The following is a 72,089-nucleotide window of genomic DNA, read 5'->3' on the forward strand; positions in this document are numbered from 1 at the left end:
AAGGACCACTGCAGTGTGGACATGAAACTGCACTCCTTCATGTTTGGATTTCCCTCTTCCTGGTTTGTTCCCAAGCCGCCTTCAACCGCGGCCAATAAGGAAACACTTCCTGTGTCACTCCTCCATGTTGAGGGGCAAACCCGTTTAAAGAGACAATCCCAACCTACACGTTACATCACATAGAGGACCGCGCATCCGACATTCACATCTTACAGTAATGGACCACTGCTGTGGGGGTCTTCACTGGAGCAGCTCCAGTCAGCGAGGGCTCAGGCTGCCACAGTGTCCTGGATGAAGGGCCCCTAACTGGCAGGTCACAGTTCGTGCGGCTTAAGGATGGCATATCTATCATGGTCTTTCATATCTACCTATTATATAGTGCCTTTCATATCTATCAATTACATAGTGCCTTTTATATTTATCTATCGACCTATCTATCTAACAGTTTTATAGTGCCTTTCACATTATCTATCTATCTATAATATGGTGCCTTTCTATCTATCATATAGTGCCTTTCACCTATCTATCTATCATATAGTGCCTTTCATCTATCTATCTATCTATCTATCTATCTATCTATCTATCTATCTATCTATCTATCTATCATAAAGTGCCTTTCACCTATCTATCTATCATATAGTGCCTTTCATCTATCTATCTATCTATCTATCTATCTATCTATCTATCATAAAGTGCCTTTCACCTATCTATCTATCATATAGTGCCTTTCATCTATCTATCAATCTATCTATCTATCTATCATAAAGTGCCTTTCACCTATCTATCATATAGTGCCTTTCACCTATCTATCTATCATAAAGTGCCTTTCACCTGTCTATCTTTACTATTAAAGGCCTAAAGCTTTGTCTGCTTGCAGCTCCAGTATCCTGGGTTCAAACCTCCCCTGCGTCTTCCTGGGGGTCTTCTCCAGGCGTTCTACTTTGCCCCTCCTGCTTGGGTTAAACTGTCACCTCTAAACTGTCCCTGTGCGCACGACTGTACCCTTGGTGGGCTGTCACCTAACGGACCAAATGGTTTCAGATAATGAATGAATGAGCGGAGTTGCACTTTATCGTTTTTTAAGTGGGTCTCACAAACGACACTCTCATTTTCTGCCTGCCGGTGGTCCTATTTGCGCTTTTCAAGCAGCCGCACTGTACCACCAGTAGTGAAGCAGGACTTGAACCCGACGCCAGCTCCCAGACCTGCAGTCCATTGTTTAATGCACAGTGAACTGCGATGGTTTCATCAATTTGAATCTTTATTTCCACATAGCAGAAGCTTAGGTGTCATTCAGTCCCCCCTCCCCACTCTTTCATATTTGGGACCACTAGGGGTCTTCTTGCTACTGTGTATCTGAATTCCTTGGCTTTCTGTTGGGCGTTGTCTCCCCCAAGGTGACGTCACTGCTGATGGATGGGATGGGCCCCCCATTAAAGTGATGAGGTCTTCATTCTTTCACTTTCCATTACAATAAAAAAAGACAAAAGCCCCCTTTTCATTGATTAACCATTAAATGTTTATTACAGTGAAAGCCAAAGAAAGCCCTCCCATCAGCCTGCTGGACCCTCGTGTTTTCACTCTGCTGTGTCTTTCCGATGAAATAGGCTTGTGGCGTAGCCATGCCATGGAAGGAAACCAGTGCCTCTGTGGTTTAGCAGCACAAAGCTGCAGCAGAGAGAGCACGGCTGGCATCCCACCACACCGTCTTCTGACTTCCTGGAGAACAACAATCAGTTAAAGGGCACCAAAGTGAGCCCCCCAAGAGTCACCTTTCAGCAAGAGATGGTCCTTCAGTCCAGCCCACACTCGGCCCTGGCCCAGCGGCGCACCACGGCTGTCACAGACTCACACGCCTGTTTCATCGTTTTCTTTGAGTATTAAAGGAGCTTCAGGTTTATGTTTCATGTATTCCGCCATTTTGGATTCTTTGTCGGCGTGTGGCATGTTGTGGTACGTGTGACGTCACTAACATCTATTTAAGATGGTGAGGGTTGGCCTCAGTCGTTGGGTTTGTCACATTTGGCGACTGTTTCCATGGGAGCAGACAAACAACTGGCTAAGATTATGTAAATGAAGGCCATGACTGACAGCTGCTGGAGAAGTCATCTGGTGTGACATTTTCTTTATAAGGGTAGTACAGCTGGTATCCTTAAATATTATTTAATATAATACTGTTAATAATGTGATTAAACAGTAAGAGTTGGGTTCAAATTCTAAAACCAGGTGCAGCGAGACCCAGAAGTCAATTGCTGCGATGCCAGGAGGAGGCGCTGAGGGTGCCAGGCCTGCTAACTGGCAGCTGCTTCAAGTTGGGAATCTGAACAAACGAGCCAATTAAAATGGGGGCAACAAAATCATCTGGTGTCACTGGCCATGCCTCACGGCGGCGGACATGCTGATTGGCTCTTCTCCTGAAATGCTGTTTGATTGGCTGGTCACTACTTTTGAGCGTCTTCTACTACCTTGGTGTTAAGGACACTGCAGACCCCTAGGATGTTGGGAAGATGAGGGCAAGAGCTCCACGAGAGGTGACACATTCATGGACTGCAGGATGCCCAGATGGGACTGGGTGGTCTTCGGGTCTTTCCTCTCCTCTCCTCCCTGGCCACCTGCCCGTAGCGTTTCTTATTACACTGGACTTTGTGTTTCTCATTCCTGCCGTTTTAGAAATGTCTGCTCCTTAGTTTTATACTTTCCTTTTGTAACGAACTGTGCAGCTGCTATCATTGTGAAGGGCGCTATATAAATAAACATTCTTGTTGCTTTCACACTGAAGTGAAAGAAAGTGGCGGAACAAAAACCTGCGGCCACTGGGGTCCGCCAGCATCCGAGTTTGAGACCCCGGCACTTGAGTCTCACAGGATTAGCGCAGGGGTGCAGATCTCTCGTGCAGGAGGGGAATGTCCCACTTCTCTACTCAGAGGGGCAACCCGTGTTTTAATGTCCTAATAGGGTGGTCACTGCGTTAAACCCAAACACAACCACTCAGCTTTGGTTAATCGTCAGTTCCAAGTTGCTCCCTGTGTGTGTGACTGGCGCCTGCCTTCATTTAGATCAAGCGGGCTTTCAACGTTACGCCTGTTTTTGCACACGTGGCGTATATGTGTCTGCTCTTACCTGACAGGGGAGGATGTTGTCACCTTTTAATGATGGCAAGGCCTAGACAAAGGGGGGGGGGGGGGGGGGGGGGGGGGGGATTTGGGTTTGTCTGCGGGCGCACTGAATGTGGCAGCTGCATTTCTGCATTCTGGACGCAAATGACTTTCGTTGTATGTCATCTCCAGCGGCTTGCGTAGGTCGGCTTCCTTTACAGTCTGTGTTTTCATGTTTGTGCTGCTATGGTAACAGCAGCCCGCTAATTGTGGGAGCGCTAATTTTTATCTTTTAAAGACTATTCAAATATATGCAGTGGCACAGCCAATCCAAAGGAGGAAGCCGCAGCGGAGCTTTGAATGAAAGAGCCGTGAGGAGGAAGTGGTGTCACAGCCGGATGAGTTGAAGAGTGGAGCGGGCGCATGCTGCGGTAACGTGAATCATGTCGGCCACGTGCTGACGGGCGAGTTCAGAGGGTTCATTTCAATATTTTTGGGGTGGCAGAGTGAAGCTACTGCCTTACAGGTCCAAAGTCCAGGGCTCAGATCCTGGTCCCAGTCGTTATCTTGGGGGGATTTTGCACATTCTCCCTGTGCCTGTGTGGGTTTTCTAATAGCAACTCTAGTTTCCATGCCAAAGACTGTCAGTGGTGGACTGGCGCCAGTCCAGGGCTGGGTCTAGCCTCACATCAAATGCTGCAATGATAGACTCTGGTCCTCCAGAGTCCAATCTAGATGGCGTAGGTTTAAAAATGTTGCCTACCTTAATAAAAGGACAAGTGTCTGTGTGTCTGTATACTACTTGCTATTGTCTCTTTCATTCCAATTGATGGTACATCACAAAAATGATTAGTAATAAAATACATTGCATTTGTCATTCTAACACATGGAGCATTACAAGCATTAACTGTTTTTATGAATCCCATATCAAATGACATATACCAGAGACATGAGCATTGCATTTGTCATTCCAACAGATGCCGCATCACACGCATTAACTCTGCTTTTATGAATCCCATACAAAATCGTATAGAACAGTGACATATGCATTACATTTGTCATTCCAACAGATGGCACATCACAAACATACATAGTAATAAAATGCATTGCATTATTCTTATTTGTCATTCCAACAGATGGAGCATCACAAACATTTGTAGTAATAAAATGCATTGCAGATGGCACAGCACAAGCATAAACTCTGCTTTTTATGAATCCCATACCAAATGGCATATAACAGAGACTGATGCATTGCATTTATCTTTCCAAAAGATGGTGCCTCACAAACATTTACAGTAATAAAATGTACTGCATTTGTCATTGTCCAACAGATGCCGCATCGCAAGCATTAACTCTGCTTTTACGAATCCCATACCAAATATCAGATAATACAGACGTGCATTGCAATCATCTTTGCAAGAAACGGCACATCATAAACTTTTGTAATGCATTTTATTCTACAAATATTTGTGACATGGCATCTGTTGGAATGACAAATGCAATGCCTTTTACTCCTACATGCATTACAAAATACATTCCATTAGATGCTGCACTGCAAACATATATTCGTATATATTAAACGTTAAGGTTGTTAAATGTTAAACCTGGTATACACACGAACTACTGGGGTTGGAACCTTAATGTTTTTCTTAATCAAAAGCGTATGATATGAAACAGATACATCCTGGAAAGTCAAAAAATTTCAGCTTGTGAAGACCTCCTAAAAGTCAAGTGATCGACAAGGTGACATTACAGCAAGAGAAGTAGTGCCATCTGATGAGCATCTTACCGATGGGCAGAAAAGGTTATTGTAATAAAAGCTCGATCCTCGAAAGCCCTTCTATTTTAATCCCCCCCCCCAGGACTCGCTACATACATTTTCCAAATGAATTATAATCATGTATTGTTGTGTTGTGTTTATTGATCACAAACTGTGACAAAGAACTCTGTAATAGGTAAAAGGATAAAGAAGAGCAGCGACATCTGCTGAGTGTCAAGCACATCACTGAAGATGCTTAATCTCAAACACAGAATGCAAGAATGAGAACGAGAAAGAAATGCTTTGGAACGTCACACCACTCAGTATAATCTCGTCTAATCAGTGGGATTTTGGTGAACACAGAAGACTGTCTTGCCAATATGGAAACGTTCTGCTTGCTCCATATGAACCTCCTTTATTTGAGGACGGGAGTTCTGCATGTTTCCTAGTGTTATGTAAATTGTTCAGCTGGCTCTGTTTGAGCCAATGTGCCCTGTGATGGCCTGCTGCTTGTTCAGGCCCATTTCCTGCCTTGTGCCCATTGCTGCTTTGCTTGGCTTCCACCCCCTTGACCACCATATGGAATAAGTTCCTCAGGAATGCTTGACTGGATGTTCCTAAAGATCACGTATCATTCTCAAAGCCAATTAATGCAATTCAGGGTCACGGAAGTCCAGACGTTATACTGCCAGCACAGGGTTCAAGGCAGGGTGCCAGGACACTGCAGGGCCACCTCCTGTACCCTCCTCATCCAAACCGTCAAGTAGTTTAACAGCTTTGGAGGATCAAAAGTAAAAGTCATGCAGACATGGGAAGAACATGCAGACACCACCCAGACACCCATAAGGATGTCAGATCTTGAGGTCCCACCAAAATGTTTTAAGCTTGGGAAAGGTGCTATATAAATAGAATTTTCAATGTGAAAGTTTCTACAAGTTATAAATATTCAGTTTTATCCAGGGATTTAGAAAAAAAAATGCAGTAAATGGAAAATGAACATGGATGCTTTGTGATGACCAATCCATCAGAGTAAACTGTATGTTGGTTGCCATGGTGATTAGTCACCCTTCCTCTTAGTCACCACTGCTGCGGTCATTTGTGGACATTTCCATGAATGGGTGGTTACAGCTTGAGTGGGAAGTAAAACCTAAGAATGTCTGGAAGTGACAGCACGGTGGCAGGGTGCTTGTGCTGCTGCCTCGCAACAAGGAGACCAGGATTCATAGCCCAAGTTCTCCATCTGTGGATCCTGCATGTTCTGCCCATGTCTGGGGGGGTTACAACTCACAGTCCAAAGACATGCAGGTTAAGTGATATGGCAATGCTACCTTGACCCCATATGCATGTGTGTGTGTTCAACCTGTGATGGACTGGCACCCTGTCCAGGTAGTGTTTCTGCCCTGCACCCAATAAGCTCCTGCCACATGGCAACCCTGCACTGGACAACCAGGATTAGAAAATGGATGGTTGGCTGTCTTCAGATGCATTCTTGTCAGTGCCATCAGTTATTTTTTTTTTTTACATAAAGTAGAAGTCCAATGTCATTGGCTGAAAGTACAGGAAATAAGTGTGTAGACAGCCTGTCTCATGTACTGCAGGGTCAACCCAGTGCCCACAGGTAAGGGCAGAAGTGGGAAACTCAACTCACCAAATCAGAGTTCAAAAGGTTCAAGTCAATCCATCACGTTATGAAATTTATAAAACCACGCCCACCTTCTTGAAATGCGGTAGTGAAGCTCCTCCCACTTCAGTGTTTAAAGCGTGCAATTGTTACAAAGTCTTTAAAACCACGACCACTCTCTCGCAGACTCTCTATGGAAGCTCCTCCCACTTCAGTGTCCAATGTGTGAAAGTGCTGTGAAGCTTTTAAAGCCACACCTACTTTCTTGCAGATGCTCTACTGAAGCTCCTCCTACTTAAATATCTGATGTGCGTAACTGTTTTGAAGTTTATAAAGCCACACTCATTTTCTTACTAACACCCTACCAGTACTCCTCCACTCTGTCAATTTGTCACAATTTCAAAGCCTGTAATGCACCGTCCACTTTTTTCTACTTCTCTACTTGGGTTCCTCTCACTTTGGTGTACGACATCTGCACCTGTTATGAAATTTATAAGCCACACCCACTTTCTTACAAATTCTCTATTGAAGCTCCTCCCACTATAACATCTGATGTGTATCTGTTTTGAAGTTTATAAAGCCACGCCCCTTTGCCACTTCTCTACTGAAGCTCTTCCCACTTTAGTGTATGATATATGCACCTGTTATGTCTATAAAGCCACGCCCACTCTCTCTGGAAGCTCCTCCCGCTTAAGGGTCTGAAGTAACGGTTTTGAGGTTTATAAAGCCACGCTCATTTTCTTATGAACATCGCTACCAGTACTCCTCCTTTCTGTCAATTTGTGACAATTTCAAAGGCTGTAATGCCACGCACACTTTTAGAAATTGTCGACTCAGGCTCCTCCCACTTTAGGGTTATGAAGTTTATAAACCACGCCCAGTTTGTCAATTATCTACTAAAGCTCCTTCCCCTTTAATGTACGACATAGGAACCTGTTATGAAGTTTATAAACCACACCCACTTTTGCACTCTCTGGTGAAGTCCCTCCCAATTCGGTGTCTGACATGTCCAAAAGTGTATAAAGCCACGCCCATTTTTTTTACTGACACCCTACCCGTGCTCCTCCTCTCTGCTGATTTGTAACAATTTCAAAGGTCATAAAGCCACGCCCACTTTTGCAGGGCAGGTTCAGAGCCGTTTTTGCTTCAACAATAACATCAGCACATCTCTGATTTCGGAGAAGGGGCTTCCATTTCTGCGGCATTGAAGCAGGTGAGCCTGGACTCCTGTTCCTGCTGAACTGAGCCAGTTAGACTATAAAAACTGATTATCAGCTCAGTAGGCACGGGAGACAAGACCAGAGATGCCCTGAGGCTGTGCGTCCTGGGACTGTAAAGCGGAGTTCTGACACATCATGGCTTGTCCTGGCTTCTTCTGGCTGCACCTGTTGAAGCCTCTCAGCTCTGATTTAGCTAAGAAGAGGCAAAAAGAAAAGCGCCAGCCTCTTTACATGCATGTGCCACCCAGCCGAGGGGAAGCACAGGCAGCTCTGCCCCTTGACATCAGCTTCTGCAGAGAAAGAAAACGAGCTGTGGGACTGCAGTGGGCCGTGCCAGCCTGTAAGCCATGGTGGTCAATGTGAACCTCGCTAGGTGTTCAGATGAGGATTGGCAGAGTCAAACAAAGGTGTGGGTTAAAGTACAAAAGAGCAATCAAAAGAACAGGCAGGGAGACAAAGTCAGGGTGAAGGTGCCCAGGAAGGACAAGACAAAAACAGAAGGAGGTTAAACAGGACAAGGGTACGTCATACTTGGTGCCCTCAAAATCTTGCTTGTATGTCCAGCACCATAATGAAGAAGAATGGACTAAAACTTCTTATGAGTTAGTAGAAAACACAAATCAGCTTACCCGACATGCTCCTTTTCCAAAGGCGGTCAAAGCCTCGGTCACCATGTGTTGGACTCTTATGGTGGCACATCCAAGCCATCACCATCCGTTCTTCTTTACTGGCAGGATAACAAGCTGCCACTTTTTACAGTGGATTCAGAAAGTACTGAGACCCCTTCACAGTCAGCACACTTTATTGTGTTGCAGATTTCAATTAAAATGGAGAAATTTGCTACTTCTGCTCATCGGTCGACACTCAGTAACCCCCAGTGACAAAGTGAGAAGCCGTTTACAGCAAAGTTTGGAAATTTAGGAGAAATCAGAAACTGAAATGACTCCTTCCTAGAAGTATTCAGCACTTTGTGGCGGAGTGGTGGCTCTGAGGCTAGGGATCTGCACTGGTAATCGGAAGGTTGCCGGTTCAAATCCCGTAAATGCCAATAGGGACTCTGCTTTGTTGGGCCCTTGAGCAAGGCCCTTAACCTGCAATTGCTGAGTGCTTTGAGTAGTGAGAAAAGTGCTATATAAATGCAAAGAATTTTTTTTTTTTTGTAAAAGCCTCAGGTTCAGATCTACTGATAGATAGATAGATAGATAGATAGATAGATAGATAGATAGATACTTTATTAATCCCAAGGGGAAATTCACATACTGGTTATGTCTCTACAAGCTGTGCACACCTGAACTGGGCACTGTATGCCATTCATTCTCCCAGGCAGACCCTCTTAAACTCCATTTGACCAGATGGTAAGTGTCTGTAAGCTGCCATCTTGTGGTCCCCCATACCTCTTCAAAGTCTGGGCCACTCAAGGACAGTCAGAGACTTGTCCTGAAGCCACTCCAGTGTTGTCCTGGCTGTATATTTTGAGTCATTGTCATGTTAATAGGTGAACTGTCACCCCAGTCTGAGGTGGGATGCTGTCTGCAGCAGGTCTTCCTCAAGGACCACCCTGGATTTGGCAGTCTTCACCCTCACCCTGAAATTCTGATCAGTCTTCCTGTCACTGCACCCCCATAGCTTGATGCTGCCACCACCACACTTCACCTTAGGGTTCATGTCAGGCAGGTGGTCTTCATTGGGCTCCTGGGAACACAGATGGTTTTGAGCCCTTGTCCCGAAATGCGAGTCTCACCAGAACTTGACCATGAAGGTCTGCAGAGGCCAAGTCAAGTCAGGTTGCACTGGTACAGCATGTTACTATGCCCACCACATGACAAAACAACTCGGGGTCCTAGTTGGCAATCCCCCCAGGCAGACACGCAGCCCAGTACCACCCATCTATCTGTCACAGCCAGATGTTAAGGGGTTGTCCCCTTGGCCTGGCCCTCAACAATCACCCTTGGGTAATCGCGCCACATGGCCATAGCGACGCTCCCTCACAATGCTGGTCAAGTGCCTCATTCGGGACCCCATGAGCAACACAAAGTCGGACCAGTGATACCCAAGGATTCTCTGAAGAGATGCAGTACCAAAAGGGGTCCACAGAGTTCCTTAAATTGCATGGATTGGTGTTTGTCCCAATGTGCCATGTGAATTGTGGACAATTCCCCACGCCAGTCCACGTGTGCTTTACTAAACGATTCAGTTTGCCACAGATGGACTCCAATCAAGTTCTTGACACAACACGAGGGGAATTAAAGCAAACAGGGAGGACCTGAGCAGTGTCTGGAGTGGCGCAGCAAGGGGTCTGAACACTCCTAAGGAAGGAAAAACTGCAGTTTTATGATTTTTCATACATTTGCAGCACATTCTCACTGTGGCATGATGGGTCATCGAGTGTAGACTGAGGGGTGAAAATAGCCAATGTGTCCATTTGAAATAAAATCGACAACGCAGGGAAGGGTGCAGAAAAGTGCAGATTAGGCAAATCGGCATCAAGGAACTTCACCGAAGAAATCATTTGGTTCTCCTATGATGGAAAAAGACAAAGCAGAGTCCGTGTCATTGGATCAAAATGCAGTTAATGAATGCAGGAGTCAAATGCTCTCTCTGTACAAAAGAGACCAGACCAGCAACCAGACAGATTCAAGGAATGGCAAGGAACCGCATGTCCCATGAGCCTTTGTAAGAGCTGGGTGGAGTCATCTAGAGGTGATGGACAGGTGGCTCCACATCTAGAAGGAACCGCCCACAAAATACAAGACACACGGCAGCACAAGCATCCACACACATTGAAACCAAACCGAATACAGAATTACATATCCATCCATTGTCTAAACATAAATAACAACAGGACTGTGCCGCCATATTAATACAACCATAAATAATAACTGAATGTGTGTCAAAAAACCTGATGTCTCCAAGGAGATCAGACGACAGTTGGGGGTCTTCACTTGAGCACAGCAGAGGATGTCGACAGTCGGATCGCAGAGCAGCGGAACTTAGCCACTGTGAACATGGGGAGATGTATCGCTCTGTTCACCAGTGAACTAAGCCCTGTAGCTCTGGAACAACAAGGGCGGCCGGACTCAGTGGTCCTTCTGGAATGTTCACCTGCAGGGAGGCTTACAGAGGAGTGTCCCTCGGGCACTGGATGTCCTCAACTCCTCATCCAAGGCCTCTTGATCTGACAGGCGGCGTGGAGTCACAGTTTAAACCTCTGTGCTTGTGTTGATCCAAGGTGACTGATGGTGACAATAACCTTCATCAATGGCTGCAGTTTTGGATGCCAGCATTAGGGAAATGGGGACAATAAAGGAGAACAGAGTTCAAAAGGCACTCTGCTAATTGTTAGAATGTATTAAAAAGTTTCTCTTTTCGCCAACTTATGAAAATCTCAACTTCTATCCACGATCCACAGTGAAGTTTGCAAATCTCAAAACATGAGTCTGACATGTGATCGTCGGTGCACTGCATGATGGGACATTTACAAGAGAACGCCAGCACCAATTGGACACGTCTCCCTCTCTGATGAAGCCCTGAAACTCACCATCCCACTGAAAGATCTCCAAGGGGTGGAGCCTACAAACCCACCCAGCATCCAGGAAGAGCACAGAAGAAGTTCCACTGCTGAGTGGTGGAAGCTGGAGATGACCCCCCAAAACCACCACCACCTCCACACCTCCTATGCTGACAACCAGCGTGTCTTCAGCTTCTGTAAAAAGTCATTTTAAAGTTGTGCAAAGTTCTCATTTTGGACATTTGCTTTGATCTTCCCTGGAGAGACACCAGGGAACAGAAAGGGAGCTCAGCCAGCTGGTGTCACCTTGAAAGGCACACCACTGGTGCAAAGAGCCGAGGTGACCCACACTAACGTAACGTTAGCTGAAGCTGTCCTGCCCCTAGTGTGAAATGAACGTTCCTCACGAAAATCTTGACATGTGGCTCAATGGCTCATCAGCGATTGGAAATCCCTGGCAATGTGATTCTGCCATTTAACTCCAAAATCACACTGCCTGGAATCCCCACCGCCAATAGCATCGGGCTGTGCCGGCGTGGCCGTCGGAACCCAAACACAGTTGTGCAGGGTAAGAAGAGGAGAGCAAGGCGGACATTCTCGAAAAACGACTCCATATTCATTCATACTTTGGGTTTGCCGGTCACCGGCCTTGGTGGCCACGTTAAGCACCAGAAGCCCTGCATTGTCCAGCGGACTTTAGGCTGACCTCCAGTGTCATCAAAATAACATAACTACTAAAAATACACAGCAACCTGTGACTCTGGAAAGCTTCATACTTGTAAATCCTTCATTTAGGCCTGCAAACTAAAAAGAGCAAACAGTTCATACCTTAAACTCACAGGATAAATCCGGCAGATCGTCACCGCACGTCACCGGGAGAGGACCAGAGCTTGAGACGTCAACAGGCCAGGGAATGGTACTGAGTGAAAAAAGAAAAGAAAGAAACTGCCTGTACACTGTAATATACCAGACTGAATACTATTAAGAATACACAAGGCTCATTCACAGTAATAATATTCTTGTATTCATTGTATTGCATTATGCTTGTATTTGTTATTTGGTTTTCTACTTTTATTAAATATAAATGATCATTTTTTCATGTCTTGATGCTATTTCCATTGCTCTGGTTTGTGATTCTTGTAATTCATTTCTTTCCCTTTTAATGTGCTTTTGTCAGTAGGCCCCCCCCCCAGGAGGCGGGGCCACTATGACATCATCACTCCTGAGCCCTCCCTCTGGCTATTTAAGATGGCAGAGAAGGCTCAGGAGTACGAGATCATGCATTTAGAATGGAGTTGATATCCGTATCGGCTTCTGCTTGAATTTAGTGGCCATTTATTATTCTCCTGGGTTGTATTGGAATTTGTCTGCTGTGGATCGCATTTTTGGGCAAATACATTTTTTAGAATTCTGGCCTTATTTGCGGCATTTTGTAAACAGATTCTTAATTTATAAAGATTCTTTGATAATTTTGTTATATACCTGCCAAGGGTTTATGGTCACTTGATTGAATATCCAGTATACTAGAGTTAATATTCTAGACTGAAATAACTTCTTAATATACTTAGCTGAGTATAATAAACTATTAGACTGAAGATTCAGTAGACTCACTAATGTTCTACCATTATGTTCACTCAGCAGGCAGACCGGACCGGACCAGCACCTGTGCACTATAATCCCACCTTTATTACAGTAATTGCTCAGTGTCTTTGAGGGTCTCAGATAACTTTCTGAGCTGGTCGCTTTTGGGAAAGGAAGATTTGAACCCGAGTGTGACGGCAGGTGTGTGCGCTCTCATGAACAAACTCACTCGGGCCTGGACAGTTCTGAGTGGCCAGTCAACGTCACGGAAACGGCTTTGGGATGTGGATGGAAACTGCAGAACCCGTGGAGACGCCGCGAGGAAAAAATTCAGACATCCACTAGGGTGGAAATACAACTCGGAGGCTAAGAACCGCACGATGGTCACCCAACATTAGGGCTGTGCAGTATAGTGAAGGACACAGTTATAAAATGGCGCAGTACTAGCGTTTTCTTAATTTCACTACCAAAGTGAATGTTAGGTGTGAAGCACCACACCCTTAGTCATTTATTAGCGCCATTGAACTAAACCACAACCAAGATGACAGACGTACTGCACTGAGCTCGATAAACCAAGGGGGACGCATCCCAGCACAAACACCACAAGCTCTCTGAACATTTATATGGGCTGGGAACACCATGGAGGACCACCCAAGGCTCCTTCTACTGATTTGTGGAGTGTGAGGCATGGAGGTATGCAATTGTGTGATGCTGAGACTTAGGGGGTGAGGAGTTATCGGTTTTATTTGCTTCAGTATAGTTTTGAAACTGAATTCTGAAAGCTGGAATCGATATCAATGTCAAAAGTTTAGTACCGATTCAGCATCACCCTACATTTAAATATGATTATTACTACTAGTAGTAGAGATGTTGATGACAGTACTAATAATCCATATTCATAAAAGGATAAGTGTCTGTTTGTCCATTTGGATGCTATGTCTCTGTCATTCTAATAAATGGCACATCACAAACATTTGTAGTAATAAAATGTGTTGCATTTGTCACTCTAACAGATGGCGCATCACAAATATTACACTGCTTTTATGAATCCCATACCAATCGGCATATAACAGAGACATTTACATTGCATTTATCATCCCAACCGATGGTCCATCACTAATAGCACTGCTTTGATGAATCCCACATCAATTGGCTTATAACAGAGACATATGCATTGCATTTGTCATTTCAACAGATGTCACATCACAAACATTTGCAGTACTAAATTACATTGCATTTGTCATTCCAACAGATGGCGCATCACAAACACTTGTAGTAATAAAATGTGTTGCATGTGTCACTCTAACAGATGGCGCATCACAAACATTAACACTGCTTTTATGAATCCCATACCAATTGGCACATAACAGAGACATTTACATTGCATTTGTCATCCCAACAGATGGCGCATCACAAACATTTGTAGTAATAAAATGTGTTGCATGTGTCACTCTAACAGATGGTGCATCACAAACATTAACACTGCTTTGATGAATCCCACATCAATTGGCTTATAACAGAGACATATGCATTGCATTTGTCATTTCAACAGATGGCGCATCACAAACATTTGTAGTAATAAAATGTGTTGCATGTGTCACTCTAACAGATGGCGCATCACAAACATTAACACTGTTTTTATGAATCCCATACCAATTGGCATATAACAGAAACATATGCATTTGCATTTGTCATTTCAACAGATGTCACATCACAAACATTTGCAGTACTAAATTACATTGCATTTGTCATTCCAACAGATGGCGCGTCACAAACATTTGTAGTAATAAAATGTGCTGTATGTGTCACTCTAACAGATGGCGCATCACAAACATTAACACTGCTTTTATGAATCTCATACCAATTGGCATATAACAGAAACATATGCATTGCATTTGTCATTTCAACAGATGTCTTTGAAGGTCTCAGAAAACTAATCGCTTTTGGGAAAGGAAGACTTGAACCCAAGTGCGATGGCAGGTGTGTGCAGCAGCGGGCCCTGTGGTGGAATTAGGCCATTTCCTGCCTTGCACCCAGTGCTGCATGGACAGGCTCCAGCCCCGCCATGATCCTGAATTGGATCAAGCAAGTTGGAGAAAATACGCAGGAGGAAACTTCAGGCTGCATGCACCTACAAAATGAACAATGGTGGAGAAGACAGCCAAGTGACTCCGAATGAAAGACCAAAGTCAAAAAGATGAGCCACTAGAATGAGACCCGAGCAGGTGGAGGTGCAGGTTAAGTCACAAGACAGGACCTCAAACTGCACAAGAAGTGAATTGGAGTGTCAGGTTCTTTATATTAATGGGGGCTCATGCAGTGATTCATTAGGGTGGAATTCCTCCACACAACACTTCCAGGTGTCCTTATTATAAAATAAAAACAAAAAACCAGAGCATCTGCTGTGCACAGAGTGCCAGTGAACTAAAACAGCAGCATATTGAATATCATACTTAGCTGAAATGTAATGTCTGGGCTTCCCCATCATGTTAGTGATTGTTGCTGCAGGCCCCAAGCTGCCAGGACAGTCTCAATCTCCTTGGGACTCTGAAATTAACCACAAAAAATATTAACGGGTTAGAGAGAAGTCAGTCAGGATGAGAATCACAGCTGCCGCCTGAACATGGCCCTACACTTAAGATGGCGCTGCCCTCTTATTTTCAGCTTACGGTTTATCTCCAAAAAATAAAAATGAATCTGGTGAGATCACTTTTCCTAGAAGCTGAGGTGTCCTCTTTTCTGTTCCTGAAATTGAACCGCACGTCCGTTGGCCTTCTTTTACTTTCAAAATGACTCGGCTGGTGCAAGAAGTAGAAGCGCCATGTGAAGTCTTCACTGACAGATGGGCAGCTTTAGCCAAAGCTGCTGAATTGTTGTCAACATCCATAAATGTTCATTTGTAACAGACCTATGGAAACAACCAAACGGTGTGTTGAGTGCCCACTGCTGTACTGATGCACATTTAGAACGCGTCCTCCGCCTGGCACCCTTTCAAACGGTCACCAGCGCACACAGGTGCAGCTCGAGCAGATGGCATAGGACTTTTCTGCAATGCCTGGTCCCACACAATCATATTGGCCACCCTTGCTGTCCCACTCAGCCCCTCTGCCAGGGTAAGATGTGCCAGAGTGAGCTTTGCACAGCATTCAGGACTTGATGCCCATTTGGATGTACCCATGATGGCCTTCCCTTGTAACCAGAGACTTTTATCAACACTTGCGTCACCTTCTGCATATTTTCAAAGATTGTCTGATATGGTTTGTACAGTTTTGACGCTGGGTGGATGGATTTGTTGCAGTCATCATTATTACTGGAATGCGGGTATTTCATCGTTAATGACAAAACAACATGCACTCATATCTTTGCAACAACCGGGTTTGTGGACCAGCACCATTTCTTAACTGGTTTACCCACCCACCATGCCCTGCAGCATCCGGAGACTGAAAAACACCCACATGTATGTCATCTGCAGTGACAGGCTGCCAACGACTGTGACAAGTCAATTGTGATGAACTGACATCGTTAGGTCTCGATGACCCGTAAATGGGCAACAAGGAGGTGCAGGATTGTCAGCAGTAGTGAAGTTGACACCAAACACGAATGGCACTGAAACACGGCAGGTTGGAATCTACCAAAGAGGTGCCATGTCAACGTCTGATGGCCAGTTCAGGCGGTAAAGTCTGCAGTGCACCCTCTATTGGAATGTATATGGAATGCCTGGTGAAATAAAATGCATGACATCTGGCATTGCAACAGATGGTGCATCACAAACAGTTACAGCAGTAAAATGTATCATTACAAATGTTTGTGATGCACCATCTGTTGGAATGGGAAATCCAATGCCCATTTCTCTGTTATAAGCTATCTGGTATGGGATTCATGAAATCAGTTTTAATGTGTGTATTGCACCATCTGCAGGAATGACAAACACATTTCTTTACTATAAACGTTTGTAATGCACCATCTGTTCAAATGAAAAAAATTAATGAATAGATCTCTGTTATGTGCCTTTTGGTATGGGATTCATGAAAGCAGTTTTAAAGTTTGTGATGCACCATCTGCAGTAATAACAAATGCAAAGTATTTCATTACTATAAATATTTGTGATGCGCCCTCTGTTGAAATGAAAAAATGCAATGCATAAATCACTGTTAAATGCCATTTGGTATGGGATTCATGAAAGCAGTTTTGTTTGTGATGCATCTAATGAAATGCATTTCATTACTATAAATGTTTACAATGTGCCTTCTGTTGGAATGACAAATGCAATACATCTGTTTCTGTTATATGCATTTTGGTTTGGGATTTGTAAAAGTAGTGTTAATGTTTGTGATGCCCCATCTATTGGAAGAACAAATGCATTGCATATGTCTCTGTTACAGTACAGTATAGTACAGGCCTTTTGGTGTGGGATTCGTAAAAGCAACGTTAATGTTGGTGATGCGCCATCTGTTGGAATGAAAATATCAGTGCATTTTATTGCTATAAATGTCTTTGATGCACCTTCTGTTGAAATGACAAATGCAATGCATCTGTCTCTGTTATAGCTTTGAGTACTGAGAAAAGCGCTATATAAATGTAATGAATTATTATTATTATATGTCATTTGGCATGGGAATTGTAAAAGTAGTGTTAATGTTTGGGATGTGCCATCTGTTAAAATGACAAATGCAATGCATTTTACTAACTACAAATGTTTCTGATGCACCATCTGTTGGAATGACAGAGACACAAACATACACAGACACAGATGATTTTATTGAAGTGGTTAGTGCCATTCCAACCCATGTCTTTATTTCACATAGAGCCTTTCATACTTGACTAAGTGATGCCTGATGAAATTTTTGTGGCCACAACATAAGGAGCATAAAAAAAAACAAACAGGAAACATCCTCAGCACGTCTTCTGCATTTTACCCATGGACTACCTGCGATTCTTTAAGATGGTCACAAATTCCATCAGGCCTTCAGAAATGTTCCAGTCTACTTCATATCTGCTTATATAGCACCTTGCATATCTCTCTGTGTTGCTTTACTGATCAATGGCAATTCCATCACTAAAATGTGTGATGAAGGGTAAAAGAGGAGCAGTTCAGCTTCGGCGTTTTCTTCAGCCAGGATGTGGCACAGTGGACATGGCACCGGACTTCACAGTCAGGCTTGTTGAGTGCTGGGATGTTAAAGACCTGAAATGAACTGGAGGCTCAGCACTCGTTTTTCTGTTGCCATACGTGTGCAGCAGCAGGCGTCTGAGTGCTTTAATCCGTTTCCAAAAGCAGACCCCCTAAATCACACCGTTTTTTTTTTTTTTTGTGCTAATGGAAGTGGGCTTCACTTCAGGCATGAAGTGCATATAATTGCGGAGATTATTTGTATTATTTATGTTTCATTTTTCCGGCAAAGTTTAAGGCTTAAGCAGGCTTTTGAAATTCCGATTTTTATTCCTGTGCTAAGTGACGTGCCAAGTCATGTTGGATTCCAGCTGTGCGATACTCGATCTGCTTCTGTTTCAAACACACATGGCCGGTAGCGTTTTCTGCTCTCCTTATTTGGGTTAACAGATTTAAAAAAGAGAAGATGAAATCTTAAGAAGAAGAAAAAAAAAAAAAAAAAAAAAAAAAGGTTTTCTTCCCCATTCCAAAGTCACAGGGAGCGAGGTGGGATCAGCAACAACAGTGACAGACCATCAGGGGGCGCTCTCACGAACAAACTCACTTGGACCTGGACAGTTCTGAGCGGCCAGTCAACGTCACGGGAACGGCTTTGGGATGTGGATGGAAACTGCAGAACCCATGGAGAAGCTGTGAGGAAAAAGTGCAGACATCCACTGGGGTGGAAATAAAACTCGGAGGCTAAGAACCGCATGACGGTCACCCAACATTAGGGCTGTGCAGTATAGTGAAGGCCATAGTTATAAAATGGCGCAGTACTAGCGTTCTAGCATTTTCTTAATTTCACTACCGAACTGAATGTTAGGTGTGAAGCACCACACGCTTAGTCATTTATTAGCGCCATTGAACTAAACCACAACCAAGATGACAGACGTACTGCACTGAGCTCGATACACCAAGGGCGGCGTGTCCCAGCACAAACACCACAAGCTCTCTGAACATTTATATGGGCTGGGGACACCATGGAGGACCACCCAAGGCTCCTTCTACTGATTTGTGGAGTGTGAGGCACGGAGGTATGCAATTGTGGGACGTTGAGACTTAGGGGGTGAGGAGTTATCTGTTTTATTTGCTTCAGTATAGTTTTAAAACTGAATTCTGAAAGTTGGAATCAATACCAATGTCAAAAGTTTAGTACAGATTCAGCATTACCCTACATTTAAATATGATTATTACTACTAGTAGTAGAGATGTTGATGACAGTACTAATCCATATTCATAAAAGGATAAGTGTCTGTTTGTCCATTTGGATGCTATATCTCTGTCATTCTAATGGCACATCACAAACATTTGTAGTAATAAAATGTGTTGCATGTGTCACTCTAACAGATGGCGCATCACAGACATTAACACTGCTTTTATGAATCCCATACCAACTGGCATATAACAGAGACATTTACATTGCATTTGTCACTCCAACAGATGGTTCATCACTAATAGCACTGCTTTTATGAATCCCACATCAATTGGCATCTAACAGAGACATATGCATTGCATTTGTCCTTCTAACAGATGGCACACCACAAACATTTGCAGTACTAAATTACATTGCATTTGTCATTCCAACAGATGGCTCATCACAAACATTTGTAGTAATAACACACATTGTATTGGTCATTCCAACAGATGGCAGAAACATTCTTCATAATAAAGTGCATTGCATTTGTCATTCCAACAGATGGCACATCACAAACAGCACTGCTTTTGAAAATCATATATCTTTTAGCATACAACAAAGATGTGCATTGCATTTGTCATTCCATTAGATGGTGCATGACAAACCTTAACACTGCTTTTATGAATCATATACCAACTGGCATATAACAGAGACACATGCATTGCAATTGTCATTCCAACAGCTGGCACATCACAAACATTTTTCATAATAAAAGGTATTGCAATTGTCATTCCACAGATGGCACACCACAAACATTAACACTGCTTTTTATGATTCCCCTTCCAACTGGCATGTAATAGAGACATTGCATGGTGCACTGCAGACATCAGTGGTGAGGTTTACTTTGATTATTTAGATTTCACCCCGTCTTAGACAGATAGCACAACTAGTAATAACATACTGTAATATTTTAAAACCCATCCAAATTAAAATCAGGTTAATTATCATCATCATTATTTTTAGTCAATGTAACGTAGCATCCAGCTGACAGTTACCAAGTGCCAGAGCTTACCCTGGCAGCACTCCGGTCAAAGCAGGAAATGCACATTGAATGGCGCTGGTGATGCCCGAACCTTGAGGCTTCTTGCTTTTTGCATGTGACCCCACTTCTACTACACACTGACATGTAAACAGGCACGTCCAGACACACACACACACACACACACACACACACACACACACACACAATGAGACGATGTAGAGCTACACTAGATGGCCAAAAGTGTGTGGTCACCTCACCAAGTGGCCGAGTTCAGGTGTTCCATTGTTGACAGATTCATTAGATGAAGCACACAGCCGTGCAGTCTCGATTGACAGACATTAGGTCGGACTGAAGAGCTCAGTGACTTTAAATGTGACTCTGTCATAGGACGCCAACCTTTCCTGCAAGTTAGTACAGGAAATTAAAATTTGCAGCAGTCAACTCTAAGTGCTGTTATTGGGAAGTAGAAGCGTTGAGAAGCAACAGCAGCTCGGCCACGAAGTGACAGACCATGCAAAATGACAGTGCTGAAGTGTGTGAAAATGCCCTCTTCCTCTGTGGCCTCACTCACAAACAGAGTCCCAAACGGTGCGTCAGGAGCTTCAGGACATGGAGTTTCAATTGCTAAGCCTAAGACCACCATGTGTGATGCCATGTGACACCTGTAGTGGTGTAAAGCACATCGCCCGCCACTGGACTCTGGAGCAGTGGAGTCACACGCATACACAACCTGGCAGTCTAATGGATAAATGCCGGGGTTGGGTGGATTGGGGGTGGGTGGATGCCACGTTCTGGACGTTGCAGTTCCTTCTGTCATTTTGGTGGAGATGGGATTTGGACCCAGCCCCTTGGTTCCAGTGAAGGCTACTCTTAATGCTGCAGCAGACAGAGACATTTTAAATAATTGTGGGCTTCCAGTTTGTTGAGGGCCCTTTTCTGCTCCATCATGGCTGTACCCCAGTGGTCCATAAGGACATGGTGGCACCAAAAAGGCCTGGACAGAGTTCCGTCCTGAACCCCTTTGTGATGAATTGGATCGGCAATGACGAGGCCGGTCTTCTCATCCAATGTTAGTACCTAACCTCACAAAATGCTCTTTTGGATGAATGAGCACAAATTCCCATAGACCACTCAAAAAAGTTATGGAAAGAACGGAGGGGCTTTATGAGGTGTCGTTGGGGTTAAGGCAACTCCATATTTGGAAGGGCATGTGCAACAAGCTCATGCATAGCAGGTGTGAGGGCGCCGTGCAGTCCAGTTCTTGATCACTGAGAACCTTAGCAGACCATGTGACTCACTCAGGGTGGTCCAGCACCTGACCCTGTGACCACCACATCCATCAAGCCAACCAGACCCAAACAGGTCCAGTAGGCACTCTGAACGACATTTTTAAAAAAACAAAAGAGACTGCAAAATGCCCACATGGCACACGAGAGCCCCCCATGGCTCTTAATGTTACCCAACGCTTCACTGCTGTTATTTTAGGGCCATTCCTGTCATGCTCCACGCCGAACTGCAGTCCTTCATGTCTCTGAGCTGCTTCTTCTTCTTGTTTTTTTTCCCCATATAAGGCCAGGAGTAGAAACTTGCTTTTCTATTTTATTAAGGGAAATTTTTCCAAAGGCGTCTTTGTGCGGTGATCAATCGCTCGCCGTCCTCTCGGCCTTTCATATCATGAGAAGTCCAAGGGGCCAGGCAAACAAACAAAAAACGCACCTCACTGAAAACCAAAGCCTGTGGACTCGCCCTGTTTGTTCTAAGCCACTACACACAAGAGGTGCCATCCATACCCTCCCTGTTGCTCTTCAACATTCCTCTTTTTGTCTCTCCCCCCCCCCCCCCTTGTTTAAACACCTCTAATTATCATGCGGGACAGTCCTTCTCAGACAATCCCATGCCTTGCTGTCCTCAGAAGAAGCAGCAGCAGCGTAATGATGGGGTAAGCACAGGGCGCGAGGAGGCCTGTCATTAGCGGATGGCGTCAAGCTCTTTACTGCCGCGGATGCAATCCGTTGTTTCCCGTTTCTGCTTGGTGGGAAAGTTTAAAGAGCCTGAAGGATTTGTGCAATTTGGTTGGGGGGGGGGGTCATTTTTTGGAGTTTTTTGACCTGCGTAGCCAAACCGAGCCATAAACCTAAGCTTTCTAATGAGGGGTGTCCATATTTATCAAGCGTCTCTGGGTAGGACAGCGGTCTTAAATGGCTCAGAAGTCTCAGGGTGACGCAAAATTGGTGCTACCCTTAGGAGCGGGGGACGTCTTCCCGCTTCTATGTGGGGGTCCAGGAGCCTGACGAACCTTCTCCATCCACCTCAGTCCCAGTCAGGCCCTTTTCCTTCAGATCTTCTTCAATCTCGGCCTTCCAAATCCGTTCTCCATTCCTCCAATTTCCTCTCCACTTCCCACAACAGATGTAGCCACAGGAATCAACAACAGCGCCATAAGAATGGCAGGGGATGTAATGGCCCAAATCCCAAACCAAACTGAACTCCGAAAACAAACGAACACAATGGACACCTTAGGGTATAAAACGCCCCCAAGAGAAGCAAATGATACGCAAAATAGGAGCCCCGGACCACTTATGATATTTTGAGGCCTGCACCCCTTTGGTTAGTTTTGTGGGATGTTTGTGGAATGAAATCTCCAGCTGCCTCTGCCCATTGCTCTGGCTCCGCCCATTTCACATGGCTCCACCCATTTCACTGCATACTCACACACACACACACCCTGTTCATACTTGGCATTTTACAGGCGCCAGGCCTTGAAACCTTTGTGTGTGTTTGGTGGGGGTTGAATGGCCTTAGGTGGCCTAACCACCCTGAGTGCCCATCAAAAGGTGACCCACACCTGCTTACCCCCACCAATCGGCAAAACCTTTAAGACTTTGCTGAAAATTGGAATACCCTCAAAATGGTCACGGGGACAAACCCCTTACAGACCGTAACCAGAGTCTCTGGAGGGGTGAAGAGACACTGCTAACAGCTGTCCTACAAGAAGACCCCCCTCATTATCAAGCAGCTGCCCTAAGGAACTCGCAGGGTGATGAGACGTCTGCCACAAAGTGGAAATGAAGTCATTCTCAATGTTTACACTGCAGAAAAAAAATACTCAGAAAACGCAGAAAGAAGGAAGTAATGCCAGCTGGCACCCCCTCCAGGGATTACTCCTGTCTTGTGCCCGGTGGGCATTGGAAGAGGTGACCCTACTCTGGATAAGCAAATTTGGAAGTCAGGTAGATGGATGAATGGAGCCATATTTCATTGACTGTGTTTGGCAGTAATGCCTCTCACTGCTCACACAAGTGCAGATTCTTTGCTATTTGAGCAAATTGTCACCCACAGTCTTGTACTTGTCACCTCCTTGGATAATCAAGTCACCAATGGAGTTTAAATGGAGCCGGTAGTGACAGGGGAGTCCCCAAGACTGGGTTTGGCAGTTAACGCCTGTCACTGCTGACACAAGTGCAGATCCTTTTGCCCTTTGACCCGATTGTCACCCACTGTCTTGCAAACTTCATTCATGGCTTGAACGGTCAAATGAGGTGACAAGTACATTTATTTCTGCTTTCTTTTCACAGCTGGCTTACAGCACAGAGGAGACTTCTCTTTTCTATCTTGGGTTTAAGCAGATGGTGAAACATCAGGAGTCGAGACCCACCCGGAAGTGCCATCCGTCAGATCGCTAGACACAGAGAGCTGACGGCATTTATGACATGCGGGTGCTATTCTGGGACACATCACGTCACATCCGCATTCGACCTCAACGTGCAGCCTGCAAAGACGCTCCAGACGCTCAAACCTCCAGCAGCGCCGCTAAGAGCAGTAAGGGAACATTTGCAAAGGTCGGTCCTCTGTGTTGGTGGCTGTGGATGACATCTGTGACGTGCCTACGTAGAGGATGAGCTCCTCTGACTGGGTCACAGCGGCTCTGGGGACCACCCATTGGTTGCTGGGTTTTTGTTCTTTCATTTTCTTCGTGAGGGTGGTGGCACACTAGTAGCACTGCTGCCTCAACGAGTTCACACCTCGGGTGCTCCCTGTATGGACTTTGCATGTTCTCCCCGTGCCCATGTGAGTTTCCTCAGGCTGCTCTGGTTTCCTCCCACAGTCCAAAGACTTGCAGGTAAGGTGGACTGGAGATGCTAAACTGACACCTGATGTGTGTGTGTGTGTTCACCTTGTAATGGGCTGGTGTCCTGACCAGAAGTTGTTCCTGCTGTGTGCCCAATGATTGCTGGGATAGGCTCTAGCTTCCCTGGGACCCTGCCCTGGATATGCAGGTTAAGAAAATGGATGGAGTGGATTCTGCTCTTACTCTTTAGTAAGAGATACATACAAGGGTATGGTTGACTTTTGGAAACATTTCCTAAATGTTATATATATATACAGATATATATATACTGTGGGATATGGCCGGCCTGTCACTCCGGCCAATACCCCCAGGCCGCTAGATGGAGCCCTCCCTGTAGCATGGAAGTGCCCCGAAGACCAGCAGGGAATCATGGACAATGGAGTTTTTATTCCCAACACTGCTGGACACCGTGGGGCCCACCAGAGGACACTGCAGGGAGGCTCAAGGACTCTTACGTGCCCTATAACCCGGAAGTGCGTCATGATCACATGACAAGAAGAAACGACATGCTTCCGGGTTGAGGAAAAGGACTTTTACCCTGACCCGGAAGTCATAAGGACTTGTGGATTGTTGGACAGGAACACCTCCGGGTCAGGAGGTATAAAAGGACGCTGGGAAAGCCCAGATATTGAGCTGAGCTGGGTGGAAGGGTGGCAACGCGTCTGGGAGAGGAAGATTGGTTATTGTTTATTGATTATAGTTATTGTTTATGAGTATTGTGGAGAGGAGGGTGCTTTGTGCACTTATTATTATAATAAATATTAATATTTGGACTATTATCTGGTGTCTGACGTCTGGTCTGAGGGTTCAAGGGGTCGCGGAGACCTTAAACTGTCACAATACACATAGATAGATAGATAGGTCATGTGGAATGGTGGCACTGGGCTCAATGCTGCCCCTTTCTGGGTTCATTTCATTGTCTGTGTGAAGTCTGCATGGTCTCCTTGTGTTCTTGAGGACCATGACCTGCTGCTCTGATGTTCCTCACACGCCCAAGACAAGTTGCATGACTGGCAGCGAGTGAGCCCTGCATGGATGGGCACCCAGAAGAAGGGGACAGGATTGGAAACTCGTTAAGGGCAAAATATGCAAAAATGTTAGCTGAAGTGTTTCTTTACGCAAAGGACCACAGACAAGTGGAATAAAATAACCAAGTAGTGTAGTGGACAGCAGGCCTTTATGGACCTTCCGATCTCAACGTGATGTTATTTTGGACAATTAGGGTGAAAAAGATGGAGGATCCTTAACTGTTCTGTAACCACCCCCCTGAACTGCTTCCATGGGAGGGTTTCCCCAACGTTAAGATCCTGCGTGAAATACGAGTTGTCTACAAGGCAGCTGGGCTTCAGATGATACTAAGATAGGTGGATGAGCAGATAATTTGGAATCCGTTAAATCATCACAGAGTGACTTGGATAGCAGACAGGCTTGGGCAGATGAAATTTAATGTCAGTAAATGTAGGAAGTGAAAATGTGAGGTTTGAATACACAATGGGGGGGGTCAGAAAATCAAGAGTCCACCTTATGAGAAGGATTTAGGAGTCATAGTGGACTTGACACGATCAACTGCCAGACAGTGTGCAGGCAACATTAAGGCGGCTAACAGAAGGTCAGGTTATATAGTGCCTTGACGTGTGCAGTACAAGTCACAGGAGGTTCTGCTCAAGCTTTATAACACACTGGTGAGGCCTCATCTGGAGTCCTGTATGACATAGCAGCACAGGAGAAAGTCCAGAGAAGAGCGACAAGGCTGATTCAGGGCTACAGGGGATGAGTGATGAGGAAAGATTCAAAGAGCTGAGCCTTTAAAGGAGATGAAGAGGAGACCTGACTGAAGTGTTTAAAATGATGAAGGGAATCAGTCCGGTGGATCGAGACGGTGACTTTAAAATCAGTGCATCAAGAACACGGGGACACAGCTGGAAACTTGTGAAGGGTGAATTTTGCACAAACATTAGGAAATTTTTCTTCACGCTGGGAACCACAGACACTTGGAATAAGAGATCAAGTAGTGTGGTGGACAGCAGGACTTTAGGGACCCTCAAAACTCGACTATTTTAGAAGAATGAAGTGGATAGGACTGGCGAGCTCTGTTGGGCTGAATGGCCTCTTCTCGTCCCAAATGTTCTAAAGCAAACAAACGTCAACATAAACGTGACAACGCGCCTTTTAGTATTTTTCCCTTAGAGCTTAGAAGACTTTCGAAAGGCGGAGTAATGAAAAGCAGCCACCCCAGCTGGTTTGAGTTTATTTATCTCTTACATCGGACCCTGACTCGTGATGACAGACCGATGGACAGACACATGCACATAAATGGGAGGATTACAAGTGGGCTTCCCTGGCCATGATTAAAGCCTGCCGGATAATCGCTTTCCCCTGCGCTGAACCTCCCACTCGCCAGCACGGATTTACTTTTAGTCTGCCGCCTCTGGCGGGGCTTTGGCTTTGGCTCAGGTTCCCACCCCAGAATCGAGCTGCCGCTCAGGCTGTTACCTTCATCTTGTCCTTGTGTAGCCAGGAGGCCCTCTGAGGTTTTGTTCCCCCGCCAGGACGTCCTGCCGATGGCCCCTTAAAGTCACAATGCCCCGAGGTTCCTAGAAACAAACAAAAAAAAGTGATAGCAATGAATGAGTCTGTGAGGACTTCCAGCGGCACCTCACCGTCAAGGCCCGTGGACCACCGAGCACAACGATGGCACCTCTGCCCTGCCGAAAGGGAAACGTAAGAATGGTTCAGTGATGAGTCTGCAGAGCTGGTCTGGAGCTAAAAGCAGCCTGCTTCACATTAGCACAAGGAGGCCACTTCCGTACAAACCCACTAACCCCCCCCCCCTGCCAACCACCACCGCCTTTCTTTCAGATTTCCGTGGCCACCCTGTTATAAAATAGGAAGCAATTATTATATTAGGAGGCTGGAGCACATCACCGCCTCGGGCGTCCATATCTCCTTCTTTTCATTGGCATGACGAGATCTTTCAAGTAATTACTGTCAGTACAAGTCAAGCGGAACATAAGACATGCCACGGATATCCAGTCGAGTTCCTCATTTTAATAATAATAATAATAAAAACTAAAGGGGTCCATTCTAATTATGAATAAAAACAAACAAACAGCTCGCACATCTCACTCAGGAGTGAGCAGCTTGTGGAAGGGGAGCCCTGTGGTGGGAGGCCTGACAGGCGAGTTTAGGTCCGACTATAAAATGGCCGACGCAGAGGACATGAACGGACACAATTCAGACTGGCGGTCTAACCCAATGCTGAACCTTCCTACCATACCGTATTATTTTCTAAGCCTCACTCAATCCATGAGGAGGGCCATGGGAAGCTGGAGCCCACCCCAGCAAGCAATCGGGGGGCACAAGGCAAGAACACCAAGGACATGGCGCCAGTCCAACGCAGGGTGCTGAAACTTCCTATTTTATTTGAACTTTTTGTACCTGAAGAGGCACTTTAAGGTGGGGCTCTCTTGGCGGAGAGCTCTTCCGAGTGAGGGGTTTCACAGATTGTCTTCCAAACAAATGATTTTACTGGTTTCGTTTATTTTGCTTTTGTCCGATTGGATTGTGTTTTGTTTCAGGGTCTTGTTTATTAGAGTTACTTATTACTCAGCCTTTAACCAAAATGTGACATACCACTGGTTACATTTCTGTTATTATTATTATTTTTTTTTGTTTTAAGACCCCCACAAACCCCTGGTTGCCTTAGCTCTTTAACAGGGAGTTAATCATACTCTTAACAATGCAGTATGCGGACCCCCAGGTCGTTTAACATAGCAGCATATTTGTCACTTTTGATTTCAGCATGAGACTTGATCACTTCATCACCCCCAAACCCCACCCCCCCCCCACCCCCCCGGGTCATGTGGATACATCATGTCATGGAGTGATGGGATGGGGGATGGGCTTTCCCCATCACCATTTCAACTCACAAAGACCCCTTGTCGTCACCCAGTATGCCCTGATGGTAGATCCGACAATACAAAGAGTGCACAGGCAGGTGAAGTGACTTGCTCATGGTCACCTGGTGTGAGCGGTGGGATTTAAACTTGTCCCTCAACGCCACACTACAGTACTCTGCCCACACCAGCAGTTCAGGCTCTCCGTACACATTTGGGTCCCTATAAACTTGATGGCAGGGCCACCCAGTCTCCCAAACCCACCATATTTTTTTATTTTTTGTAGACATTAAAACATTGCACCGCCTGTCAGAATCCAGCCGTACCCCCTCCATCTTTTAAGAGGGGCCAAGCGTCTCGGGGGTGAGTTGTGGCAGTTCTGCCGTCTGGAAAGCAGATATGAAAGTGAAGATTCCGGGACGGGTTGAAAGCTGCCTGTAATGGGATCTCCCCGTCTCGGTGTCTGCTCAAATCCTTTGCGTGAGATGGAGAAGGCTGCAACAGACCGCGCTTTTTGTTTTCCAAATTTTTTTTCCATGTTTTTGTTTTTTTAAAGAAAAAATGAAAAATTATCACATGCTGTTATGACTCAGTATGGTCATCGTCTTTGAGCACACAATGAATCCGTTTTACTTTCCTCTACATCCAACTTAATGACATGGGTGAAGGCACAAATCGTAGCTACACACACACATTAATCCTTTAGCACTGGTGCTACGCAGGAGGGCAATCGAACAGCAGCCCACCAGAGGCCGGGCACAGCTTTTCTCTCTCTGTCTTGATCTTCTCTGGAAAATACTGGACAGGCTCCCTGCTCAGATTTTTTTAGATGTGCTGAATTGATTTGATGAAAGTAGCTGAGAAACAAAGGTTCTCTGCGAGGGAAGTGGGGTGGATCTGGGACCCCCTAACTAAACCTTTGGACTCACCTGAAAAGTACATTTTAGTGACATGTTAAGTTGTCATGGTACAGTATGTTATAAATCATTCAGTATGCAAAGGAGCACACAGGCTGGGCGGGGCTACATGCTTGAGTGGCAATGGAATGGGTGGGGCTACATGTTTGAGTACTAACGGGCTGGGCGGGGCTACATGCCTGAATGGCAATGGAATGGGTGGGGCTACATGTTTGAGTACTAACGGGCTGGGCGGGGCTACATGCTTGAGTGGCAATGGAATGGGTGGGGCTACATGTTTGAGTACTAACGGGCTGGGCGGGGCTACATGCCTGAGTGGCAATGGAATGGGTGGGGGCTACATGTTAGAGTACTAACGGGCTGGGTGGGGCTACATGCCTGAATGGCAATGGAATGGGTGGGGCTACATGTTTGAGTACTAACGGGCTGGGTGGGGCTACATGCCTGAATGGCAATGGAATGGGTGGGGATATATGTTTGAGTACTAACGGGCTGGGCAGGGCTACATGCTTGAGTGGCAATGGAATGGGTGGGGCTACATGTTTGAGTACTAACGGGCTGGGCGGGGCTACATGCCTGAATGGCAATGGAATGGGTGGGGCTACATGTTTGAGTACTAACGGGCTGGGCGGGGCTACATGCTTGAGTGGCAATGGAATGGGTGGGGCTACATGTTTGAGTACTAACGGGCTGGGCGGGGCTACATGCTTGAGTGGCAATGGAATGGGTGGGGCTACATGTTTGAGTACTAACGGGCTGGGTGGGGCTACATGCCTGAATGGCAATGGAATGGGTGGGGCTACATGTTTGAGTACTAACGGGCTGGGTGGGGCTACATGCCTGAATGGCAATGGAATGGGTGGGGATATATGTTTGAGTACTAACGGGCTGGGCAGGGCTACATGCTTGAGTGGCAATGGAATGGGTGGGGCTACATGTTTGAGTGGCAATGGAATGGGTGGGGCTACATGCCTGAATGGCAATGGAATGAGTGGGGCTACATGTTTGAGTACTAACAAGCTGGGCGGGGCTACATGCTTGAGTGGCAATGGAATGGATGGGGCTATGTGTGTTACCTGAAGGAGATGAATCTTTTCAGCTTAAGCAGTGACATGGCTAATGTGTTTAAAACTATGAAAGGAATCAGTCCAATGGCTCTCAGCTGTTACCTTAAAATGACTTCATCAGGAACACGGGGACACAGTTTTTCCTTCATACAGAGGACCACAGACACGTGCGTGGAGTAAGTGACCAAGTAGTGTGGTGGGCAGGAAGACTTTAGGGATCTTCAAAACTCGACTTGATATTATTTTGAAAAAAAACAGATAGATTTGGTAAACGTGGGGGAGCTAAATGGCTGTTCTCATCAAAAGTTTTCTAGTGGCCTAATGTTACGATATCTGAATGTTTGGTGCGCTTCAGCTTCCTTTTCTATTGGTTTCCCTGAAATGATTGGTTATCTGCAAGTTGTCGCGCCAAAATCAAGAACGAGAAATATTGAGCTGCATTAAGCTGCCAGGTGTCCACACGCTGTGTTGTTAAAAGAAGGACCAACTCAGAGTCAGGAAGTTAAAACACCCTTAGCTTTTTATTTTTAACAGAAACTCTTCAAATAAATAAATACATAAATAGGTGAATAAATAAATAAACAAATACACACATATACTATGGTCTATTATATAATGCCTTTCCTATCTATCCATAGATAAAATGATGTCTACAGTACATATCTATCCATCCATCCATCCATTACCCAACCCGCTGAATCCGAACACAGGGTCACGGGGGTCTGCTGGAGCCAATCAAAGCCAACACAGGGCACAAGGCAGGAACCAATCCCGGGCAGGGTGCCAACCCACCACAGAGTACATATCTATCTATGCATAAATAGGAAAGGCACTATATAATTAACACACACACACACACACACACACACATACTATGATCTATTTATTTATTTGAAGAACTTCTTTAAAAAAAAGCGAAATTTTCCCCTGGGGACAAATTTAGCTTTGTTTTTTTACAGAAGCTCTTCAAATACATACATAAATAAGTAGATAAATAAACAAACACACACACACACTATGGTCCATTATATAGCACCTTTCCTAACCATCATATAGTCAGTCAGTCATTCTCCAAGCCGCTTTGTCCTGAACAGGGTTGTGGGGGTCCGCTGGAGCCTATCCCAGCTAACATACGGTGCAAGGCAGGAGCACATCCCAAACAGGCCACCAGTCCATCACAGGGTGCGCACACACACTCACTCTCTCACATACACACACACACACACACTCACAAGCCAATTTAGTATCATCACTCCACCTAACCTGCATGTCTTTGGACTGTGGGAGTAAATCGAACCACCCGGAGGAAACTCATGTAGACACGTGGAGAACATGCAGACTCCATGCAGGGAGGGCCGTTGAGGTGTACCCCAGTTTCCTTATGGTGAGGCAGCAGCACTACCACCGCACCACCCCTATTACATAGTGCCTTTCCTATTTCTATATTTAAGTAACACATGACAAGCTGCATAAGGAATGAAATGCAGAAATGGACAAATCATTTAGAAATACAAAAATCACAAACTGAAGCAGAGTTCTCAGCAGCCTCCCAGCCATCGCTGCTCCTTTCCCTTAAAAGGCCTACGGCTGAAGAATGTCTGGCATCCTGCACTTGAGCAGCGAGCGGGCTGTTTGACCTGCCGTGAGTCATCAGCACCTGCTCACTAAGCTTCTGTTCAAGACCCCCAAGTGGTGATTTGTAGGTCTACTCCCCTCTTTGACTTCTTTAGCCATGTCCCAATGGCCACCCGCTGTTGTCATTGCCTTAGAATGACTTGGTGACAAACACAAAGATGGGCACAGAGTAACAGGAAACATCACAGACTACAATGGGATGACACCAAACCTGCAGCCTTCTCTTGCCCTAACTACACAGATGTGACCTTTTGGCGGGGGGGGGCTGTCCCACTTCCAGAATTGTTTTTACATCCTGCTTGACCCTTCAACAAGCCCACCACCCTCAGCCACGTCTCTCATTTCTTTGGCTTTTCTTCACTTGCCAACACCAATCTGTTCAAATAGAAGCTCACTTGTGTGAAGTCTGGATGGACCTTTAAAATATCTCATGGGCAGCCCACCCAGAGTTCTGGGGGCAGGCTTTTGGATCACTTGCAGGGTCAGGAGAGCCCCAGAACTACTGAGGCTATTTGACTATAGCGCCACATAGTGGCCCCAGCAGATGAGACTCCCAATCCATTGTTAAAATGGTCAGGCTGAATCCCCTGTGTGGGGTCCGCAGGAGGAAGTCTTGTGCTCCATGTCCAAACACCGCCACCTCCTGAATGGATTTGCTGGATGCCTGCACAGATGAAGCATATCACCTCTTCTTGGTGGTCTGGTAAGGCCACCAGAGTATCTTATGGAGCAATTCAGTCTTCACAAATTCCTCCTATAATAATAATATGGGGGCAACATGGTGGCCCAGGGATAGCAACCCAGGGCCGTGTTCCCGAGTGATCCTTGCATGCAGTTTTCATGTACTCTCCGTGTCGGAGTTGCTTTCCTGCAGGTGCTTCAGTTTTCTCTCACAGTCCAAAGCCATGCAGGTTAGCTTAACTGATGATGCTAAATTGACCCCTAGAGTGTATGTGTTTGTGGGTATGGGGTGGTGTTCGGCCTGCGATGGACTGGCGCCCTGTCCAGGGTTTGTTCCTGCCTTGCACCCCATGCTGACTGGGATAGACTCCAGCGCCCACCCCAAAACCTTGCTCTGGATTAAGACGGTTAGAAAATGCCATGGCGCGATAACACAGGCCACCTTCTGGTGTTCGACCCAATATCAGCCCCTTTGCCAGATTTTCCTAAAAATGACGCACTCTGTGAACTAAAGTGATGAAATTCTGTCTTTTTTTGGCTAGAGGCACTTTAATTATAATGACATCTGGCATCTTGATGGGCACTGCCAACATCAGCCCTGGGTCTTTGACAATCTAAAGTTTTTTTCCTCTAATTTTTGCCTTATTTGCAGGGCAAATGAAGAAGAGAAGAAGAAAAGAAAAATAAGGAACGCATTTGCTTCATAAAACTTTATTGGACCCTGTGGCATCAGGGTGGTTAGCCTTCCTGCCTCGTGGTGCCAAGGCCTGCCTGCCCGCCCTGCATGCCATGAGGTTAATGTTTCCACCCAATGGCTTCAAACTTTTTGTTTCCCCATCTTGGGCGTTGCCCGATTTCCTACATGTGTCTCCAAATAGGAGTGTGCGTGTGTGTGTGTGTGTGGGCTGGTAAGCAAGCTTTGAGTCTTTCTGGGCACATTTTAGATTTGTTACTTGAATGAATGGAAAGAGGGCTGCAGGAAGGAAGTCTGGAATCACCCAGAAGGCCTCAATGGATTCTACCCGACTGACATTTGGATGCCAAGCAGCAGGTTTGGGTGAAGTGGCATGGTGGTTGGCGATGTTGACTTTCACTTGCCTTCCCTGGCCAGTGTGCTGCACATGATCCGCCGCTGCGGTTTGTCCCCACAGTCCGGGACTTTAAATGGAGCAATCAGTTCCATCAGATTCCTCCTCTTTTTGGCAGGGTGGGCACGAGGGGCCATGTGAAGCCCAAAGGAGGAGCACTGCTGCATCTTCAGGGTTAGCTTCTGAGGGGGCTTTGGCACTTCTCACAAGGATCTAAGGAGGAGAGGCTCCCGGTTTATGAGCTGCTGGCTTCAGGGGTGCTTTTTTTTTTTTTATGTCCTTTCTTGCTGCGCCAACATGTCTGATTGGAAACAGCTTCTCGGGTACAAAGCTCTGCTCTGCAGACGGCGATACGGTTTAGGTGGTTTCCTTTGATTGCCGGCACACCCTGTAATCATGTGAAGTCTGTGGAGTCTGCCTGCAGGCGTGTGCGAGTTTAGTCACCGTCATCCATTTGGCTTCGGCCCCCCCCACTCCAGCCACGGTGCGACACGCATTATGGAGGGTACAGCTGGAGGCTTGGGGTGCTTCGCTTTCACACCTCTCATAATGTGGACCACCTTAGAGGGACACCCCCCCTAACCCCCCCCCCCCCGGTTTAACATTGCATTTGCTATACTGCTTGTCTCAGACAGACGGGTTTCACACCCATTTCAGTGCACTGAACACCCTGTAGGGGGCAGTGCTGTCTCACCCGTCAGACTTGAGAGGGCGGGGCTCTAGGCAGAGCTGTGTTTTGATTGGTGGATCGGTGGTGAAGTCGTCACTGGCGGACATGAGTAGAAGAGAAGGTGGCTCAGAATTCCTGTGTGACTTTAACTCAAGGAGCTCAGAATGCATCAACTATCCAACGTCAAACGTGACCCTCGACGGCCGTGGAGTTACGTCGCCCACCGAGATGCCGCACCCGCCAGGGCCAACTTGTGACAACCACAAATGACAGCTTTCATTTCTCATGGCGCGTAAAGAGGGATATTTTATCCAAAATAAAATAAATAAAAGTTCTGTGAAATATGACAATGCTTAAGACCACCACAACATGCGAGTATAAAATTCTTCACCATTCCATAAAATATATTTTTGTTGTTTATTTCTTTTAGGAGTTTATTTGATGATTAGCTGGGCTACCCATTGAAGATGGGCTGAAATCCAAGTCATCAGCGTAGACCTTGTGCTTTTAATTCGGCTCATGGCTTGTCCATTTGGTCTGCTCTAATCATATGCACCCCTGATCCCTTTCACACTCGGTGGTCTTTTTCTCTTCCTCTCACCATCACGCGTTGAACTGACCTTTCGTGCGGTTGAAGTGATCTGCTTGGGGAAATGCTGTGATGGTCGCACTGGCCTGGTTTAGCAACTCCAGCCTAGTCGTGGCGGGGCTTTCGACTTCACGCATCCACTGCCCATCATGTGACATTATCAGGAATTAGCACTACGGCTGTGAAGCCCCTTCACATGGCCCGAGCGGGTGAAAGAAAGTTGCAAGCCCTCCGTGGACACCAGCGTGTAACACCAGACAACAGAACAGACACACTTGCTTATTCTTAGACCCTTATTTGGTAGTTTTATCTTCATTTTTGATTGTTTTGACACCCCCCCACCAAATTTTCAAATTTTTCTTCCTAATCGTAGCAGCCGGACACACACACACACACACACACACACACACACAGACTTGTGTCCATTTTTTAAGGGGGATTTCTTCATTTATTTATTTCAGTATCGTGTTCACCATGAAATACACCCTTAAATGAGAATGGTCACATCATAGAGGAGGGGGCGGGCTCTAGCTAGTACTGTTTTTTGATTGGTGAATCGTCCACAGAACGGGCGTAAGCGTTCTACTTGACTTGCTTGTCCTGTGGCTCAGTCGCCTGCTAAGAGTTGTGACTGAGGACGTCAGATACGAGTTCAAGAGAAAGGGGTAAGCCAGGAGGGCTACGTGTGCGCGAAGTGGGGGACTTTAACTCAAGAAACCCCAAATGTAGCGTAAAGTGTTTTTGCACCTGAAATGTCTGCAGTATGCGGGGCACTTAATGGATGGTTTACAGTGCATCCGGAAAGTATTCACAGCGCATCACTTTTTCCACATTTTGTTATGTTACAGCCTTATTCCAAAATGTGTGTAGAATTCTGAGGAAAAAAATGAATTTAATCCAACACCCCATAATGACAACATGAAAAAAGTTTACTTGAGGTTTTTGAAAATTTATTAAAAATTAAAAAATTGAGAAAGCCCATGTACATAAGTATTCACAGCCTTTGCCATGAAGCTCAAAATTGAGCTCAGGTGCATCCTGTTTCCCCCGATCATCCTTGAGATGTTTCTGCAGCTTCATTGGAGTCCACCTGTGGTAAATTCAGTTGACTGGACATGATTTGGAAAGGCACACACCTGTCTATATAAGGTCCCACAGTTGACAGTTCATGTCAGAGCACAAACCAAGCATGAAGTCAAAGGAATTGTCTGTAGACCTCTGAGACAGGATTGTCTTGAGGCACAAATCTGGGGAAGGTTACAGAAAAGTTTCTGCTGCTTTGAAGGTCCCAATGAGCACAGTGGCCTCCATCATCCGTAAGTGGAAGAAGTTCGAAACCACCAGGACTCTTCCTAGAGCTGGCTGGCCATCAAAACTGAGCGATCGGGGGAGAAGGGCCTTAGTCAGGGAGGTGACCAAGAACCCGATGGTCACTCTGTCAGAGCTCCAGAGGTCATCTGTGGAGAGAGGAGAACCTTCCAGAAGGACAACCATCTCTGCAGCAATCCACCAATCAGGCCTGTATGGCAGAGTGGCCAGATGGAAGCCACTCCTTAGTAAAAGGCACATGGCAGCCCGCCTGGAGTTTGCCAAAAGGCACCTGAAGGACTCTCAGACTATGAGAAAGAAAATTCTCTGGTCTGATGAGACAAAGATTGAACTCTTTGGTGTGAATGCCAGGCGTCACGTTTGGAGGAAACCAGGCACCGCTCATCACCCGGCCAATACAATCCCTACAGTGAAGCATGGTGGTGGCAGCATCATGCTGTGGGGATGTTTAACAGCGGCAGGACTGGGAGACTAGTCAGGATAAAGGGAAAAATGACTGCAGCAATGTACAGAGACATCCTGGATGAAAACCTGCTCCAGAGCGCTCTTGACCTCAGACTGGGGCGATGGTTCATCTTTCAGCAGGACAACGACCCTAAGCACACAGCCGAGATATCAAAGGAGTGGCTTCAGGACAACTCTGTGAATGTCCTTGAGTGGCCCAGCCAGAGCCCAGACTTGAATCCGATTGAACATCTCTGGAGAGATCTTAAAATGGCTGTGCACCAACGCTTCCCATCCAACCTGATGGAGCTTGAGAGGTGCTGCAAAGAGGAATGCGCCAAACTGGCCAAGGATAGGTGTGCCAAGCTTGTGGCATCATATTCAAAAAGACTTGAGGCTGGCGCAGCTGCCAAAGGTGCATCGACAAAGTATTGAGCAAAGGCTGTGAATATTTATGGACATGGGATTACTCAGTTTTTTTATTTTTAATAAATTTGCAAAAACCTCAAGTAAACTTTTTTCACGTTGTCATTATGGGGTGTTGTGTGTAGAATTCTGAGGAAGAAAATGAATTTAATCCATTTTGGAATAAGGCTGTAACATAACAAAATGTGGAAAAAGTGATGTGCTGGGAATACTTTCCGGATGCACTGTATGTCCACTCTCCTGAAAGTTGGCCAATTAGAACACAGCACTCGGTAGGCTCCGCCCTCTCGACTTTTGACAGTTGTCATTTCAGGGTTTTTTTTTTTTTTTTTCACATTATGAGTGCAGGGGCAGACCTACCGGATGTGCACCCAGGGGCCTGTTTAAGATAAGTGGGCTTATTCGCCTAGAAGATCTATGAAAACGATCAAGTGTCCCAGTGGCAAAATGATCAAGGGGACGGGGGGAGATGGACCACCACTCTGCTCAATGAGACAGTTGAGCATTTGTATGGTGAAATGATTAAGGGGCTCTGGTCAAGGAAACAACCAGGTATTTATATGCATAAAATGACCAAGGGGGGACCCCACACGCTCGATGAAAACACTTGATTATCTGTGCAACCAAATGATTGGGGTCTCACCCAGGTCGATGATATGATCCGAATATCTGTGTGAAAAATACCGCGTTGCACTTCATGATCCAGTGCCTGCCTGCTGCGTGGGAAAGGCGCTATATAAGTTAAATGTATTCTTAATGTTAAAAGTACAATCAAGTACTGCTAAGGAACTAAGTTGTCCAAGGGCCTCATGGGGGACTTCATCCAGCCCTCTGTGTGTCCAACACGTTCCTCCTCCATGCATTGGCTTGTCCTGCCTGAATATTAAGAAAGTGGACGGTGAAGACGGTGGGTTCTTGGGTGGTCTGTGATGCGGAGATGTCCGTGGTTACATCGGCGGGCAGACATGTTCTCCTCATAGGGCTGGGGGTCCATTTTGAAACGGCCGAGTGATTACATTGGTCTTTTTCCTTTTTCGATGACTACAGTACATCAAAAACAAACAGAAATGCCACCTGGATGCCTGCAAAGGCAATGCAGGCCCCGCCAGCACAGTCAAGCCTCTGTGCCCAAAATGCCAAGAAGCCCCCCACCCCACCCGGCTGCAGTAATTCCATGCCGCTTCATCATTTCCATTCCCGCCTTCCACTGCGGCGCACATTTTTCCACCACTGGGTTTCCCGTTTGTTACGCCGCATGGACCAGAGAGACGCGTCTCTGATTCTTCACTATGGAAATTCTCATGCGTCTGAGGGCACTGTGAGAGGTGATGACATGAAACGGCTGCTGTTCTTAGTTTATGGAAAAAAAAAAGAAAATAAAATGGAAACAAAAATGCCAGGCTGGACGTCCTGCCTTCCTTCAAACTGATCTACTAGGGCGTGTTGCAAGAACAGGTTCCCGTGTGCTGTGCGTGTGTGTGACAGGGTGGCACCGTTTGGGAAGCCGTGCCTGACACGCTGGCGCCTTTTAGAACCCCTGAGGTGTATAATTAGGACATTTGACTAATTCCCCCCCCCCCTTTGGATCATTCTGGAAAGGAGGCTGGCAGCAGACGGGTACATACGATCCCCCCCCCGAGGGACATGTGGCCTCCTGATATCACAAGTGGCCTCGTCGGGGCACATCGGTCTGTTTTTTTTTTTTTCTTCAGTGTCTCTCAGTCTGCCCACTTGTGTTACTTGGCGACTGTGCCCGGTCTATCGCGGTCACGTTTGTGTTTCTCCAGCTGGCTCGGTATGCTCGGACCCCAGTTAATTTTATACCACAGCTAACTGGGATTTGACTCTTCAGATCTGTCGGGTGGCAGTCCAAGGTGGGTACCCCCCTGAGGGGGTATCTTGACTCTGCTCCATGCACTTATTCCGAATGCCAAGAACAAACTGCTTGATCCTAATCAGTCAGACTTCGAGAGCCACATTGGACTTCTGGGCAAGGCTGGCACCCCATTCTGATCATTACCAAGTGAAAGGGGTACAGCTCCCAGGCTGCATTGTGGGTATGGGTGACATGGCTTTTACAATTTACAGAAATCCTTAAAAATTTATGACATCTTGCCTGAAGATGGGGCCTGAGTTGCCTCGAAAGCTTGCATATTGTAATCTTTTTAGTTAAAAAGATAAGGAGTCATTTTGCTTGGTTTTTCTCTAAAACACCTAATAAACTCAAATAAATGCAATGACTGTCCTGTAGGGGGCGTTGCAGCGCCCCAAACACCAGGCACGACCACAACGAAACAAGTTCTGGGTTCAAATACAAGGGTTTATGATCACAAACACCTTACAAAAGGAGCCTAAAAATGTGACATGACCACAAGTATCCTCTCTTCTTCCTCTCCATTCAGCTTCTTCAGATGGGCCACCCGAATCCCACCTCACCTGGAGGAGATCATAGGGGCTTCTTTTAGTACTTCCAGTGCTGGGACATAGCCTGTTGGCAGCACTTCCAGGTCAAGCGGAGGTCAAAATTCCCTTGGAACCTGCTCCACAGCACTACAATTTCCAGAATGCCCTGTGGGTGTCCATCTAGGTATCCTGGGGTGCTGCCATGTAGCATACCTTAGGCATATCCCGATGTCTCCCCTTGCTCTTCCAATGTATCGGCAGGCTAACTGTCTCCACTTCTTGCCCAACACACTTTTCTTAGCATTGGCACCTTCTGCCAACCACCTGGAGAGAGCATGAAGTGTTCCAGTTTTCCTTCCTCCTGGCTTCCCAGCTGGGTGACCAGTGACCATCCTGCACAGGGTGCCAGCCCATGGGTGTCTAAACCCTGCAAGCATATCCTAATTAACAGTATTCTCCTTAGCCTATTTATCGTGTACCCCAAAGTACTAGAGTGGGATTTCAATGTTTGGGTAATGCTGGAGCACCAATGGGACCCCAAATACAATGACACCAATAACAATATGGGTTACCAAAGGCCTATCCCTTAGTGCTATGTAATAAGACCTTTGATTGGTCAGGAATTGCAGCTATAAAGCACCAATAACAGACGACAATTGGGGATACCCATAGTGCATTTCAGGTACGGCCTGTAATTATGTAATTATGTGATGTCATCAACAGTTGAATTCCGCTCTGCACTTGTCATATTATGTTGTCTTGAGGATGACTGGTGTTCTGTTCTGTGTATTGTAATGTATTGACCCCCCCTTTTTAAAAATTTTTTTTTTTTTGACACCCACTGCACGCCCAGCCTACCTGGACAGGGGTCTCTCTTTGAACTGCCTTTCCCAGGGTTTCTTCCATTTTTTTTCCCCCACTAGCTGGAATTTTTGGGATTTCTTTTCTTGTTTTCTTAGAGAGTCAAGGCTGGGGGGCTGTCAAAAGACAGGGCCTGTTAAAGCCCACTGCGGCCCTCCTTGTGTGATTTTGGGCTACACAAATAAATTGTATTGTATTGTAACGCAGCTGTTGTTATGTGGCAATTGGTGACTTGGCTGCCCCTTTCAAGTGTCATCACATTTTCTTCATTGGCCCACCCACGTCCGTCAGGATATCCAGCATCTTTATAAAAGCGTTGCCACATCCCCCAAAAGTAACGAACTTGACTTTGTGCAGCAGCCGTACAATGGACTCTACAAGAATCCACAGCGAGACCCGAGCACTGGCGATGCCGCACGAGAGCATACGGATTGTGCCCAGTCATGCCAGGGGGGTCTAGTGATAGGGACCGTACAAGACGGCAAAAAAAAAAAAAAAATCAGGATGCATCTCTTCATTAACTCATCTATTCGAGTTAACCCGAAGTTGGCATATGGAACGAAAAATTCTTGTAGCTGGCAGTTAATGTGTCCAGGGGCTAACCCATCACGTCAGCCGTAATGCCATTCATTCTTTCATCCATCTGTTTCCTAGTGGTGGGAAGTCATTCCTAGAAAGATGGACTTAGCCCTCCCTGCCGAGCTGCCAGGTCTCCAGCCTGATGCCATCCATCGATTCCTTGCAGATCTTCTCATTCTCTGCATTGTCACCCACTACCAGCAGCGGGTTCACCCGTCTGGCCATTTTATGAAGCCATCCCTTCATCCTCGTCATGCTGTTCAGGGTCAGGCGGCCATAGCTTATCCTGGATGGGATGCCAGTCCATCAAACCCAGCATTTATGGGCACTTGTGCGTATGGAGGGGGTGGGGGGGGTGGGAGAGTGGTATCCTCGGAGGGACGCAAGCAGGCTGGCGTTTGAACACCCTTCTCCGAAGCTGCAAAATATTCCAATACAAAAGAAGCAAAAAAGCTCATGGAGTTCATCACTTAAATCATACAGATGCCCGGATGCCCAAAGCAGTTGACAAATTGCCCCCCCACCCCTGGATCAGGTGACCTAAGGAATTTGATCCCAGATGCGGAGATAGTGGTTGGCCTCGGATTTGTCTTCCGCAAATAAAAGTATTTTCAAGCGTCTGAGTGTTTCAGCCCTGACCACTTCACTTTGCAGAAATCAATACGCCATTTGACAGTCTGAGTGCGCTGCTCTTCAGCATGGAGGGCATCGGGTCTTCTTGCTTTAAAACTCCAATTTGAGACCAATTAGTGGCGTTGGCTGTCTGGCGACTCCAAACTGCAGTCGATTTCGAGTAAACCACTGCAGGCGTCCTCAGCTGGCCTGCTTTCGCGTGGGCTCCGGTGGGCTTCGAATGGTTCAGCCTCGTGATAGAGTGGCTTATTCGTGTGCCTGTAATTTTCAAATTGCTAACTTCTGATGGTTAAGGGTGGCGCTGGGTGGCACAGGGTGCACTTGTTGGCCTTGCAGCTGCAGAATGTGAAGTCTGATGCGCCGCCTGGTCGCCATCTCCGTGGCCTTTCTCCAAGGGCTTTGCTTTTTACTCCCACATCCCAAAGAATCTGCCTTGGCCTGCAGTGAGAGGGTATCAGGGTGTGTGTGTGCCATCCTGCCCAGCATTTGTAAGAGTAGGGTAACAGCCACCTGAAACGCCAGATTGAATTCATGCGTTCAAAAAAAGCAGACGGGTTTGCTGGTCAGGCATCAGCATGGCACAAGGGAGCCGAGGTCGAGCCTGGCCCACTTGTTAGGCTTTTGTTTATGGGTGCACATTACTGGTGGGCATTAGTGTGCCCAGAGCTGAATCACAAAGCCTGTATACAGCACTGCCATGATGGACTCTGTGACCTGGTGACAGAAAAAGCAGGTACAGAAGTTTTGGTGGTTTGAAAGAACAACTGGCACCAATGGATGATTTGATTGGGTACCCATCAGTGATGCCAACTGAAGCTCTTCCTACTGTTTAATGAGCGGATTAAGTCAACAAATATGGGTGACCTGTTCCTCTTCAGTGGACACCAACAAATTTAATTGGACTTCTCCTGACACCCTGGAAGAACGCCGTTTGTGCTTACATTTGAAGTCAAAGGCGCTATATGAGCTCACACATGCCAGTCCCATTATCGAGCCACTTAGGAGATCAAATAATGAAGCTAACCCAACTGGGCTCACCCTCTATGCACATACGCTTAGGACTGTGCCAGGCAACGCACCTTGGGATGGTGTCCATGATGGAAGGGGGGGCGCGAGTTGAGCTCAGAACATTCAGTTGTCATGGAGCTACACAGGAGCGCAGACAACGTCACCGATGGGATTGTGCTCATCCCCTCTAGACAGGACCTCTTATGGAATTGGGTAGGGACACAAGGGGATTGTGCTCATCCCCTCTAGACAGGACCTCTTATGGAATTGGGTAGGGACACAAGGGACCTGTCCTCATAGGGCTAGGAGTAAAGGGCCTTACGATGGGGGTCCACCGTGGAAAGGAGCTATATAAACTCAAATGACTGAGGAGCCCAAGCCTGTTAGTTAACCCGACTGTGCCCACCCGCTAGATATGAGGAAGATCCCTTCTGTCTGTGCATGTGGCAGGACTGCGTTATTAAGAATATCTTAAGGTGGGAAAGGTGCGATATAAAAGGACAGGATTCTGTCCCCCTTAAGTAAAGTTCTGTCATTCACCGTGTCACTTAGGAGTCCAAACACTTAAGTTAACCCGACTGTGCCCACCCAACAGATATACAGAAAGCTCCTTAGGTCTGTGCATGCGGTACAACTGCACATGCTGTTAAGATGGCCCTGGGATAATGTTCACTTTGGAAAGGCGCTATATAAAAAACTATGGGATTCGGTCCCCCACACGGTGTCATTTATGAGCCCCAACAAGTCAAATAACCTGAATGAGGTTTATGTATACAGCAGGACCATATTAGTAAAGTGTCTTAGGATGGGGTTCACTTTGGAAAGACGCTATATAAAAACAGACAGAAGTCTGCCCACCCTCCCATCTCTAAGCCATTTATGAGCTCAAACAAGTTCATGAGGCTGTCTGAACTCCCCTCTAGATAGACAGCAGGCTACTTGTATTTATGGTATTAGTAAAGGGTCTCAAGATGGCGGTCACTGTGGAAAGGAGCACCACACGTTCACAAGTCGTTCCCATTATGACCGAGCCACTGGTGAGCCCACCCATGCTCACCCACCAGAGATGCAGCAGGCTACTTAGGAACATTTAGACAGCAGAACGGAGTTAGTAAAGCGTCTCAGGTTGGTGTTCACTTTGGTAAGGTGCAATAGAGAAATGACACTAAAAAGAATGTCACTTGATGGGGACAGAATAATCAAATAACATTCTGTTTATCCCCAAACAAGTTCAATGACCTGACAGTGCCCCCCCCCCTTCACATATATGGTACATGACTTATGTCTACAGCTGCACCCCAGTAGTAAAATACTTTAGGTTGGTGTCCACTTTGGTAAGGCGCTATATAAACATGACACTATTTGTCCCCATCAAGTAATGGTCCGTTTATCCCGGTATTGCTTATGAGCCCAAACAGGTCCACTGACCCGGCGGTGCCAATGGTGGTCTACTTGCATATTCAGTTGTACCCCATTAGTAAAATAGGCTGGTGTTCACTTTGGTAAGGCGCTATATAATATGACACGATTCTGTCCCCCATTAAGTAAATGTCTATTTGTTTCATGAGCCCAAATGGCTTTACTGACCTGACAGCGCTGACCCTCTAGACGTAAGGTATGTCTATGTGTGTGTATACAGGAGTACAGTACCTTGCAGTGGAAAGGCGCTATATCAGATGATGGGACTCTGCCCCCATTGAGTAACCCTTTGTTGATCCCGGTGTCTCTTATGAGTCCACTAACCCGACGGCGCTGCCCCTCTAGATGTCTTTTATTTCTGTATATGTGCAGGTATATAGTAACACTGCATTAGTAAGATGCTACAGAGTGGTCAGGCGCTATATAAAAATGACAATTCTGTCCCCATCAAGTAACATTCTGTTTAAGTGTCACGTATGACACCAAACGTGTTCAATGACCTGACGGTGCCCACCTTTCACATATATGGTAGGTGACTTACAGTATGTCTACAGCTGTATCCCAGTAGTAAAATACTTTAGGTTGGTGTCCACTTTGGTAAGGCGCTATATAAAAATGACACGATTCTGTCCCCATCAACTAACATTCTGTCACTTATGAGTCCAGATGGGTCCACTGACCTGACGGTGCTGACCCTTCACATAAACGGTGGTTTACTTACTTGTACCCCATTAGTAAAATAGGCTGGTTTTCACTTCGGTAAGGCGCTACATAAAAATGACATGATTCTGTCCCCATCAAGTAACATTCTACACCCGTTTACCCCAGTGTCGCTTATGAGAATAAATGGGTCCACTGACCCTTCACATACATGGTGGGCTATTTGCATATGCAGTTGTACCCCATTAGTAAAATAGGTTGGTGTTCACTTTGGTCTGGCGCTATATAAAAATGACACGATTCTGTCCCCAACCAGTAACATTCCATTCATCCTGGTGTCATTCATGAGCCCACAGGACTCCACTGACCCGACGGTGCTGACCCTTCACATACACGGTGGACTACTAATGTATTTAGTTATACAACAAAGTGGCATTCACTGAGGAAAGGCACTATATACACTCGTAAAGCTCAGTCTCCATATCCAGTATATACACGCACACATACAGAGACCACTGGTGCAGTGCCGGCCTGCGCTCATGCTGTACGTCTGGACGTGTGCAGCTCTAGGGTGGGATTGATGCCATCTGAGGACACGTCAGGTGTAGTGCGATGAGACAAAGTGTAAAAACTGAACGTGAATAAACCAAACCAAAAGAGACTCTGCTTTATTTGCAAAATATCACATTAACAGGAAAACCTTCTGGCTGCAGCAATCTGATTGAGGGTTCCAGGGGGTCCGGCGTCTACCATCAGGGTGCAGATGAATTCCTTTTTTTGTCTCTCTCTCTCTCTCTCTCTCTCTCTCCGGCACGTCCTGATCCTTTTAATGAATTTGCTGAGGGTTTACGACGTGTCAGGGCTGAAGGCAAAAGCGACGATGACGATGGCGGCCCCTGCAGACGCATGCCGACCGAGGAGGGCGCCGCTAATGGCCTGCTCTTTATCAGCATTTCGACGTAATTGAATTCAACTCGCTGTTGATATCGAGAAATGTGCTGCATTCAGAATTCTCGCCCAGTGGCCTTCCCGGAACTGCTGTGACGCTCCTCATCTCTCACTCTCGTGTTTTTTTTTTCCCTTTTTAAATTAGGTTAGGCTCTTCCAGGATGTCTATTTATAACAAACATGGCGGAGTTCAATCTACCCGGCTGGCCGGTGCCCACAATCAGGGGATTTTTTTTTTTTTTTCCTGTCCCTATAAATTTGGATCGATTTAGAAGAATAAAATGTCAAACACCTGACCTGTCACAAAACGGCCTTTATAATAAAATAAATAAAATTGAGGCTTAAAAAAACGGCACTGGCAGAAATGGGCCCGGACCACCAGTGGGCCTGTACTATAAACTCACAGGGGTCACCGTCGGCCTTCAGAAGGCGTTTAAAAGCTTCAGAGAGAAGCGAGCCCTGCCACTGTCACTGGCTGGCACTTTGATTATAGTCACCTCAACGCTGTAACCCACTCGCTCCCAAGTTTCTCCATTTAATGTGCCCTCAAGCTGGCGGCCCCCTTTGCTTTCTCTCTTTAGCACACTTCGGTGTTCATAAGCTGCACGCGCCATGACAGCCAGGGCTGCATCTCCATTACATGTGCAAGCATGACGAAGAGGGCAGTGCACTTCAAAAAAAGGAGCCAAGATGGCAGACACAAAGGTGGGCTCGGCCCAAATGGCTACCCCTCGATGACTCCCAATAAACCAAAAGTCCATCTTGCCTTTTATTGGAATGATAAAGAGAGAAAAAGAAGACGCCATCTCTGTGCCGGCCGTCATGTGTCCTCCGACTTTCTGAAGTCTGTCATTTTATATGGGGGCTCTTTAAAGCACCGAGTGACCGATGACATTCACGTCAGCCCAGTGTAGGGGGACATCGAAGAAAAAAAAAAATGAAGACCACTGCATCTCGTGTTCTGTTACTTGAATTTGAGCAAAAAACATTTGGAGGGGGCGCAGCTGCAGAGCATCCACTGGCACTTACTGCACCGTGACACGGACAGAGCCTTTGTGGGGGTCTTAGGGGGTACTGGGTACTGCTACACAACTAGCGGCTCCAATGATAAGGGGTCATAAGTGCCTGGTAAGTCTTATTAGGACAAATTAAAGCCTTTGTGGGGGTCTTCGGGGGGCCTCAGATACTGTTATACAACAGATAGCCCCTATAATGAGGGGTCATAGGTGCCTGGTAAGTCTTATCTGAACCAATTTTTGTGGGGGGGTCTCCTTACGTATAAACGGCCACTGCAGTAAAGTGGTACACCACACCTATGCATGCACACATTACGAAAGGTAACTGCATATGCCCGCCTGGGCCGTGACACTTTACAAACTCTGTGCCCACCTCTACCTGAGGTACACATCATAAGAGCACATGCACGACCCACGTGGCCATCCTTCCAATTACTGAACTGGCGGCATCCATTTTAAAGTCACAGGAGGCTGGTGGCCTTGCCAGGGAAATGGGGGCAAAGCAAGCGTCAGCCATGGACTTGGTGCCACCAACCATCACTTATTTATATTACAACATAAACTAAATATATATTTTTTTTAAAAATCTCAAAAAAAAAATGAAGACGACTCTCCTCAGCTTCATGTCATTCATATCCAAGTCTCCTCAGGCTACTGACAACTGCACACGCCATTGGTGTGAAGTGCAAACTTTAAATGATCATTCACACACTTTTTCATCTTTGCAAAATGAAAATTAGCAAGGCCAAGCTTCTTAAAATAAAACTTTATAAAAAGAGACAGAGAGATAGAAAGAAAAACCCAACAATTAAGGCAATAAAGGCGGCTTCCCGTAAACTCATTTGTGGTGAGCAACTTCAGAAAATGGAGGGCTGGATTTAGTAAGGGTGGGACGAGGGGCCGCAAGATTTTAATTTACGGTTTAAAACGTACGCGTGTCGGCCTGCCTGAAAACGTTCTCTCACTTCCTTCATTTCAAAGTCGGATTTGTGTTCAGCTGCCTTTAAAATGAATGTGCATAGCTGATTATATACAAACTGAGAACACACACACACACATCTGCTTCAGAGAAGAAACATTTATCATGTACGTAGAACGAGGAGTGATGTCAGTCTTTAGTATAAAATAGCCATATACTGTATAGAAAGACAGACAAATATCAAGGCGCATATATTATATATAATATATAAAAGTTCATATAATATATATATATGAACTTTATAAAAGAATTACTATATTCATTTTCATTAAAAAAAAGTGAAATCACAAAACAGTCTGCATCTGCTTGTTTAGAAGGCGGATGAATGAATTTGCACATGTATGAGTTAATACGATTTCAGAAGTATAACATATCCACTTGTTGTTAACTTTTATATATAAAGGAGTAGAAATATCAATGCATACAGACCAGAAACACACACACGAACTTATAAAATATTGATAATCTTTATATCTAAAAGACAAATGGCAACTACACAAGATATTTGCTAATTTAAATGAATAAATTACACTCTGTTACATAATGAAATTAATTTCTTTGCATAAATATAAAATATTAGCTTGAATTAATGTTGATATCCTCTTATTTATAAAGAGAAATAATATTCACACAACATAAAAATCTGCTTGTTGCAAAAACATATATAAATATATACACACAATATTCATTTGTCATAATCACAGCAAAGGCACTATATAAAATAAAGTGATAAAAACACCATAAATGCAGAGGCACTGTAGATATTATAGGCACTTGTGTACTTAAACGCTATAAATGAAGAGCGACATGGCAGAGGCGCTATATAGAATCCTTTAGAGTGTTTTATTCCTTGTTCCATTCCATGTAGCGCCTCTGCTATTCATATCTCTTCATTTATTGTGTTTAAATCGCTTGCTTTTATAGCAAAGGCACTATATAAAATGAAATAAGTGATAAAATAGTATAAACAGATACAAAGCAAAGGCACCAGATAAAAAAACGCCAGAGAATAATTAAAGAGATACGCAGCAAATCCTCCGTATAAAATAAACTGATCAAACACCATAAATGAAGAAGTTCATATTTTATATATATATATATATATATCAAATAACGTAAGTGGTGAGAAACCTATAAATGAGAGCACTACATGGCAGAGACGCTATATAGATTCCTTTACAGAGTTTTATCCCTTGCTCTAGTTATTCTATATAGCGCCTTTGCATTACATATCTCTTCACCTATAGGTTTTTAATCACTTGCTTTAAGATGTGGATAGCAAAGGCACGATAGAAAATGACTGAAGTGATACAACATGAACAGGTCAGTCTGAAGTAACTGAAGCGCTCCATCAAAGTTCTTTCCAGAATGACTCGACTGCCGTGGTCGTCCCTAGATCCATTCCCTGGTTCAGATCGACTTATCTTATCTTCTATCCCTAACTGGCTTTGCAGAGGCCGAACAAGAGCACCACCATACCTGAACGCTGCCCACCCCGACGGACTTGCGGCGCACTCCGGTGGTCGTCTCTCACCAGCTCTCACGTATCTCCCGAATGTTAAGCCTGCACCCTGCGCGCGCGCACTAATTGCGGACTCTTCATCAGTTCCACTCTAAAGTTAATGTCGTCTGTTCTCACTGCAAACCCCCCTCCCTTAAAAAAAAAAGGTCTCCTAAAACTCCTGGAGGACGTGGATCTAAAACCCCATAAAAGGAGGCTAGCGGGCTGTTTTTAGGGAAGGGAGGGGGGGTCACTTGAAAGCGGATTGAGGCTGTTAACAAAGTCATAAAACAAACCGCAGAGCGGAGCGGCGGCGGCTCTCCTTTTCTCAATCCCGTTTTTTTCTTTCTAAACCAAACGTCGGTCTGCCCAGAAGAGTAACAAGAGTTTAAGAAGGCTCTTTGTATAAGAAAAGTCACTTTTTAAGCAGATTATCTAAAGAATGCAGTTCAGGTTACACTCTTGGAGGATCTCAAACGCGCATACCTGTGTTTTACTTTTAATTAGCAAAGTTAAAGAAAGGAAAAAAAAGCCTGCAGGGAAAACAAAATATAAAGTTTTCTTTTACCTTTATCCGTTGAATAAATGTTGATTTTTATATTTGGTCTGAAGTGTCCTCTTGCAGTATTTTAAATTTTTTTTTTTTTAATTTTAGCAACTAATCCTTCAACTGCCACCTCCCCCCTTTCTGCTCCCCCTTCATCCTCCCGGGTGCTTCAGCCTTTGACTCCTCTTCTGTCTGGAATTACAGTCCAAGAGACAAGTTGTCCTGATCTCAGCGGAGGCGCCCGCAGTGTCACCCCGCCTCTGAGTATGAGCTCAACTCAAAAGAAGGGAAATCCTATTTAAAACAAAAGGCGCCTCCCATTGTGAAGTGACTGCGTCGTCAGGCTCGGCCCCGGCAATTACTGTGACGGAGAAGGACGGCGCGAGGGAGGAGCGAAGCCCGCGCAGCTCCGAGTAGACGAGCGCCACATTCTACCGGCGAGATCGCTGCCTTACCGTCTGTGCAATCCGACTTGTGTGCTTCTGTGTATGTGAACGTGTCACGAGTGAGGAGGAACGGCTGGGGCACTGTGTCCGCCAATACGCGGCCGGTGGGGGGCGCTGTACAAAACTGAGGCGTAAATGCGGCTGTGACGCCTAACAAACCTACCGATTTAGTTATCTTCAATTTAAATTGGATGAGAATTCTTTAACATAAACGTGGAAGATTGTGTTCGTGTATTTAGATGGCTGATAAAAGCCATTGGACTTTTGTGTACCCGTCCCGGCTGTTCACTGGCACTTTATTGGTATGAGTGGTAGAGCCAGTGCATGACAAACAATTTGGGTTCTTGGCATATGAAGTTGGGTCTTTAGGCTGTGAAGAGGTTCCAAATATGAGGACAAAACAGAAATGTATAATGTTTAGTTGGCTAAAACAGGAGGATAGATAGATGTAAAAGGCACTATATAATAAAGTATTTTGACTTGTCAGTGCCCAAATGGAGCTCCATCTTACCCCACACTGTTCTCTCTCTGTTTAATGCCAGTGCTGCATCCCGACTTTTTCCATGCCCAGTCATCCCCATTAAACGCCAACAAAGCCCTCTATGTCATTGAGCCATATGGCGACAGAGACTGGCAAATTTACACAAAAGCCACAGGATTTCTCACACCCCTGCCGACTTTACACTCACAAATGCCTTGACTCATTGCTTTTTATTTGACGCATGCCACAAGACGTGGCACTTAAGTCATGGTAGAATGAATTAGCAAGGTGGCAGGACAGTGTGGCTCTGGAATTCCATCTTCGAATTGCTCAAACTATGGCTGAGTATTTTTCCTTTACTTTCCCTACATGACAGGATCAAAAATGTGAAGACAAGCTTTGGAATGTACTTTTTAGAGATCTGGGGTCAGTGCCTGGACACCCCAGAGATGTCTGTCTGTGTGTGGACACAATAGCTCAGGGACAAGACACTTGTTTAGAATGAAACTGGACACGGCGATGGGCACTGGAAAATGAAAGATGCCTATTGATTCAGAGAAAAAACAGTCCAGTAGATTTTGCTCTGTAGAGAGAGTCACAAATAAGGGGCATATACATGAAAAGGCACTATATGATAACTAGCTAGCTATATAGATAGATGTGAAAGGTGCTATATAAGAGATAGATAGAAATGAAAGGCACTATATAATAGATATAGAAGTGAAAGGCACTATATGATAGATAGATAGATGTGAAAGGCACTATACAACAGATAGACAGATAATACTCTTATTTGTCCCCAATGGGAAATTAACACTTTTCAGAAGCTCACAAATTTTTAATTTGTTATGCCCACTTCCATAGTGAGGACAGTCCAAAGAGCTTGACTGGTATACTGCGTCTGTGTCCATCTTCCTAAAAATTTGAAACCTGCTAAGCTGAATGACTGGGGGTCCCACAAGTACCCCATCCATCCTGTGCCTGTCTCGATGGTGTAGTAGTAGTAGTGCTGGTATTGTCAGGTGCACAGAGTACGTGGTGATTCACACCCGAATGCCTGATGCATGCTTGGAGAGGTGTCAGCTTCCCTGCATCCCTACTCAGGATAAAGTGGGTTTACAAAATGGGTGGGTGGATGTCAGTGGCAAAGCAGGAAATAAACGTGGAGAATATGCCAGGCCACGAGAAGGGCCCCAAGTAGAGTATGCAGTCACAATCAGTCACAGAGTAAACATGCTGATCTGGCTGACGTGCGGGAGCTAAAAAACCCGCAGACAGATGCGACATGGACACAGGTAGAGCGCACAAGCTGTACACAGAGAACCGAGGCCAGTCTCCTCCATGATAAACCCTGCACCACTGTGCTGACTTTAATTTGATATCCTGTAGCTTCTTTCCACTGTGAACACTGTCATATCATGGAAATGCATATTGTCACAGCCAGCAGAATTTGTCAGACACATGCAAACTGATATTTAGTGTAGCACTTTGTCACGGTATTTCACAAATACACCGGAGCCATTTGTTAACTTCTAACAGTCGGAGGACTGAAAGGTGAAGTCATTTGCTGAGGATAATGCTCATTTACATGACACATTGAGTTAATAACACCCACCACCTCATTACCCCAAAGTGGATTTGAAAAACCCACGTCATGTGATCTTTAGGTAATATTTTCCAAAACAGCTTAATTATGTTCAGAATCGTGCAGTGCCAGGCCTAATCTGGAGGGGACACCAACTCAGCACAAGCTCATTTCACACAAACTGGGGCCAGTTAATCTACCAAGCATATCTGTACCCACAAAGGGAACAAGCAAAGTTCACAGAGATCATGGAAATTCAAACCCTAACCACTGTGCCACCATGCTGTCTGACATGTCTAGTAAACACTGTGCCAAGGTGCTGAACAGATATTATTTTTTGAGATACCATTTTTTTTTTGTTTTTCCAATTGGAGCACAGGCAGGTGAAGTGACTTGCTCACAGAAGTTGGATTTGAACCCGCAACCTCAGAGTTTAAAGTCCAGTGCCCTAACCGCTGAGCCACATTGTCTAGGACCAGTGATTCTACCCGGTAAGAACGGAAAGTTTAAGGAGTCGCTTAATGTCATAGCAGCGGGCGCAGAATCACAGTCTTAGGATTTGCAGTCCAGCGCCGTATCTGCTAGGCCACAGTTTCCAGTGTTACACGAGTGCCAGGACGTGTACGCTGGCTTAATGAATGAACGCTCTGCTGCGTAACGCAGTAAAAGAGCACCAAGTTTTACTCTGCCGCCTCGAAGCCGAGGCCTCTCTATTCCAGCCCAAAGCAGAACCTCACTAAGGCAGGGTCCTCGGCTCCTGCACTAGGAGATTTACGGTAATTTTTTTTTTCTTCTTCTGCTTACTCTGCCCTTCATTTTACAGCCGGCCTCCTGATGCCGCACTGTATATAGACAACCAGACCAAAACAGTAGCTTACAACCAAGAGAGCGGACGGCCACTCCCTGTTGTAACAGCAGCCGCCGACGTCATACATTCTTTACACTGTCATCAAAGACACGAGCCGTCGCCCGGCAACCGGGAAACACACAGGCACACACACCCGCCAGCAGCCTTAACTCCTTCAGCGCTGGATACGCTACAGCCGCCTTCTCATGACATCGACTGAAGAGTGCGGACAGGGTGGAAGGGGCGATCTGCCCGATGGGGGCTCGAGCAAGCAAGCAAACAAACAAATATAAAAAAATAAAATAAAAGAGACTGCAGCTTCTAAACGGCTGGAAGGAGCAACAAAACTACATCGGGCACGCAAGGGGGGTCTACCGTTTCATCGGGGTAACCAAGCTCCCTGGGGGAAAAACCAAAGTGGACTTCTCAAACCAAAACCTAGGCGAACATTAGGAGAGCACGCAAACTCCAACCTGTATGGGCAGTAGTAGCACAAGTGGGACTGGGTGGGGGGCAGCCATTAAGCACCCCCTTGTTCAGTGTTCCTTTCTGTCAATTCAGATTGCACTATAAATGACCACAGAGATTACACTTTGATGAATCCATTCACTCATTTTTCAAATTTGTTTATTTTAGTGCAGGGCTGTTCATTCATTTTCAAGTGGCCCTTATCTAGTATCAGGCTATAGGATCATCAACTCAATCATTCATTTCTCAAACCTGGCTTTTTTAGACAGACGGGGCTATGGGGGGCATACATCTTATTCATTCATTGAAGCAATCATTCATTCTGTAGACCAACTTAATTTAGCAATGGGCTCTGGACGCAATGCATTAGTTCATTCATGTTTCAAATTTGGTTATGTCAATGCAGGTCATAGGGCAACTCATTCATTCATTTTTCAGATCTGCTTATTTTAGTACAGAGTGTTTGGGGGTAATGAGTTCATTCATTTCAGTGCAAAGTTATGGGGGGTAATTGGTGTATTCATTCTTCCATTTTTTAGACCTGCATATTTTAGTGCAGGGACTTTAGAAGTAATGAGTTCATTCATGTATTTATTGAAGTAATCATTCATTTCTTTTCAAACCAGTCATGGGAGGCAATACGCACATTCATTCCTTCATTCATATATTTTCACACTTGGGTTGCTTCAATCCAGCGCTGGGGGAATAATTCTACTCATTAATTTTCCAAACCTTAATTCATTCACTCACTCACTCACTCATTTTCAGACTTGGTTATTTCAGTGCAGGATTATGGGGTAATCAGTTTATTAAATCTTTCATTTTTCAAACCTGCTTACTTCAGTGCAGTATAATTGGAGGGGTGAGGCAATTCATTCATTCATTTATTAAAGTAATCACTCATTCCTTTTGCAAACCACTTTATTTTAGGACAGGACCATGGAAGCAATAAATAAATACCTTCATTTATTTTTCAGACTTGGCTATCTTAATGCAAAACCATGAGGTAATTCATCCATTCATTTTTTTTCTAGCCTGCAGGGTCATAGTGTAGTTCATTCGTTCATTCATTCATATTTCAAATCTGCCTATGTTGGTACACAGTCTAGGAGGTAGTTCATTCATTTATTTTTAAGACCTGCTTATTGTAATACAGTGTCATGGTGGTGATCCATTCATTCCTTTTTCAGGTCTGTTCCTTCCACTGCAGGGTCATGGGGGTTTCATCCATTTTTTGACTGTCTTTATTTCCATGTGAGTTTACTGGCCGACTACTGTAAAATCTTCGTGTAATTAATGATCAGAATGTAACCCGCCAAAGCCTCCCGCTGTCCAATCTGTAGCCCCACTTTGTGATCTGACATGAGATGAGTGAGCCCCCCCCCCCCCCCCCCCCCCCACTGAGGAGATGAGTCAGCGGCGCTTGCTCGCTATCAGGCCCTCATCTTATGGCCTGTGACTTCACTTCTGCCATTCACCGGAAACTGAGCAGCTATGCAAACCTCCAATTGCAAGAACAAGAAAAGCTGAGTTTACACAAAATCAGAACGAGAACTGAAAAGAAAAACAAAAGGTGAATCTGTGAGTGAAGAAGGGGCTCGCTGAACTCGCTCCTCTGAATGTCTCCATGGCCCCCTGCTTTAGCCGAGGCCCGTTGTGAACTGCCATCCCAGCTACGTTCATCAGCCGCACTCCTGGCTCCATTTATTTATTCATGAGGGTGACGTGGGTGTGGGCTGCAAGCTTTGTTCTCGTCTTCCTAGAAGTTCCCTGATCACCCAGCCCTGCACCACATATTCCATTACAAGGTCACAGGTGTAGGATGCCAGGGCCCACGCGAGTAGGACTGGCATGAAGAAGGGCATGGATGGGAGTTCCAGTTCACTGCAGGACACACTCACATCTGGTCTATGTCGGGTCACCACCAGCTATCAAGAAAGTGTTTCAGCCATCATGAGAGCACACAAGGTCCACTACACTGACAGACCTCAAGCAGCACTGCTATAATGGCTGGCACAGTGGTCAATACCTCCATCCACCCACAATAGGGAGCCGCAGTGGGTAAAGCCATGTTCTTGTGGGCTTCTTCATGCCCTTGTTAAACAAACGTGAGCATATCTGTGCCCTATGATGGACTGGCATCCACTGCAGGGTTGGTTCCTGCCTCGCTCCTGTTGATGTTGTCAATACCCACAATGCCTAAAAGGATAATGTATGCATTGTTAATAAATAAAAGCCACAGCTCCTTGTGACCCAAAAATGGAAGAAAATTAATTTAGTCCACCCGTCGGCCCCCAAACATGTCTCTGCTCTAATTCTGAGTTACAGAAACATCGGTGCAAATACCCTGGACTGAGATGGTCCTCGGATCCTGGCACTGTCTGCACACTTGATTGTGTCATCCGTTTCATTTTGCTATTTTTGCCCATCAATGTACACTCAATAACCCAGCGGTTCTCAAACTGTGGGGCGCAAATGTTGCCATATGTGACATAATTTCACTATTCATAGGGAAATTTTAAACTTGTAGCAGTGTATCTGCAGCAAAAAATATAGGAATAAATTTTATTAGGGTTTCAAAAAAACGTTAGAGGGCGAGATTAAAACTGTTATAAAAACTCGAGTTGCACATACTTAAAGGTTGAGAAACACTGCAATAACCCATAATGACGTGGCCCCAAATTCATTAAAGATCAGAAAGTGAGAGCTCTCCTTCATAGTATTCAGACCCCTAATTCAGCACTTTATGGAAGCCCCTCACTTCCAGGTTCAAATCTTCTGTTGATGTCTCTACAAGCTTTGCACTCCTGAACTCAAGGCAGTTGAGCCCATTGTTCCTGGCAGATCCCCCTCAGGCTCCGTTAGACTGGTTGGAAAGCAGCTGTGAACATCCATCTTCAGGTCTAAAACACGTTTAAGTCAGTGCCACTCAGGGACGGTGTGAGTTGTCTTTCTCCTCAAGACACTCCAGTGCTGTCTTGGCTGGGTGATTTTGGTGCTGTAAGGCGACCTGTCACACCAGTCTGAGGTGGCGTCCACTCTGGAGCGGGTTGTCTTTCCCAGTCACTCTGTCCCTGCACCACCGAGCTTCACCATCTTAGGTGAGTGCTGAGCTGTGCCCGGTCTTCTCCAGACAAAGCACTTGCAGTTCAATTTTTGTCTCATTGGACCCGAGAATCTTTCTTCTTGATCTCTCCGAGTCCTTTAAACCGTCCTGTGCCCTTTTACTCAAGCATGGCTTCCATCTTGGGCACTTCATCGTAAAGACCTGATTGATGCAGCTCTGCTGAGGTGGTTGTCCTTCTGACAGGCTGTCCTGTCTGACCCAGAGGACTCTGTTAGAGTGGCCATTGGGTTCCTGGTCACCTCTTTGACCAAAGCCCTTCTTGCCCAGTTAGGAAGAGTAGTGATGGTTCTAAACTCCTTCTGTTTCACAAGGCCACTTTACAAAGGACTTGACCCCCTTGCCTTGATCTCTGCCTTACCACAGTTTGATCGTGGAGGTCCACGGAGAGACCCTTGGCTTGGTGTTTGTCCTGACATGTGGTATGAATTGTGGGGACTTCACTACACAGGGGGGCACACGTGTCCCTTTCTCAATTTACATCCAGTCAGTTCAGTCGGTCAACTTCTGGAAACATCTCAAGGAGAATTAAAGCAACCAGGATGGTGCTGAGCACAACTTGGAGTGGCACAGCAAAGGGTCTCAATACTTCTATGGAAGAAGAGACTTCAGCTTTGGATTTGTCATAAATTGGCTAACTTTTCTGTAGAGCAGGTCTTCACTTTGTCATTATGGGTTATGGAGTGTGGACTGATGGGCAAACATGGCAAATGTGTCAAATTAAAAAGAAGTCGACAACACAACCAAGGAAGCAGAATGTGGTGGGGGTCTAAAGACTCTCCAAATCCACGGTGGGGACTTCAGTGTATGTTGTGGGGGGGGCAGGACAGGGGTTAGTACAGCGCCATCCTGTATCCAAGGCCCATGTTATCTGCACAGCGCCTGCTTGCTCTCCCTGTGTGCGTGTGGGGATCCCTCAAAGATGTCTGTGGTGGGCACCTCTGAGCTGGCCCTGTTTGGGTGGATCATGCAGTGCACTTGCCGCCCAGTCTAGGGTTGGTTCCTGCCTTGCACACAGGTGCCACTGGGCCGGGATTTGCTCCAGCCTCCCTGTACCCCCTGCCCCTCACTCCATCAGCGCATCACTCACTCCAAACGGTTCTGCGGTGAGCCCTTCTTCTCGTCCCCAGTGGTTGACAGACAGGCTTTCACGCAGCCCTCTCGGAGCTCCACTTCCTGCAAATGGGTACATCATTTCTGCTCCTCTTGCTTTAATTTTTTCTCCTGAGCTTTCCCAGCAACTTATTTTGCACACATAACTGCTTTTTATTCAGGGAAGGGCAAAAGTGAGAAAGGCAGTAGTGACGTTGTGCAACAGACATCACGGAGGATTCTCCAGCCATTTGTTCTTTGAAGTTTATCACGGCAGAGGTGGGGCATCATCCTGAGGATGGCAAAAGTGTGGTATTGTCCCAGGGATGGCAGAGGTTGGGAATTGTCCAGGGATGGCAGAAGTGCGGCATTGTCCCAGGATGGAAGAGGTGCAGCATTGTCCAAGAATGTTAGAGGTGTGGCATTGTCCCAGGGATGGCAGAGGCTGGGCATTGTCCAGGGATGGCAGACTTGTGTCATTGTCCTGGGGATGGCAGAGGTGGGGGATCATCCAGGGGTGGCAGAGGTGTGGCATCATCCTGAAGATGGCAAAAGTGTGGCATTGTCCCAGGGATGGCAGAAGTGGGACATCATCCCGGGGATGGCATTAGTGTGGCATTGTCCCAGGGATGACAGAGGTGCGGCATTGTCCCAGGATGGCAGAGGTGGGGCATCATCCAGGAATGGCAGAGGTGCGTTATCATCCCAGGGATGGCAGAGGTAGGGGATCATCCTGGGTATAGCAGAGGTCTACCCCATCCAGGCTGTGCCCAAATCCAGATCTGTATTTCATGGCCTCTTTCTCCTTCCCGTGTCATAAACATAGCAATCGATTGGGAGGCCCATCACTGTGGCCAGTCATGGGGTGCGGCGCTTTAGCGTATAACTCATCTGACAGAACAGTTATGAAACACTGGAGGATAATGCAGAGTTACTTCAGGTCAAAAGGCTTTGTGGGACGAAGCAAGGTGGGCTGCTGTAATTAAGACCACTTCGACTGGAGGAGCTCTGCCTGCCCCTTCTTCTGAGGAAGTCCACTGATTGATTATTTCAGGTGGGGACCCTGGATTGTGCACAACACGGAGGACTAGGGGTGTGACGGGTGCAAGATAAACAGGCTTTTAAATCACATGATCTGTCCTTTTTTGTTATGATTGGTGTATTTTAGTTTTATTTTTTTGGACTTTAATGCAACTACGCTGAATTTTTTGAACTCAAGAAATGGTCCATTTTCCTCCATCATTATTCCAGAGAGGCCCGTCATTTTGCATCCTCACATGCGCTTCTTCCTTATCTGAGTTTGGATTGATTTCACGTGTGTTGTAGATTCTCCCAACGGTTCTCTGACTTACTTTCTGGCTTACGACTTTTGATTTTTGTTTCACATTTCTGGCTTGTGTCTCTGCTATCGGCCCTCCATGTGTGTTTGACATCCCATCATCTTCTGACCCCTTTATTTAAAATGTTTTCACTGCTGAGGCAGAACACTCTGCTCACTCAACTGCCCCACCCCTGAATGATGATAGGACAATGGCAAATAGGCCACACCCCCTTCTACCCTCAAAGATAGCACAAGCAGCTGGCTTCTTTAGGGTGACAGTCCAAAGTGAGCTCAAATGAGGCCCTCTCTTTCAGACACCCCCATTTTGAGATACTGACATGTCTCCTCTGAGAACAAATAGAAAATAATTCAACTGAGTGGCTGAGATAAATCAAAAACTAAATGTGACAGCCTTCAAGGGTAAACACGGCAAATAAATAAATAAATAAACAAACAAAAGTGCAATTAAAGTTTACACGATTAAAATTCCATATCAAACATGTACTTCTTTGACAAGTGTTTTTACAAAACATATGCTTTTATTTTATATAGCACCTTTCATAGTCAGCGATGTCAGTCCCGGTAATCTTTATGAATGGACCAGCTGTGATACCCGCCTAAGACGAGCTGACATAAAATAATCAGTGTAGGCCTCTGCATCAACATTACAGCGCACCAGCAACGTGCATGTGACGTGTATGCCATTTGGTATGGGGTTTGTAAAAGCAATGTTAATATTTGTGATGCACCATCTGTTGAAATTACAAATGCAATGCATGTTATTACTACAAATGTTTGCGATGCGCCATGACGAAGACACTGGAACAGACACACAGACACAAGGACACTTACCATTTTATTAAGGTGGAAAGGTGGCAAGTGATTAATAGAATACAGAAGATGGGCTGAGAAGACTTTACTTTTTTTGCATTACTTCCCTTATTCTTGCATATTTGGCCCTCCAGTTCCTATTCTATTTGCCACTCACTGGCTCCACTGGGCATGTAAAGCAGACAGGCACCCCGGCTTCCCTTTAAACCATATATATGGGGGTGGTCCACTGAGCCAAAAACACTTCTCACTTTGACACACAGATGATACCGAGCTGTTGTGACAGAGCGGAGATCACAGAGTTCAGACAGCTGTAAACAGCTGTGTGCAAATGAATAACTAAGACAAAACCCTGCTTGGGATAAAGCGGGTTTAGAAGGTGGATGGATGGTTGGATTGCATACAGTATAGTGAAACTCTCAGTAAACTATTACATTTATGGTATCTATCTGTTATATAGTGCCTTTCACACCTCTATCAAATAGTGCCTTTCATATCTATTATACAGTGCCATTCACATCTCTCTCTCTTCTCTATTATGTAGCACCATTCACATCTATCTATCTGTCTTAGATAGAAGTGAAAGGCACTATATCTGTCATATAGTGCCTTTCATATCTATATATCTAATCTATCATATAGTGCCTTTCATGTCTATCTATCTATTATACAGTGCCATTCACATCTCTCTCTTCTCTATTATGTAGCACCATTCACTTCTATCTATCTGTCATATAGTGTCTTTCATATCTATATATCTAATCTATCATATAGTGCCTTTCATGTCTATCTATCTATTATACAGTGCCATTCACATCTCTCTCTTCTCTATTATGTAGCACCATTCACTTCTATCTATCTGTCATATAGTGCCTTTCATATCTATATATCTAATCTATCATATAGTGCCTTTCATATCTATTATATAGTGCCTTTCATTTCTATCTATCTATTATATAGTGCCATTCACATCTCTCTCTATCTGTCTATTATATAGTGCCCTATCTATTTATCATATCTGTTGCTCATGCAGGGGATTGTGAAATGAATGTTTGCCCCGACAGCCTCATTAAACCCATCTGGTGCCATCGGATCCCCGCCATCTGCTGTTGTCATTTTATGAGGGTCCCCCTTTTTGTAGACTTGGCTCCACCATTCCAGTTTGCACTTTTCCTGCCTGTAAAAAGTCTTCTCTCTGTTACATGGAGGAAGCCGCTATACGGGGTCAGTTAAGTTGAACCGAGGGTGGCTAAGCAGGCTCTGCACTCGGCGTGGCGTTCGCCACTCGTAATGTGACTTTTGCAAAGGCTTAGCAAGACAAGTAATAAAAAAGTTTCCCTCTACACACTTACGTTAGGGTTTTATTCACTTCACTGGGCCGGAAATCTATCGTAGTTATTCGTTTGCATACAGCTGTTTAAATTTCTGCTTCTGGTGAGAAAAAAAAAGACACTAAAGAACAAAGCATACCTTATTATAGAAAAGTGAGCTCATATGTGGAAGCTCCATGTGTGGAGAGAGAGAGAGAGAGAGAGAGAGAGAGAAAGAGAGAGAGAGAAAAGTTTGGTTGCCATGGCAGCAGGATCTAATTATACAACCACCCCAAACAGGAAATGGGCCTTGCCCTGGCGCGGAATGCCACTCCGCCAACCCAAACTCCCCCCCCCCTTCCCAAACTCCCTCCTCCACCTTCCCCCCCCCTCCCTGCAATTTTGTGTCTGTCTGCAGCAGGAGGAGGAGAGAAACGGAAAACCCAGGGAATTCCTCACTCCATGGCTTCACTTTGTCTAAGGCTACACACCAATGTCAGCCTTTGCTATGCTTGGGAATGAAACGTTGGGCAGATGAGTAAAAGGGGGAGACGTATCAATCTGAAGTGGTTCAAGTAGTATGGGGGGCTCCTAGAGAAGGAATCAAATGTGTTACCTGCGGCCACCCCACCTACACTTCAGAGGAGGGTCATCCACCTGAAGCTAAGGCAGAGAGCTCTGATGGGAGACCCTCTAAGAGAAGTCTGAGCTGCTGCTGGAAGAGTTGTTAGTGAGGCCAGCAGGGGGCGCTTACCCCATGGTTTGTGTGTGAATCCCTGTGCCCCAGTGCAGTGACAAAGAAGGACACTGTGCTAAAAAAATCAGAGAAGACCTAATAAAACAGAGGTCCTGATTCTCTGCACTCAGAAAAGACCCCTGGGCATCCTTTGAAAAGATTAGGGTGACAAAACTGCCCACCACATAACAAGTGGCTCCCCATTGTCTATGTAAAGCTCTTTGAGTAGCAATAAATTAAGTAATTAATTAACGAATTAATACTCTGTATGCAAAAAGGAAGTAAAAGTCAGTGTGACCCCCTAGTGGCCAAGATTCCTACCGCAGATGCATGACAACTACCAGCGTACAAACCATCTTAGGATCGCCTTCAGTAAGTAAAGGCACTTTATGAGGTTTGATTGTTAATTTGTCCTTTTTTTATGGTTTAATTGTCAGAGTGTTTCCATAATCTGAGTTGGGGCACAGCTCCTGTACTTCTGATTTTGAGTCCTCTGTGCTTCGGAACCTCCAAATCTCTCTGAGACCCCCATATCTACATAAAACATTTGTTTACAATTTTTTAATTAACTTAATTTACAAAACGCTTCTCTAACCTTCTCAAAGCACTTTACACAGACAGTGGGGGGCTACTTCAGCCACACCAATGTGTAACCCAGTCCCCCCCCCCCCCCATTCTTGCGCCAGTCTGCTCACCACACATCAGTTATTAGGCTGGTGAGAGAGAGAGAGACACGATCAGGGGTTGATTAGGGGGTCTCATTTGAAGCACAGCGACGACTTTTACAGCACTGATATCCACAAACAGACCACAGGGTAAGCACCCCCTGGTGGTCTCACAGACGCCTCTTCCAACAGCAACCCAAACTTTTCCTACGTGGTCCGCCATTTCAAGTCCTGGCCGGGCCTGAACGTGCTTAGCTTCAGGTGGGTAGGGTAGAATGGCCACAAGTGCCACATTTCGATTCCTTCTCTGGGCACCCATAACTCCTTTCGTGTATCCCCCAATCAATCAACCTCTTCCAGCAACAAGTCAAGCTTTTCCGAGGTGGTCTGCCATCCAAGGACTGGCCAGGCCAAAACGCGCATAGCTTCCGGAGGATTGCGTCTTCTGAAGTGCAGGCGCGTGGCTGCCGGCCAATCGAAGAGATTATTGAAACTGGATAAGCGATGCCTAGTTCATGTAAGGCCTTTCTGTTTTCTGATTGGCTGATGTGAAAAAGTGCACCTTGTGCACCAGAAGTTGCACAATTCACAATAAACTGCCAAGTCAGAGTGGGAAAAACAAAAACAAGCTGGTGTGGATGCTAACATGATGGAGAGCTAGGCAAAGGGGGCGAAGACGAAATCAGACGAGGCCGAGCAGAAGAAAAACTTCAACACAAGTGTGGACGGCAGAACAAGTTAAGACTGCAGGATCTCCATGTGAGGTGTGTGCAGACAGCACTGCCTCCATGAATGGAATAATTCAATGCAAACAGGGCTGTGCCCCCGGTGTTCAAAATGGCATAGTCAACACAACCCCATCCTGTCCATGGGCAGCCACACCATGAGCTCCAACACCTCACCTTCACAAATGAGGCACCGTTTACTTCAAAACTTCTGTCTCTCTTACCTGTAAAATCCAATTCAGCAAGTTGCGTCGCCCGCCAGAAAGTCTCTACCCGTCCGCCACCACGTGCTGTTACTCAGTACTACAAAGATACTTCTTGTGAATTTATCAGAGCATGATCACAGTGTGGAAACACGTAAATGGTTATACTTGGGCTTACAGTCGCTGATGAAAGGCGGTTTGTGAGAGCCCAGCAAGTCGCCCAATTCAGCTGAGCACCAATTCCAGCCATAGAGAGGTGGGCAGAATAAAGCCTGAAATTGCACACTTTTGAAAGGCGCTGAATGACTTCACTCTTTTGTTTTTTAGTCGACTAGATTACTGTAACGCACTCCTCTCAGGACCACCCAAAAAAGACATCAATCGGTTACAATGAGTGCAGAATGCAGCTGCCAGAATCTTAACTAGGAAAAGAAAATCCGAGCATATCACACCAGTCTTAGCATCATTACACTGGTTACCTGTGCCATTTAGAATTGACTTTAAAATACTGCTGATGGTTTACAAAGCCTTCAATCATCTGCTCCATCTTATATTTCAGAATGCCTGTCACTTTACACTTCTAATCGTAACCTTAGGTCTTCAAATGAGGGTCCGCTTATTATTCCAAGAGCTAAACTTAAAAGAAGTGGTGAGGCGGCCTTCTGCAGTTATGCACCTAAAATCTGAAAGAGCTGACCGATAGAAATTCGCCAGGCTAATACGGTGGAGCACTTTATAAAACTACTAAAAACCTATTATTGTAACATGGTTTTCTCATAACTACTGTCACACACAAGCGCTTAGGAGGCAGCCAACAAGTCCTAAGGTGAGTGAATTCTCGTGAGATGAAGGGTTATTATGGAGCACTAATGCCTCACTCCTTCTTTCACCAGACCTACAGAAGAAAAATAATGAAATATGTCACATACCACCATCATTTCCAGATCCACAAAATGGCGTTCTAGCCAAGGCATCACTTCCGCTTCCGACTCCCAAAGATGGACGTCACTTTTGTGGTCCCAGCCTGATGACATCACTTCTGGTCCCCACGCGATCACATCACTTTCTAGTCCCAGCCTGATGATGTCACTTCCAGCTCCTCCCAGTGACGTCACTTCTGGGCCCCACATGATGACATCACTTCCGGTCTCAGCCCAATGATGTCACTTCCACCTCTTCATTATGACATCATTTCCAGCCCTACTTCCTTCTGGTTGCCATTTTTGTATAAAAGCCACCACCTTATTGCCACCTGTTGTCAAATGTTTCTTATTTGATCCAACCTTTTTGCACCAAGTCCGCTGGACATTAAATGGGGCATTTCCCCATCTCTTTTCAAGTTTGTCAAGTCTCTTCATTTTACCACACTACATTTTAGTGTAACCCTGATATTCTGCATATGCATTGAATGATCTTTTCTTATTTTTTTTCATGGCTCCAAAATCTGTACTAACCCCTACTTTCTCTGCTGTTCTTTTTCCGGTTGCGCCCCCCACCACCTGATCAAGCACCGTAATGTCCTTACATTGAAGGATCGAAGGTGAGAGGTCCACATGACCCTCATCATCTAATTCTTCTACATGAAGCCTGAAAACCAGGAGGACTGATTGAGATCACTAATGTTAGGTAGAAGGCCTAGAGGGGGCTGGCTGGCTGGGTGTGTCTCGTGGCCCCTGCAGATTTTTTGTTTGTTTTTCTCTGTCCTCCCTGGCCATCGGACCTTACTTTATTTTCTGTTAATTAGTAGTGCCTAATTTTATTTGTATATTTTGCTTTTTTCATCTTGTAAAGCACTTTAAGCGACATCCTTTGTATGAAAACGTGCTACAGAAATAAATGTTGTTGTTGCTGTTGTGGTTATATAAAATTCATCAGTCTTTACCTGCAGTTCACATAGGCCCATCAGAGCCTCACTAACACAAACGCAGACACAACGGAATGACAGCTAAGCCGGTGTTTGTGATTGAAAGGCGCTATAATCCTTGTATTTGTTTATGTGCCCAGGTCAATCTGTGTCTGTTACAGAACACACAGGGACAAATTTCACTGGGGCTATGGCTCCATCTCTGTCATAGTCAACTACCACCACCACAAGAGAGACACAGATTCATTCTCTTTTCATCATCCTACTTACCCATAAAATGTTTTCTTTGACCCCCACCTGGCACTCCACAAACCCACCTCAGAGCTGTAGGACGCTGAAGCTCATCCCAGCAGCACCAGGTGTAAGGCAGGAAAGAAACATGTGGAACAGTACGTGACAAGCTTAGGACCACAAAAGGTCAAATAAAGACATTTTTATTTTAACGATTTTCAAGAGAAGGGTGACATAGCGGTGGCGCTGCTGCCTCGTAGGAAGGGAGACCAGGGTTCACATCCCGGTCCTCCAGGGTTCATGTCCCAGTCCCTCCCTGTGTCTGCGTGGGGTTCCTCACAAACTCCAAAGACATACAGGGTTAGGTGGACTGGTGATGCTACATCGGCCCATGTGTGTGTGTGTGTTTGGCCTGGCATCCAGGGTTTCTTCCTGCCTTGTGGCCAATGCTAGCCAGGATAGGCTCCATCACCCAGATCTGGATTAGAAAAAAAGACAGAAAAAAATGGGAGCACTGGGCACAAGGTGGCAAGCAGTTATCTCAAGCCCTACAGTCCGTTACAGAGCCCACCCAAGCAGACGGGCGCCAACGCAAAGGGTACACACAGACAATAACCAGGCTGGGTTTTTGAACCCAGAAGGCTTAGCAGCACTCGCCCTAAAACTTCAGGGGTTCCCTGCTGATGGTAACACATGGCACACTCCATCTGCCCTTTTCTGAATGCCCGTCCGCCTGCTTGTTGAAAGCTTGCAAAAGAAAATCCTCTCCGTATCCATGGCATTATGAAAATAAGGAAACATTGAGAGGACTCGAGTGTAAGCTGAGAGTCGCGGGTTGAGGGGGTGGGCACTTGCGTGTGGGAGCCATGCTGCGCCTCGGGGTAGTCTGTGTTGAATTAGGTGTAGTGTTACAGGCTCTCCTCGCTGAGCACAGGCAACCACAGTGACGTCAGGTGGCTTCTGTCTCGCTCCTTTTTTTGATTTCACTTCCTAACTACCAGTAAGCTTTGGTTTGTTTGTATTCCTGGTTGCCCCGGCAACAGTATCACTATGAAGAAGGTGGAAGTGGAGGGAGGAGCCACATGATAGGTGAGCGGCCGCAAAAAAGGCGGCAAGGCCGAGTCGGAAAGTCCAAAAAAATCCTCGGTGAATGTGCCTTTATTCTGTATAGCGCCTTTCCACACTCAGTGCCAGCACCCTGGGTACTTTAATGTGACGGAAGTGCCAAATACTTGAAAACAAACATGAAAGGTAAACTTAGAAAGCATAAGTGTTTGTGTGTGTGTGTGTGTGTGTGCTTTATTTCCTCTTTTATGCTTTCATATTCAGCCCACTTAGTTTCTGTTTTATTTGTCGTTCACCGGCCGCTTAATGGCCTCTAAAGCAGATCACAGCCCACCGCTCTCATATACACCACCATGGGGTTGGGTAAGGGACACTGCTGCCCACTCTGACATGGCCATGATCTTCAGTCTGAAACTGGGAATTCATTTTTTTTTTTTTTTAACCAGTTCCATATTGTTAGAACAGACACAGAGCTGCAGTGGATTCAGAAAGTCTTCAGACCCCCTCACTGTCACTCTGCACATCTGGCACTTTTGACCATCAATCTACAGTCAGTCAGTCATTTTGTAACCCGCTTGGGTCTTGAACAGGGTCACTGGGGTCTGCCAGGAGCCCATCCTGACTACCATAAGCTATTAAGGCAGGAACAAACCCTGGACAGGATGCCAGTCCATCGCAGGGCAAACATACCCACACACACACACACAAAGGCCAACTTAGGATCGTCAGTTCATCTAACCTGCATGTCTGTGGACTGTGGGAGGAAACAGGATGACCCGAAGATAACAAACACAATAGGAAAACAGGACCCGGAATGCAAACCCTGCACTCCTTACTGTGAGGTCACCGTGCCACCCCAATCTACAGTCAATAAGCCATAATTGTCCTTAATGTCACATGTCACACACACACACACAGATGTGCAAACCATGCCAGAAATGCTCAAAATGTACTTAAGGTGTCATGCATCCTGGGGTCCCCTGACAAGCTTGACTAAGAGAAGCACCACCACCACTCCAGGGCAAGAGCGGGTGCCGTAGCTAACGGTATCCTCTCCTTTTCCCACAACCAAGAGAAGATTCCCAGGCACGATATGCCAAGCAAGAACCCAGGAAGGTGGCACCTGACTGCCAACCACGACTTCAGTCTGTTGAAAGCTACACAACTAAGAAAGAAGAAATCTCCGAGAGTGCAGCTGGCTGATACCTGTGCCAGCACCTTTACAGTTGTGCATTACCCAGCCATTTTGCTTTTATTTTTACACAGTTGTGAAAGACACTATATAACAGATACATAGACAGATAGATAGATGTAAAAGGCACCATATAATGCATTAAAGGCTGATATCTGCAATACTTAGGACACCAGTCTAGAATGCACACCGATGCATTTTCTAAATCGAGCTGACCATGGGCCTGTGGACTGTTTGAGTCCGTTGACTTATCATTTTGTTTGCCTTGTCAAGTGTGCTCTGTGTTGGCAGTTACCACATATAAAGTGCAGATTGATTGATTGACTGATTGAATTCTTTCAAATGTTTCAATGGACACTTTGCCCTGCTTGGCCTTATCTGGACTTGCTTCCTGACTCTTTAGGTTTGCCTTTTGTGTGCGACTTTTATCCTGAGGCCACACAGAAGGGAGAGACTACTGTAAATAAAAGTGGGCCGAGTCTCACTGTGTCACTCGTCGCCCCTTAAGTCAACACTGAGCTTTGCTCCAATTCTGCACATGGAAAGCATAATTTGTATTTACCCAAGTCAATGAGTACATCAGTCTAAATTTTAATAAAGAGCTAAGGTAAATAATAGTATTGTAATATAGATATACATCACCTGGTACAATGTCAGTTGCTGACAAGTCACGTGATTTTAGTGATTGACTTGAGATATATATATATATATATTGTGAGATATGGCCGGTCATTCATTCTGGCCAATACCCCCAGGCCGCTAGATGGAGGCCTCCTTGCAGCATGGAGGTGCCCCAAATGCCAGCAGGGAATTATGGACAACGAAGTTTTTATGCACAGCCCTGCTGGCTACCATAGGGACCACCAGGAGTCGCTGCAGGGAGACACAAGGACATCTATTTTCCCTACACCCCGGAAGGCAGGGTGGCTAAGCGTCTGGGAGTGGAGGATTGTTGATTGTGGATTGTTTATTGAGATTTGTGGAGTGGTGGTGCTTTGTGCACGTTATTATTATAATAAATAATACATATGGACTTTTATCTGGTGTCTGACGCATTGTCTGAGGGTTCAAGGGAGCGAGAGCGCCCCTATCTGTCACAATATATATATATATATATATATATATATATATATGGAAGAGAAGGTGTGTGATACGGTTTGCATATTGCAGTTGGAGATCCACAAAGGGAGAAAAAAACGAATCACGTATCATAAAATAGTTTTATTCCTGAGCTTTCAACCCCTATCAGGGGTCTTCATCAGAGGATAATGCTTAGACTTACAAGAATCAAAGGCAATATATAGCAACACATTCAGTATGGGGGGGGGGGGGCATTGGAGGGGGGGTGGGTGGAGGTGACTAAGTCAGTATAATGAAGGGGGGGGGTTGTATAGTTTAATTGATGTGTATATGTCCTTCTTAGGGGCGGCACGGTGGCGCAGTGGGTAGCGCTGCTGCCTCGCAGTTGGGAGACCTGGGGACCTGGGTTCAATTCCCGGGTCCCTCCCTGCGTGGAGTGTCCAAGTGTCTGTTGATGGCGTTTTCATCTGATAGCCAAGACTCGGCCAACTCTCTGGCGCTTTTTTGTACTGGCCTTAAATTTTACTTTTACGTTGTCCCCAGTTGAATGTGTGTCCTGTCGATTTAGTATGTGCATATATCAAAGCGCCAGAGAGTTGGCCGAGTCTTGGCTATCAGATGAAAACGCCATCAACAGACACTTGGACATAAACCCAGCATATGCCAACTTAAGAAGGACATATACACATCAATTAAACTATACAACCCACCCCCCCCTTGATTATACTGACTTAGTCACCTCCACCCACCCCCCCCAATGCCCCCCCCCATACTGAATGTGTTGCTATATATTGCCTTTGATTCTTGTAAGTCTAAGCATTATCCTCTGATGAAGACCCCTGATAGGGGTTGAAAGCTCAGGAATAAAACTATTTTATGATACGTGATTCGTTTTTTCTCCCTTTGTGGATCTCCAACTGCAAATATATATATATATATATATATATATATTATACAGTATATATATTTTGATATTGTGATGGACGGCTGGCGTTTCAGTCTGGCCGGGACATCTCTGAACAGAAAGAAGAAGGAAAGAGCAGGCTTTTTAGGACACTGCCTCCCCTGGGACACTAGATGGCATCTCCCCTGGACGGAAATGGTTCCCCAGATTCCATGAGGGCATCATGGCACATGGAGTCTGTTTTCCTCAGCCCTGTTGGGTGCTGCCAGGGGGAGCTCACAAGGAACCTGGGGACTCCTATTGTTATTACGACCTGGAGGACGGAAGCCCATAGTACTTCCAGGCTACTTGAGGAAGAATGATGTGGCGTTTGACCCAGAGAAGGAACACTTCCGGGTCACGAACTATTTAAAGGACTTTGGGAAACCCAGCAACAGAGCCGGAGTTGGGTGGTAGAGTGACGGAGCTGCTGGGAGGAGTGGAGGATTGTGATTACTGATTATTCTTTATTATTATTGTTATTGGAGAATTGTGGAGTGTGCAGTGCTTTGTGCACTTTATTTGAAGAAATTACTAAAGAATTCTTCTTGTTGCTTTTAAAAAATGTGTGTCCCTGGGGTTTTCATGGGGCAACAGCACCTCAAGTGTCCACTATATGCGACATTGTGGCATAGTGGGTACCACTGCTGCTTCGCAGTTAGGAGACCCGGGTTCGCTTCCCGGGTCCTCCCTGCATGGAGTTTGCATGTTCTCCCCGTGTCTGCATGGGTTTCCTCCGTGTGTTCCGGTTTCCTCCCACAGTCCAAAGACATGCAGGTTATCGACTGCATTGGTGATTCTAAATTGTCCCTAGTGCGTACTTGATGTGTGGATGTGTGTGTGTGTGCCCTGCGGTGGGCTGGTGCCCTGCCCGGGGTTTGTTTCCTGCCTTGCACCCTGTGTTGGCTCGAGCAGACCCCCGTGACCCTGTAGTTAGGATATAGCGGGTTGGATAATGGATGTGTTTGTTTTTTTTTGTTTCTCATTGGCTGAGCTTTCAAAGTAGCAACTTCCTTTTAATATATGACATGCCTTATGGTAACAGTAGTATTTCAGCAGTGACATTACGTTTATTGGATTAACAGAAAATATGCAATATGGATCATAACAAAATTAGTCAGGTGCATAAACTTTGTGCACCCCCAACAGAGATATGACATCAATGCTTAGTTGAGCCTCCTTTTGCAAATTACATATGGAAAAGTTTGGGAACCCCTCTCAGCCTGCGTAATAATTGACTCTCCTTTCAACCAAAAAGATAACAGTGGTCTGTCTTACATTTCCTAGGAACATCTGAGTACTGAGGTGTTTTCCGAACAAAGATTTTTTAGTGACGCAGTATTTAGTTGTATGAAATTAAATCAAATGTGAAAAACTGGCTGTGCACAAATGTGGGTCCTCTTGTAATTCTGCTGATTTGAATGCCTGTCACTGCTCAATGCTGATTACTTACAACACCACATTGGTTGGATGAGCTCGTTATGCCTTGAACTTCATAGACCAGTGTGTCAATCATGAGATATAAAGGTATTTAAGGTGGTCAATTGCAAGTTGTGCTTCCTTCCCTTTGACTCTCCTCTGAAGAGTGACAGCATGGGATCCTCAAAGCAACTCTCCAAAGATCTGAAAACAAAGATTGTTCAGTCTCCTGGTTTAGGGGAAGGCCACAAAAAGCCATCTCAGAGGTTTAAACTGTCAGTTTCAACTGTAAGGAATGGAATCAGGAAATGGAAGGCCACAGGCACAGTTGCTGTTAAACCCAGCAGGTCTCGCAGGCCAAGAAAAATACAGGAGCAGCATATGAGCAGGATTGTGAGAATGGTTACAGACAACCCACAGATCACCTCCAAAGACCTGCAAGAACATCTTGCTGCAGATGATGTATCTGTACATCGTTCCACAATTCAGCACAATTTGCACAAAGAACATCTGTATGGCAGGGCGATGAGAAAGAAGCCCTTTCTGCACTCACACCCACAAAGTCACTTGTTGTATGCCAATGCTCATTTAGACAAGCCAGATTCATTTTGGAACAAAGTGCTTTGGACTGATGAGACAAAATGGAGTTATTTGGTCAGAACAAAAAGTGCTTTGCATGGCGGAAGAAAAAAACCGCATTCCAAGAAAAACACCTGCTACCTACTGTCAAATTTGGTGGAGGTTCCATCATGCTGTGGGGCTGTGTGGCTAGTTCAGGGACTGGGGCCCTTGTTAAAGTCGAGGGTAGGATAAATTCAACCCAATATCAACAAATTCTTCAGGATAATGTTCAAGCATCAGTCACAAATTTGAAGTGACGCAGGGGTTGGGTATTTCAACAAGACAATGAGCCAAAACACAGT

At 45.6% G+C, this 72,089-nt stretch overlaps 1 long non-coding RNA gene across 1 annotated transcript; it reads right to left on the reverse strand.

Moving 5' to 3' along the window:
- Positions 1-15,029: 15,029 nt before the first annotated feature.
- On the reverse strand, positions 15,030-49,827 carry LOC114667779 (uncharacterized). The gene is made up of 3 exons (XR_003718781.2): positions 49,560-49,827; positions 26,736-26,836; positions 15,030-15,331 (listed from the first exon to the last, which is right to left on the reverse strand). It is a non-coding gene; the product is annotated as an uncharacterized LOC114667779 (long non-coding RNA).
- Positions 49,828-72,089: the final 22,262 nt, after the last annotated feature.

The sequence above is a fragment of the Erpetoichthys calabaricus genome, chromosome 17 (assembly GCF_900747795.2).
Source record: "Erpetoichthys calabaricus chromosome 17, fErpCal1.3, whole genome shotgun sequence".
Taxonomy (NCBI): domain Eukaryota; kingdom Metazoa; phylum Chordata; class Cladistia; order Polypteriformes; family Polypteridae; genus Erpetoichthys; species Erpetoichthys calabaricus.